Source organism: Carcharodon carcharias, chromosome 6 (genome assembly GCF_017639515.1).
Source record: "Carcharodon carcharias isolate sCarCar2 chromosome 6, sCarCar2.pri, whole genome shotgun sequence".
In the NCBI taxonomy this organism is placed as follows: Eukaryota; Metazoa; Chordata; class Chondrichthyes; order Lamniformes; family Lamnidae; genus Carcharodon; species Carcharodon carcharias.
In genome coordinates, this window is record NC_054472.1 from 42,482,779 (window position 1) to 42,554,867 (window position 72,089).

At 43.0% G+C, this 72,089-nt stretch overlaps 1 protein-coding gene and 1 non-coding gene across 2 annotated transcripts; one reads left to right on the plus strand and one right to left on the minus strand.

Moving 5' to 3' along the window:
- Positions 1–4,329: 4,329 nt before the first annotated feature.
- On the plus strand, positions 4,330–32,403 carry LOC121278793 (regulator of G-protein signaling 22-like). Its single transcript, XM_041189244.1, has 4 exons — positions 4,330–4,407; positions 19,600–19,668; positions 31,790–31,951; positions 32,209–32,403. Exons 1-4 carry the CDS (start codon positions 4,342–4,344, stop codon positions 32,401–32,403), a joined length of 492 nt encoding a protein of 163 aa, XP_041045178.1. The 5' UTR covers positions 4,330–4,341.
- LOC121279456 lies at positions 26,038–26,281 on the minus strand. Its single transcript, XR_005943399.1, has one exon. It is a non-coding gene; the product is annotated as a small nucleolar RNA SNORA53 (small nucleolar RNA).
- Positions 32,404–72,089: the final 39,686 nt, after the last annotated feature.

A 72,089-nucleotide genomic window follows, 5' to 3' on the forward strand; every position in this document is an offset into this window, starting at 1 on the left:
AACGTCGCCTACATACAAGGTTAAGTCTGGTATTTCCAAACTTATAGGGCAAGTAGTGGAGAATCAGCGTAATCAAAAATTGAATCGCAATATTCATAGCAAAGCTCGAAGATTTACTGTCGGAGTCACAGTTTTTGTGAAGAATTTTGGAACTGGACCTTGTTGGGCCCCTGGTACAATTACCTCAGAAATTTGTCCCTTGTCCTTTAAGGTGGAAGTGGAAGACCAAATTGTTCAAAAACATATGGATCATCTTAGGAGTAGAGAGGCATCCCTCCAACCAGCTATTCCGCCTGTGATTAATGTCGAATCATTAATCTCTGAGGAGGCAGATAGACATAGATTAGATGTACTCGATGTCTCTATAGAGTTGTCTAACCCTGAACTGCCACTTTCTAATCATGTCGATCCAGTGGGAGAATCTCAAGTGGTAGAGCTATGCCGCTCCAACCGGATGTACCTTGCTTGTCCTGCTTTCTATCCTTAATTAGCACATTCCTTAGATAATATCACCACCTTCAACACCTCTTTGTCCTTTTGTCTGTGACATCCTTTGGTTATCTCCACCTTTCACTGGCCCTTTATCCAGCTCTACTTGTCCCACCCCACCCCCTTAAACCAGCTTATATTTCACCTCTCTTCTATTTTTACTTAGTTCTGTTGAAGGGCCATTTGGACTCGAAATGTTAACTGTGTTCCTCTCCGCAGATGCTGCCAGACCTGCTGAGTTTTTCCAGGTATTTTTTTTTTTGCATTAGTGACATACACCCTTGGCATAGTCTATTGTCTCCCAGAAACAGTTTGGAAAACAAAAAAGGTATTAAGTCAGGGCAAGGTCACCCTGATCTTACAGCAAGCATCTTATAAAATGTTGGGTGCATTTGAATTAAATGTGATGTGTGGAAAATCACAGCATTAAAACAAAACCTAAAGCTTTAATTTATTAAATAGTTTTGAAGTACGTTTGGGTGGAATTTGATTGAATCTAATGAAGACTCTGGGAGCAGGAAACATAGGGGTGGGGTGAGTTAATTATGCAGGAGGTGAACCTTCAAAATTACTGCTGCTTGACGTATGCCCACTGGTGCATCATATGTCCTGGTTAACAGCCTTCTGTAGCGAGTGTTTGTGACCGAGGTGCACTCCCCTTGCTATTCTAGCTGATAGAGGATACAGATTCAGAGATGGCCTCCCCCAAGAAGCTGTAGCGGTTGGCAGACAATGAATAGGAAAACCTGTCCCTGACAAGGGACAATGGTCATGTAGGTCCCCCAATCTTAAGCAAAGAGATTGTGCCTAGCGAGGAAGCCCCTGGCCCAGTGGTCACACATTCCTCCGCCATCTAGGTGTGCAGTGGCACCTCTCCCTCTCTCCCTGAGGAGAATGGCATCTGGAGGGAAAGCCATGTGCTTCATCACTCTGGCCTAGTCAGTGCTGTTTGAAGCTAATGGCTAGGGCACTGGAAGTGCAGGACAGGATCGATTGCCCGAACTAGCTCTCCATGGTGATTTCCAAGCTTGCCATGGAGAAAGCCTGAGACATGTCAGAATTCATGGTGTGCATGGACTCCTCCAGAGCCTGTGTAAAGCTGTCCATAACTCCTGGTATCTCCAACATATGTTCCTCTAACCTCTGCCGCATTTCCAACAGGCTTCTTGTGGCTGCGGCCAGAGGCCCATCGTCAGCGTGGGGCTCAGTAGAGGCCAGTTCCCCAATAGCCCTCCCAAGTGTCTGGGACCTCGGCTGTCACAGCCTTCCTCAGCTGCCGAGACATGTTTGTGCTGTGCTCTGCAGGATATGTCCCTGAATCTAACTGTGGCCCCTCAGTGTCTTGAACGGGTTTACCTATGTTGGTAGAGGGTGCAGGAGAGACAAATGATGGTGCATCCTTCTGGGTCAATGGTGTCACCGTCCCCATAGGTGCGGAGTCTTTGGTCTCCTGGAGTACCCTGAGGTCTTGGGTCTGGATTGTGGGCACCTGTAAAGGAGAACAAAAAGAAACACATTAAGATTGCACAGAGTAATTCCTCAGCTGGTCCTGAGCACGCATTATGGCAGCACCAGTTTGGATCCATTCTCACTCCAGTGCCTTGGCATGCCAGCCTTGCCATTAGCTGGAGATCAGCCACCCTGCTCTTCCATAATCTGGGGTGCTTCTTCCTCGGCAGGCTTGAGGACTTTGAGATCCCCCCTCCACCTGTCTTCACCCTTTCTGGTTATGGGCCTACTTATCCTGCAAGAGAAGGTAGAGATTTAGTGACTTGAAAAATGTCATCTGACCCCATTGCCTGCACGTATCACCATACTGGCCCATCAATGTGTTAGGTGGTTTCAAATCACTCACTCAAAACCAAAATGCTTTGGCTTCCAGTGTATACAGTCCTGAGGCTGATCATGCATTCAACCCCCCTAGCCAAGATGCATACTTGCACAAATGAGAGACAATCCCATAACACTTAACCAGTCAGATCAAAGGAGATCATTGACCGTTTTCCAAAACTGCACCCGCGATCTTTGGTGGATCCCACCGTTGCTAATCTCCTCTGTGATCTCTTGCCTGAACAAGGCAGCTAGGACAGGGTGTCTCGTGTTGCCATCACTCGGGAAGAGCACTCCTGCCGTTCCCTGACAGCCTGGTGGAGAATCTGCAGTGAGGCATAGCTGGTCTATGTCTTTGCTCTGACGACTCCAAATGAGGTCTTCAAGAAATGAATATAATGGCGGTGGCAGGTGTCCCAGGACAATGGGCATCAGCGGTCCCCCGGAATTGAGTATGACATCTGTCAAGTTTGGTGAGATTTCAGATGACGGAGGAACCCGATTCTGGATCCACTTGTTCTTCCAGAATAAGGGCAATTTGTTGCAGAGGGGAGTGGGTTGGCTTCCTTCTCCTTCCTCTGGTGACACCATTCTGCCTCGTCACCAAGTCGCTGAGCTTCAAAGTGTTTTGCGCCTTGTTGGACCAGGTGGTGCCATGCAGAACAATCGGCAGTATTCCTGTCCTAGTCAGTGGTGTTAATGCCTTGGTGCTTTAGGGTGACCTTATACCTTTTCTTTTGGCCGTCCTTTGAGCGTTGGAACCCAGGTCAATAGAGATTAATGGTCAGGGGGGCGGCGGGTGGAGTGACGGAGAAGAAGTTATGAGGGGTTGAGAGGAATGAAGGGCGCACAGGAAAAAATGGTTCAGATTTATGAATAAATGAGGTTGTCAAGAAAGTTGGGGCCTCGTTACAAAGCCTTGCTGCTTGTTCATGCAACTCTTTTATAGTCTGTTGGCAGGATCCTCCAGTAGAAAACAACCTCCACTATACATTTGCACATGCTTCATGTGCCCACTGCCAGTCCTTCAAATATTCATATGAATCATTTGGGCGCCAGCTCCTAACACAAAAGTGGAAGTGACACCCACTTCTGATTCCACTCTGGAAAGGGCTTAATTGATTAGATTCTGCCCTTCATCTGCTAATGAAGTCTGAGTGGCACATTTCCAGCAACAAATGTAACATTCTAACATTAATTATATCTCAGCTAATTTAAACTTGTTAAGAAAATTGAAGTATAACACATGGAAAAGCATGAGGTCTTTTTTTCTGGAGGAATATTAAAATGAGTAAAAATGCTTTTTTCCGTTCAGAGGGTATGTTCTTCCAATAAAAGATGATTGCTTAGGAAGTAGCTTATGATCCACAATATTTCACTTCCTTGAACCTAAATTTCCTGGTTCTTGTTACTTTAATGAATTGCCACTGCTTTTAAAATAGCACCAATTAGAAAAGTTAGGCTTTGTTGCCCCAATGTTCCTCAAGCTTAATATATAAGGCATGTCTTCCAAGTAATGAGAGTATTGACTCTGCAGATAATGAGATTACAGAGCTCTTAAATGGTTTAACGCCTTTCTGAAAAAGTATTCTCAGCGGCCAATTGTGCTGAGAAATGAGAGTTTATGTGTTTAATAAGAAATGCAAAACATTAGGTAATTAAATATAAGGGTTCATTAAAAGAAGCCATGCTTCCACTGAGAGCTTTATACATTGAGAGCACATGTTGGGAATTTGGCACATTCAAATAATTTTGGTGTACAGGAAGTACACACACAAATTTTGAATATGCATTGTCAGTTAGGAATGCTGTGTATTAATTGAAAGTGCACATTTATAAAGTTACCCATAGTATTGTGAAAAAACAGTAATGTATTATAGCATTTATTTTGGCAAACAAAAAAATGATATATGTAATTTTTCTCTCTAGGTGATGAAGTTGGCTGGGGGGTGGGGCAAGTTGCTGCATGATCAGTTGTCTTCAGATGTTCTAGTTGAGGTTCAAAAATACTTAAAAGCACGCATGGAAAGAAAGTGGCTGCCAATGTTCTTGGCCTCACCAGAGTTTGCTGAGAGGCACCATATACAGGTACGACAATCCTGCAATTAGCCAACACTGAATGTAAAACAGCATTATCTGTACGCCTTATATTGAAGATATAAATGATTTTACATTCATCACATATATCAGAAATGAGTTGGAATTACTAAAATAAAACCTAGAATACTGGAAGTACTTAGTCATTCAGCCGCATATGAAAAGAAGTGAAGTTATAAGTTCAGGTCCATGGTCTTTCATCAGAACTGTAATAAGTTGGAAACTTACCAGATTTTAAATAAATGAAGGTCGTGTGCTGAGTGGGGTGAAAAAACAGAAGGGAAAATCTGTGATAATGTGGAAGATGAGAGATCAAATAACAATAGATTTGGTGGTGCAAGGATAAAGGAAGTGGTAATGGACAAGTAAAGTAGCAAGTAAAGGATGTGTGACTGGGGAACAGCTGCCATCTGAAAGCAAAATGAAAAAAAAATAAAATCAAAGTCTGTAAAAGAAAAGGAAACAAAAAGGTTATTTGGAGATAGAAACAGGGTGCTATTACATTTCTGAAAGGGTTGTTGATGATGCAGTTGTCAAGGGAACTATGAACTTTGTTTTGATTGATTAATGAGTAGTTTTGTTTATTTCATAGTGTTTTCAAATGGATGTTTGTCTATCTTGACAATTTTATGACCACTTAAAGGGATTATGTTTTTTCATCAAGTGGAGTTTGATTGGTTGTGTGATTGATTAGCAGCTTTATAAGTTCCCGAGAGGATTAAGCTTTAAGAAGAGCACTTTGTTTATTTTGACAGTTTCAATAGCATCTCAAAGACTGCCCAGTATTATTATAGGGCTCATAAATTCTTACCAAAGTGAATGGGACATGGGAGTATGGAGGGATAATGAGGCAATATGAAGGGGTATCAGGATGACATGGAGCTATGGAGGGTGGAGGGAGCAAGGTGTTGGGTGCGGGGGCTGAAAGGGAGATGAGGCGGGTGAGGAGATGAGGGTCATACTCATCCACCAAACAGATAGATGTGGTACCTACTTGTTGAAGGCAACCACCTGCCTTCGTTCCCGCCTTTGGTCTAGTTCTCTATTTGATCTCCATGCCCCATCATGAAGTTGCCACTCAGGAGGTGGATTGTGACATTGGAAAATGGCCTGACTTGTGATTTTTGCCCTGAGAGGAAAGACCCAGCCTGTTAACTCTGTTTCACCATCCACAAATACTGCTTGACCTGTTGAGTATTTCCAGGACATTTTCTATTTTATTTCAGATTTCCAGAATTCTGCTTTCGTGTTTTGAGTTAAAAACTATTTGCAAAACTTGTATATAGATGTGGCAAACAATATGTGGAGTGGTACATTCTGAGAATAAGAATGTGGAATTATAACCTAAACTGTAAAAGTCTCATATTAGATAAAAGCAAAATACTGCGGATGCTAGAAATCTGAAACAAAAACAGAAAATCTGGAAAAATCAGCAGGTCTGGCAGCATCTGTGGAGAAAGAAACAGGGTTAACGTTTCGAGTCTCCACAGATGCTGCCAGATCTGCTGAGTTTTTCCAGCATTTCCTGTTTTTGCTCTAAAACTTTCAGTTGAGTAGAGAAATAGTGACCTTGAGGTATAGATAGATATCTAAAAGTAGAAGTTGCAGATTTTTAAAAATGGGATTCTAGGTTTTATATACAGAAATATTGGGAGCATAAATTCAATTTCAGTGGGGTATAAAAGGAGGTCTGATGGAACAGTCATCTATTATACACCCCAACAAAGTTAAATTTCATTTCTAATGAATTCATAAAAGGAAAGTCGTGGTGAATTGGCATATCAGGATGTGCATTATAAAAATAGTTTTGGGGCCATGGGAAAGATGCAGTGTAAAATTCCTATTATGATACCAGAGTTACGAACTTATGAACATATGAATTAGGAGCAGGAGTAGGCCACTTAGCCCCTCAAGTCTACTCCGCCATTCAATAAAATCATGGCTGATATGACTGTAACCTAAATTCCACATTCCCACCAACTCTTGATAATCTTTAACCCCCTTTCTTATCTAGCTCTGCCTTAAAAATGTTAAAGACTCTGCTTCCACTATCTTTTGAGGAAGAGTTGCAAAGATTCAACTCTCTGAGAGAAAAAATTCTCCGCATCTCTGTCTTCAATGGGCAACCCTTTTCTTTAAAAAATAGCCCCTCGTTCTGAATTCTCCCGCAAGAGGAAACATCCTCTCCACATCCACCCTATCAAGACACCTCAGGATCTTATATGTTTCAATCAAGTCGCCTCTTATTCTTTTAAGCTCCAGCGGATATAAGCCTAGCCTGTCCAATCTTTCCTCATAAGACAACCCTCCCATTCCAGGTATTAGTCCAGTAAACCTTCCCCAAACTGCTTCCATCACATTTACACCCTTTTTTAAATGAGGAGACCAATACTGTACACAGTACTCCAGATGTGGTCTCACTAATGCTCTGTATAACTGAAGCATAACCTCTCTACATTTGTATTCAATCCCCCTCACGATAAGTGACAACATTCTACTAGCTTTCTTACCTACTAGCTGTACCTGCATACTAACCTTTTGCGATTCATGCACTAGGACACCGAGATCACTCTGAATCTCAGAGCTCTGCAATCTCTCACCATTGAGATATTAAAATTATTTTTTATTCTTCTTACTAAGGTGTACAATTGCACATTTTCCCACATCATACTCTATTTGCCTACTCATTTAACCTATCTATATCCTTTTGTAGCCTCCTGATGCCCTCTTCACAACTTATTTTCCCACCTATTTTAGCATCACCAAGAGATTTAGCAACCATACATTCAGTCCCTTCATCTAAGTCATTTATAGCAATTGTAAGACGTTGAGGCCCCAGCACTGATCCTTGTGGCATACCACTCGTTATATCTTGCCAACCAGAAAATGACTCATTTATGCCTTCTCTGATTCCTTTTAGCTAGTAAATCTTCTATCCATGCCAATATGTTACCCCCTACACCATGGGCTTTTATTTTCTGCCATAACTTTTGTTGTACCTTATCAAATGCCTTACCAAATTTATCAAGCTTTGATGGGTGATTAAAAACTAGCTTGTAGAACAGAGTCCAGTGGAAGTGTTCACACTTGTGAAAGGCTTTGTGAGGATAAATGGTGAATGGTTAGACCGAGGAGGGTTAGATCTAGAAGCATAAAGCATTAAACTAACCTCTTCATGCAAGAGATCATTTGAATAAGGAATGGGCCAAAACAGTGTAAAGTTGAAACTGAGTCAATCACAGCAATAAAAAAAATGTATTAGATATAAAAGCAAAACATAGGATTCACATAGGATAGTTGTCAATTGGATAGAATTTGACTCTTTCCAATCATCTAAAATGGGTCATAATGAATCATAAGTCTGTTTGACCTCTCTCCCCTTCTTTATTTCCGTAAGTCTTTACCAAGGAGGTAGATGCTGCCCCAGCTTTGGTGTCAGATGAGGAAACTCTGTCACTAGAAGGGCTCAAAATTTATAAGGAGGAAGTGTTGAATAGACTGTGGGTACTTAAAGCTGACAAGACACCAGGACCAGATAGGATGCATCCAAGGAAATTGAAGGAAATGAGAGTAGAAATTACAGAGGCACTGGCCATAATCTTTCAGTTTTCCCGAGACTCAAGTGGTGTTAGAGAACTGGAGAATTGCAAACATTATGCCCTTGTTCAAAAAGAGACTGTCAGGATAAGCCCAGCAATTACAGACCAGTCAGTTGAACTTCAGTGGTGGTCAAGATTCTAGAAACAATTATACGGGATAGAATTAGTAGTCACATGGGAAAATATGGGTTGATAAGGAAGAGCCAGCATGGATTTCTAAAGGGAAAATCATGTTTAACTAACTTTCTGGAGTTTTGTGAAGAGGTAAAAGAAAAGGTCAATGAGGGTAATGCTGTTGATGTGGTGTACATTGACTTTGAAAAGACATTTGACACAGTGCCACACAACAGACTTGTAAGAAAAGTTATTGATCATGGAATTAAAGGGGCAGTAGCATTGTATTTACAAAATTGTCTGAAAAGAAGGAAGCAGAGAGTAATGGTCAATGGATGTTTTTTTGGGCCGGAGGAATGTTTGTAGTGGAGTTCCTCAGGGGTTGGTATTGGGAACCTTGCTTTTCCTGATATATACTAATGGCCTAGATCTTGTTATGCAGGGGACAGTTTCAAAGATTGTGAATGATACAAAGCTTGGGAGTGCTGTGGATTGTGAGAAGGATGGTGTGAACTTCAAGAGGACAGAGACAAGTTGGTGGAGTGGGCAGATAGGTGGCAAATGAAGTTCAATATGCAGAAATGTGAGGTGATGCATTTTGGTAGGAAGAAATTGGACAGACAATACAAAATAAAGGGTAGAATTTTGAAGGGTGTGCGGGAGCAGAAAGATTTGGGAGTATATATCTGCATAACTCATTGAAGGTGACAGGACAGGTGGAGAGAGCAGTTAATAAAACATACAGTATCCTGGGCTTTATCAATAGGGGCATAGAGCATAAGAGCAGGGAGGTTATGCTGAATTTTTATAAGACCCTCGTTAGACCTCAGCTGGAATATTGTGTACATTTCTAGGCAACATATTACATAGAAATTAAGAGCAGGAGTAGGCCATTCGGTGTTTCAAGCCTGCTCAGTCATTCATTATGATCATGGCTGATCATTCAACTCAATAGCCTGCTCCCACTTTCTCCCCATATCCTTTGATCCCTTTTGCCCCAAGAACTATATCTAACTCCTTCTTTAAAACATACAATGTTTTGGTCTCAATGACTTTCTGTGGTAACGAATTCCACAGGCTCACCACTCTCTGGGTGAAGAAATGTCTCCTCATCTCAGTCCTAAATGGTCTACCCCGTATCCTCAGACTCTGAGGTTCTGGACTCCCCCACCATCAGGAACATCCTTCCTGCATCTACCCTGTCTAGTCCTGTTAGAATTTTTTAGGTTTCCATGAGACCCCCCCTCATTCTTCTGAACTCCAGCGAATATAATCCTAACGGACTCAATCTCTCCTCATATGTCAGTCCCGCCGTCCCAGGAATCAATGAGGTAAACCTTCGCTGCACTCCCTCTATAGCAAGTACATACTTCCTTAGATAAGGAGACCAAAACTGCACACAATATTCCAGGTTTGGTCTCACCAAGGCCCTGTACCATTGAAGCGAGACATCCCTGTTCCTGTATTCGAATCCTCTGGCTATGAAGGCCAACATAGCATTTGCCTTCTTTATAGCCTGCTGCAACTGCATGCTTACTTTCAGTGACTGGTGCATGAGGACCCAGATCTCGTTGCACATTCCCCTCTCTCAATTTATAGCCATTCAGATAATAATCTGCCTGCCTGTTTTTGCTACCAAAATGGATAACCTCACATTTATCCATATTATACTGCATCTGCCATGTATTTGCCCACTCACTCAGCTTGTCCAAATCATACTGAAGCATCCTACAACCCCTCACAGTTCCCTCCTATTCAGCTTTGTGTCATCTGCAAAGTTGGACATATTATATTTAGTTCCCTCATCTAAATCATTAATATATCTTGTGAATAAATGGGGTCCCAGGACCGATCCCTGCGGTACCCCACAAGCCACTGCATTGCCATTCGGAAAAAGACCCGTTTATTCCTACTTTTTGTTTCCTGTCTGCCAACCAGTTTTCTATCCATCTCAATACACTATCCCAATCCCATGTGCTTTAATTTTACACGCCAATCTCTTATGTGGGACTTTGTCGAAAGCCATCTGAAAGTCCAAATAAACCACATCCACTGGCTCCCCCTCATCAACTCTACTACCTACATCCTCGAAAAATTCCAGTAGATTTGTCAAGCATGATTTCCCTTTCATAAATCCATGCTGACTCTGTCCGATTCTGCCACTGTTTTCCAAGTGCTCAGCTATTAAATCTTTTATAAAGGAGTCTAGAATTTTCTCCACTACCGACGTCAGGCTGACTGGTCTATAATTCCGTTTTCTCTCTGCCTCCTTTTTTAAATAGTGGGATTACATTAGCTACCCTCCAATCTATAGGAATCTGTCCCAGAGTCTATAGAACCTTGGAAGATGACCACCAAGCATCCACTATTTCTAGGGCCACTTCTTTAAGTACTCTGGGATGTAGATTATCAGGCCCTGGGGATTTATCAGCCTTCAAGTCCATCAATTTCCCCAATACCATTTCCCTACTAATTCTGATTTCTTTCAGTTCCTCACTTTCACTAAACCCTGTGTTCCCCAACATTTCTGGTATGTTATTTGTGTCCTCCTTTGTGAAGACAGAACCAAAGTGTGTATTTAGTTGGTCAGCCATTTCTTTGTTCCCCGTTATAAATTCCCCTGTTTCTGACTGTAAGGGACCTACATTTGTCTTCACCAATCTTTTTCTCTTCACATACCCATAGAAACTTTTACAGTCAGTTTTTATGTTCCCCGCAAGCTTGCTCTCATACTCTATTTTGCCCTTCTTAATCACTCCCTTAATCCTCCTTTGCTGAATTCTAAACTGCTCCCAATCCTCAGGTCTGTTGTTTTTTCTGGCCAACTTGTATGCCTCTTTCTCGCATCTAATACTATCTCTAATTTCCCTTGTAAGCCATGGTTTGGCCACATTTCCTGTTCCTGTTTTACTTTTGCGCCAGACAGGAATAAACAATTATTGCAGTTCACCCATGCGCTCTTTGAATGTTTGCCATTGCCTATCCACCATCATCCCTTTAAGTAACGTTTCCCAATCCATCATGGCCAACTCGCATCGTACTTTCCTTTATTAAAGTTCAGGACCCTAGTCTCAGAACAAATTATGTCACTCTCCATCTTGATGAAGAATTCTATCGCATTATGGTCGCTCATCCCCAAGCACAACTAGATTGTCAATTATTTCTTTCTCATTACACCATACCCAGCCTAGGATGGCCTGTTCTCTAGTTGGTTCCTCAACGTATTGGCCCAGAAAATCATCCTGTATACACTACAGGAAATCCTCCTCTATAGTATTGTTACTAATTTGATTTGCCCAATCTTTCTACATATTAAAGCCACCCAAATTACAGATATTCCTTTATGGCACTCGTCTCTAATTTCCTGTTTAATGCCATTCCCAACATCACCACTACAGTTTGGGGGTCTGTATGCAACCCCCACTAATGTTTTTTGCCCCGTGTTGTTTCTCAGCTTTATCCATTCAGATTCCACATCATCAGAGCTAATATCTTTCCTCACTATTGCATTAATTTCCTCTTTAACCAGCAATGCAACTCTACTGCCTTTTCCTTTTTGTCTGCCCTTCCTAAACACTGAATACCTCTGGATGTTCAGTTCCCATCCCTGGTCACTCTGCAGCCATGTCTCCGTAATCGCGATTATATCATACCTGTTTACATCTATTTGTGCAGTTAATTCATCCACTTTATTGCAAATGCTCCTTGCGTTATGGCACAAAGCCTTAAGGCTTGTCTTTTTAACATTACTTGTCCCATTCCCACTATTTTTAACTGAGGCCCTGTTTGATTTTTGCCCTTGATTTCTCTGCCTATCACTTTTTTTATTCCGCTTTCTGTCTTTATGTCTTGTCCTTGATTCTCCTTCCTCTGGCTCCTTGCATAGATTCCCATCACCCTGCCATTTTAGTTTAAGCCCTCCCCAACCACTCTAGCAAATAATGCCCCTAGGACATCAGTCCCAGCCCTGCCCAGGTGTAACCCATCCAGTTTGTACTGTTCCCACCTCCCCCAGAACCTTTCCCAATGTCCCAGGAATCTGAAACTCTCCCCCTCGCACCATCTCTTCAGCCTTGTATTCATCCGATATATCATGCTATTTCTACTCTGACTAGCACTTGGCACTGGTGGTAATCCTGAGACCACGACCTTTGAGATCCTACTTTTCAACTTATTTCCTAACTCCCTATATTCTACTTTTCGGACCTCATCCCTTTTATTACCTATGTCGTTTGTACCAGTGTGCACCATGACCACTGGCTGTTCACCCTCCCCCTTCAGAATGTCCTGTAGCCACGCTGAGACATCCTAGACCCTAGCACCAGGGAGGCAACAAACCACTTTGGAGCCTTGTTTGCGGCCACAGAAATGCCTGTCTATTCCCCTTACAATTGAATCCCCTTTAACTATTGCATTCCCACACTTTTTACTCCTCCCCTGTGCAGCACAGCTGACTGCAGTGCAATGAATTTCACTGTTGCTGCTTTCCCCTGAGAGGCCATTCCCCTCAACACTATCTAAAGCAGTGTATCTGTTTTGTAGGGGAATAGCCACAGGATATTCCTGCACTGCCTGCCTAGTCCTCTTGCTCTGCCTGGTAGTCACCCATTCCCTTCCTGCCTGTGGACTCTTACCTGCGGTGTGCCCACCTCTCTATATGTGCGATCCATGATACTCTCCACCTCGCGGATGCTCCACAGTGTCCCCAGCCGCCGCTCCAGCTCTGAAACCCGGGCTTCCAGCAGCTGGAGCTGCAGCTGGAGACACTTCCTGCATACATGCTTGCCCCGAGTACTGGAAATGTTCCCGGCTTCCCACGTAGAGCAAAAGGGGCACATAATGGCTTTGAGCTCTCCTGCCATGATTTACCCCTTTAAATTAAATTAAACTGTTTGGAAGATACTTAATATCAAATAATATCAATTACTCTCGGGCCCTTCTTCCCTGCTCCTCGTTGTTACAGAACCCTTACAAATGATGAACCACAAAATAAGACCTTAAAAACTTTTAGCAATAAAAGCAGTCAATGCTTACCTGGCTGTACTCATGATACTCAAAGGATCACCTCGTTCCCTCATCACCGAACTATATATTATAGGAAGGATGTGAACACATTGGAGAAAGTGGAGAAAAGGTTTACAAGAATGGTCACAGGGATGAGAAACTTCAACTATGAGGATAGGTTGGAGAATTTAGGATTGTTTTCCTTGGAGAGGCTAAGAGGAGACTTGATAGAAGTTTTCAAAATCATGAGGGGCTGGACAGAGTAGCTAGGGAGAAGCTGTCCCCACTTGTAAAAGGATCATGAATGAGAGGGCGCAAATTTCATGTGATTTGCAAAAGAAGCAATGTGATGTGAGAAAAAACTTTTTCACACAACGAATGGTTCAGGTCTACACTGCCTGGAAGTCTGGTGGAGGCAGGTTCAATCAAGGCATTCAAGAGGGCATTGGATGGTTATTTGAATAGAATCAAGGTGCAGGGGCATGGGAAAAAGGCAGGGCAAATGGCACTCGGTCATAATGCTCATTGGAGAGCTGGTTCTGACACAATGAGCTGAATGGCCTCCTTCAGATTCTGTGAAATGCAGCTGCCAAATCATTATAACTTGCCAAGGTGGGTGGATTTGTAAGTGAGCAACAAGCTGAAACATCTCAAATTGCAGATGTGTCAGGATGCAGGCAGGTACCTCCTAAGCCTTTAATCTAAGTGTGATCTGCAATATGCAGGGAACCCTCATGGTTCAGACGGACCTGCTATTTAAATATGTGAAGTGTTTACTACCTGCTTCTTTATCCTTGAATCCTGAACCGTACTGTGCACTTCCTGGATTTTGCCGGGTAAACAAGACAAGGCAACAGTAGATTTGATGGAGCTGAGCAAGTAACAGACAAGAAGTGCTTTAACTACTGCGCTGTAACACCTCCCTTGTATTAATAGATTTTTGCTCACAGCATCTCTTCTGAGAGAGTGATCTCACTGCTTTCCAATACTTGAGGTAATTTCTACTGCCTTGGAGTTTTTTTTTACTTTTGATCTGCTGTCCCCCTGCTATCAGCATGGGAGCTACTTACGCAATTCTAACTAGGACTATGGATGAGAAACAAGGTGACCAACACCAGCAAAACAAATACCTGCAGAACCTTTTCCAAGCAAACCCTGCTGCCCCACAAGGGATAGGGGATGAGCACAGAGCTCCATGTTGCAAGAGGCGATACTTCAAAATCATCACAGCCCTTAATTTCTTCATCTCTGGCTCCTTCCAGAATCTGCTGGTGAGATTTGTAAGGGAGAGCCCAAATATACTCACAGGAAACTTGGAGATTGTGGGCGTTGTCTTCAAACACCTTATTCTCAGCAAAACAATCTGAACCTTCCTTTGACCTCTGACAATCACATTATCCAGGTTTACTGTCAAGCAGATTTCAGAACTGGTCACATGACCTTCATTTACCCTAAATATTATTGTCACAATCCCAAAATGTAATAATCTCACAATTCTAACACTTACCCCTAAAGAATGAAATGTCATCACCATAGTAATGAATTTCATTAACAACTAACTTACAATTAACTTCTTACGTACAATACAAATAACATTCTTCTCCCATGATGTCACATTGTCCATTAAATAGTCAATCTTGACAGCATCACAATGCTTAACCTATTCCCCAATATGAAATCAACAGTATTAATAAGCAGTTCCAACATCACTCCTGCAATAACAGATCCATGACCTTTAGCACAGTTTAAATTCACTCTGCTCAATGGAACAGGTAAACAATTTCCATCAAGACTCTTTGTCAATACAGTTCTATTTAGTGAACTCTCTGGTGAAAAGTTGTGTCTTAACTAAAATCAAGCTTTGAGCTGAACATGTATTCTTAAGGATAACAATCTTAATTTCTGGAATTACTTCATTCTCAATTCCCATAAACTTTTATGCACCGATTTACACCCATTAAAATACATTATAAGTCACAAGCTTCACTATCTGGTACAGCATTTTCTGGAGACACATCAGACACACTAACAAAAGCTCCTGGCTTTGGTCTTAACTTCCAATAGTCTGCTTTTACATGTCCTGTCTTATGATGATAAAAATATTTGGACTCCTTGAATCATTGCTACCCTCTATACAGTGTTCTTTACTACTTTGTGGAGTCCTTTAATTTCTGTTATGCTCCCCATGGTCATCAGTACCCTGTTCACTAACAACGTGTTTGTTTCTACAGCTTCTGTGTGCATTTGCAAACAAAGGTTTGCGGCTCCCTATATGTTTGTGGGATAAGTTGTGGCAACAGTGGAAATAGCTATATCCCTTACATTAAAAATTTTATGGTCTTCTAGATGGAACTTGATTCCTACAGAAATGCTGTTTTTAACTCTTCAACTAACAATACCCCTCTACAGTTTTCAAAATCCTGTTCCAACTTCTTCAACCTATACCATCGATAAAAGACCATCTCTTTTGCTTTAGCAAATTCCACAAACGCCTGAGTTTGTCTCTTCAAGTTTATAATGTTTGTCTATAAGCATCTAGAACTAGCTCAAAAGCATAAAGCACAGCAATCTTAGCTGAAGACCAGAAATTTGTGATACTTCAGTTGTGGCTTAACCGGAGCTTTATAAAAAATCAGCACAACTTCCCTGTTTTTGTTTTCAATACCTCAAATTAAGAAGCCTAAGATTTCATATGCTTGGCTAATTCAATATATTCTGCCATCTTCAAAGATCTTTGCCCATGAACCTCTAAGTGCCTCTGTACCTGCAAAACTTTTAGAACTAAATCTACATTACCTCTTCTATCTCTTCCGCCAAAATGCGTCAACTTACACTTCTCTGTGGTAAGTTCCATCTGCCCATTCTACTTGCCCATCTATGTCATATTACAGTTGATCGGTATTTTCCTCATTATTTGTCACATCTTCAAATTTGGTAACATTGGCACATTTTGAAGCTTTGCTCTGTGTTGCAATATCCAAGTCATTCATGTATATCAAAATCAGCAGTGGTCCTAGCATCGACCTTTGGGGAACACTGTCTACCAAACTCCAGCCTGAAAAACAACCATTTACCATGACTTTCTGTCCTTAAGCTAATTTTATTACTCCATCAAAAGATTCATTTTGATTAGTCAAGCATGATCTGCATTTCTGCTGACTTTCCTTGGTTAACTTAAACTTCTCCGTGTTTCTGGTGACTTTTTTCTCTGATTATTTTTCTAAAATCTTACCCACCACTGATGTTAAACTGATGGCCTTTATTTACCAGGAATGTATTAGGGCTGAATTTTCTTACTGACTGCCAAGGCTGGAGCCAAAAGCAGGTGGTGACCCTGCTGTTGGGTGGCAGGAACCAGGATGGCATTTGGCTGGTGGCGGAAATTAACAGGCTGCTGCCATCCAATTGAGGATGACAGTCCACACTCCAAGAGCTGCCAGATCAATCAGAGGGTGGTGACTATTGCTAGCCGTGGCCATTACTGAGGGTTCTTCACCGGGGACAGTGCACCTCAATGGTGGGACACCATCAAAGAGAGGCGAGTTTGATTGGGGGAAATCCACATTGACCCAAGAGATTGGGGGAGATGTTATTGTGCACTGATGGGACTGTTCCCCAAGAGGCTTTTGTATCATGGAGCACTGATCAAAGAAGGTAGCAACCCACCCACCAACCCCCAGGAACCCACTGGGAGGCTGCCAGAGTTTACCTGGCAGTGTACTCACATGGCAGCAGGTCCTCTCAACATGAGCAAAATGGCCATAAGGATGGAAAGTCATTCTTATTTGGCCATTTAAGTTACTCCCCTCCCAACATCTTACACCACCATATTGCCAGCCCTTTCCCCTCTCATCACATCCCCAATGGCCTAAAAAAAAATCAGATTTTGGCATCCTTTTGGATGTAAGTTTGAAAAATATTTTTAACTGAATATTAGAGCATGGAAGGAGGCCATTCAGTCCATCATGTAAAAGATAAATCTGAATCATTTGCAACCATCTTCAGCAGAAGTGTCAAGTTGAAGATACTTGTTGATCCCCTGATGTTCCCAACATCACAGATACCAGTCTTCAGGAAATTGATTTCAGTACACGTGATATCAAGAAATGTGCACTGGATGTGTCAAACACTTTGGGCCCCAACAACATCCCAGCTATAGTACTGAAGACTATCCTCCAGAATTAACAGTACACCTAGGCCAAGCTGTTCTGGTACAGCTACAACACTGGTGTCTACTAGGTGATGTGGAAAATTGTTCTGCTATGTTTTGTTCACTAAAACGGGACAAATCTACTTTGGTCAATTATTGCCTATCAGGCTTTTCTAAATCATCACCAAATGATGGAAGGTGTTATTGACAGTGCTCTCAAGTGGAACCTACTCAGCAATAACCTGATCAGATGCCCAGTTCGTGTTCCCCCAGGCCTTATCACAGCCTTGTTCTTGAAAAATGTGCTGAATTCCATTGAGTGACAGCACTTGACATCAAGGCAGCATTTGATTGTGCAAAGTGTCAAGAAGCCCACATAATATTTAAGTCAACAAGAATCAGGCAGAAAGCTATCCACTGACAGTTGGAGGTCAGTCAACTCAGCCCAGGGCTGTCAATGCCAGAGTTCCTCATGTAGTGTTCAAAAGGTCAGAAATTTGGATACTCTCTGATGTTGCACATTGTTCAAACACTCCTCGGCTACTCAATCTTCCCTCATAACTAAAATTCTACAGCCAGGCCACATCCTCATAAATCACCTCTGTACCTGATCCCGTGCAATCAAACCTTTCCTATAGTGCAGTGACCAGAACTGCATGCCATATTCCAGCTGTGGTCTAAGAGTGTTTTATACAGTTCCAGAATACCTTCAGCTCTCAATTTCTATGATGAATATCTACAACAATCAATATCCTGTGGACAATGTTTCATTTTTCTGAGACTTTTACTGAAACAAAGTAAAATCAACATTAATCAGACAGATCATAATATGATTGGATTTTACATTCAGTTTGAGGGAGAGAAGTGAGGGTCTGGAACTAGTGACATAGGATAAGTGAGGGGACAAAGTCCTGGACAATGGAGTATAATATGGGCAAGTGTGAAATTGCCTATTTTAGCAGGAAGAATAAAAAAGAAGCATATTATCTAAATGCTGAGAGATTGCAGAGCTCTGAGATTCAGAGGGATCTGGGTGTCCTAGTGAATCACAAAAGGCTAGTATGCAAGGAGAGCAAGTAATTAGGAAAGCTAATGGAATGTTATCACTTATTATGAGGGGAATTAATTTAAAAAACAGCGAGGTTGTGCTTCAATTGTACAGGGCACTGGTGAGACCACATCTGGACTACAGTATTTGTCTCTTTATTTAAGGGAGCATGCAAATGCATTAGAAGCAGTTCAGAGAAGATTTATGAGGCTAATGCCAGGAATGGGCAGGTTGTCTTTTGATGAAAGGTTGGACAGATTAGGCTGCTCCGTCACTGCGCTGTTTATAAAGGCTTCTCCCTCCTGTTGCTTTGCTTTAGACTGGTTAGTAAGTGAAAAGTAACATTTACACCACACAAATGCCCTGGCAATGACCGTCACCAACAAGAGAGAATCTAATCCTCGCCCTTGACATTCAATGGCATTACCTTTGCTGGATCTCTCAGCACAACATTCCCATTGATCAGAAACATAATTTAACCAGCCACGTGAATACTGTGGCTAATAATAGCAGTTCAGAGGCTGAGAATACCACAGCGAGTAACTCACCTCCTGACTCCCTAAAGCCTGCCTACCATCAACAAGGAACAAATCAGGATTCCACACTTACCCAGATGACAGCAGCTCCAATAACTCTCAAGAAGCTCAACACCATTGAGGATGAAGAAACCCCCTTGATTGGCACCCAATCAACCACCTTAAACATTCACTTCCTCCAACACTGGCACTGAGTGTAACATCCACAAGATGAACTGCAAGCAACTTTCTAAAGTGCCTTTGACAGCACCTTCCAAACCCGCAACCACTATCAACTAGCTGAACAAAGGCAGCAGCCACATACAAACACTACCGCCTGCAAGTTTCCGTTGAAATCACCCATTCAATTTTGGAAATATTGGAAGGAATTCACTGACACTGGGTCAAAATCCTGGATCTCCCTCCCTAGCAGCACTGTGGGTGTACCTACACCATATGGACTGCGGTGGTTCAAGAAAGTGGCTCACCACTTAATGGACAACAAATGATGGCCTTGTGATTGATGCCCGCAATGCATGAATAAAAAAGCCTGTGAAATAGCCATCCAATTAATCCCACTCACCTGTTCTTAATGCAATTTTTTTCTTTTCAATTTGGTATCTGATTCCCTTTTGTACTTATGAAATTTGTGGAAAAAGTATTAAGTGGAATATATTGAAAGGGCTGGAAATAATACAATTGATATCTGTTTATAATTTGATCCTAAAGTCTTTCTTTGCGTCTGCCTTCCAGGTACAAATGCAAGACATAGTGCAGGACCACATGTTACAGAAGAGTAGGAAGAAAAGTGATGCATTGAAGGTGAGGAATTGCACCCAAAAAGCAATATTTTGGTAACTTGAATGAATCCATATGATATCTGCATTGTTGAAGGTAAATCATTAGAAGTGGTATGAATTTGAGGGCGGAACTTTCCGTACCTGCTGGTGTCAGGCGTGTTCGGCGGCATGAGCAGACAAGAAGGTCAAAAATTGATTTCACGGCTCTTTTTTTTAATTAATTCATGGGATGTGTGCTTTGCTGGCTAGGCCAGCATTATTTATCCATCGCTAGTTGCCCTTGAGAAGGTAGTGGTGAGCTGCGTCTTGAACCACTGCAGTCCATGTGGTGTAGATACACCCACAGTGCTGTTAGGAAGGGAGTTCCAGGATTTTGACCCAGTAACAGCGCAGGAACAGCATTATATTTCCAAGTTAGGATTGTAAGTGACTTGAAGGGGAACTTCCAGGTGGTGATGTTCCCATCTATCTGCTGCTGTTGTCCTTCTAGGTGGTAGTGGTCGTGAGTTTGGAAGATGTTGTCCAAGGAGCCGGCTACTGTGCATAGGTGGTGGGGGGCGTGAATGTTTGTGGATGTAGTGCCAATCAAGCGGACTGCTTTGTTGTGGACAGTGTTTAGCTTCTTCAGTGTTATAGGAGCTGCACTCATTCAGGCAAGTGGGGAGTATTCCATCACATTCCTGACTTGTGCCTTGTAGATAGTGGACATGCTTTGAGGAGTCAGGAGGCGAGTTACGCATCACACGATTCCTAGCCTCTGACCTGCTTTTGTAGCCACAGTAATTATATGGCTAGTCCAGTTCAGTTTCTGGTCAATGGTAACCCCCAGGATGTTGATAGTGGGGGATTCAGTGATGGTAACGCCATTGAACATCAAGGGGCGATGGATGGATTCTCTCTTGTTGGAGGTGGTCATTGCCTGACACTTGTATGGCACAAATGTTACTTGCCACTTGTCAGCCCAAGCCTGGATATTCAGTATCTGAGGAGTCGCAAATGGTGCTGAATGTAGTGCAATCATCAGCGAACATCCCCACTTCTGACCTTATGATGGAAGGAAGGTCATTGATGAAGCAGCTGATGATGGTTGGGCCGAGGACACTACCCTGAGGAACTCGTGCAGTGATGTCCTGGAGCTGAGATAAATGACCAACACCACAACCATCTTCCTTTGTGCTAGGTATGACTCCAACCAAATGGAGAGTTTGCCCCCTGATTCCCTTTGACTCTGGATTGATGAATCCAGCTAGCCTTCAATCACATGGAAGTGGCAGACATAAAGCCACAAAGAGGGAACATTTTCGTGTTTTTCATTTCACTTTTGTCCTGGTCCCCATGGGGATCAACAAACTGAATTTATCCAGTGAACCCAATGAGAAACCAATGGACAAGATTCCACACATAAATTATACATAATTGACAAGCAAATCATGATCATTATAAATTACACATTAAATAGCAGAAACAACCAAGATTTATCAGGCTGTCCGCTTCTCCAGAACCTCCTCAGCTCTACTCATGCCAATCTTGACGATGTGGGTCCACCAGTACCTTTCATCCACCTTCAATCCGAACCATCACAGGCTACAATGTGTACTCCATGCTGATTCTGGTCAATCAGTTCCTTTTAAAGAACTGAAACAGCATATTAAAACCTTATTTTCCTCATGCCAGAGCCCAAATCCAGCCATAGTGTTTCCTTTTTTGAACTGTGCCACCATCTTCTCCTCCCTCAAATCTGGTCACGTAAATGAATTTTCACACTGGCTGAGGTCACGAGCCTATTTTGCGCCTGACCCCCAGGGCATGTGGACTCTGTTCTGAGATTGGTCCTTCCACCTTGGACCCGAGGCATGGGATTGGTTCTTGGACACACTGTAGGCACACTGTGGTATCTGGTTAACACTTGCTTATTAGTGCTGTATCTAAAAAAGTTATGCTTTTGGGCATAATTCCAGCCTCTCTATTGGGAGTCTAACACATGACTGACTGATGTTAATGGTACATCATCATCAATGTCATGCATCAGCATATACCATCTGTTAACCCTTTATACTACACCTCCCTCCAGGTATACTATCCTACTTTGTAACAACAACATGAAACTATGTCTTTTAACTATTTACATTATGTTTCTGTAACTCCATTTTTATAGCTACGGATTTGATTCAACTCCAACTCCCACTCTTCCTCTCCTCAAGTCATAGTCCTTGGGGATTCAATCTCTCTCAGCATCCGTGGCCCTTAGGGAAGACATCTTGGAGACATAAGAGCTTTCATCTAAACCTGGTTGGACATCATCACCTGCAGAATACGACAACACTTCATCAGCATATCTGTCGGGGTTGCTGGGAAGCAGAGTATAGGTTGCAGAATGACTGAACTGCAAGGACAATGAAGACTTTTCAATGAAAGACTGATACAGAAGAGAAGACTGAAGAGAATTCAACTTTGGACCCTCTGGGACTAGAAGAGAAAACCTCAGGACACTCTGAGGAACTTGTTTCTCCTTCAGAAGACTCTGTGAAGAAGATTCGGAAGTGGCATCATCTTTAACTTAACGGAAAACTGTCACAGTTGTATCATCAACTGCTATTTGAAAGACTGAAAAGGCATTGAAAATCTGAGATTTCAATGAACTTAGGCGACAAAGGCAGAAAAAATGACCCACTTCCTGTCAGGAAAACTGGCCACTAGTTGGTGGCCAATAAACTACACCGAGCAATGTAATTGCACCTTTTTTGTTCCTTAGCTCTAGCCAAATAGATTCTGTCCTTAACCCTTCTGGGACATCCTCTCTCTCCAGCACTTCAATGTACTCCTGCATCAATACGGCCATCCCTCACTCTTTCCTTCCTTCCCTATCTTTCCTGAACACCTTGCATTCAGAAATATTTAATACCCAATCCTGGCCGCCTTTGTACCAGGTCTCTGTTATCACCACAACATCACATGGCTATCTGCATCAGCAACTCACCAATCTTATTTACCATATTCTGCACATTGCACTGTAACCCTAATTTATACTTCGTTATTTTCCCTCATGCTGAACCAGTACTATCAGCCTCTCTCAATACTCTTTGCACCTTCATATCCCTCTCTAGTATTACCTCCTGTTTTCCCACCCCTGCCAAGTTAGTTATATCTTCCCCACTAGCACTATAAAATAGCCCCGCAAGGAAATTTGGTCCTGGCTCTGTTTAGGTGCAACCTGTCCAGCCTGTGCAAGTCTTATCTCCTCTGGAACTGATCTCAATATCCCAAGTATCTAAAGCCCTCCCTCCTGCACCATTTCACCAGCCATGTATTCATTTGATCTATCCTGCTCACTTGCTCATGGTAATGGGAGTAATCGGAGGTTACCACTTTTGAGGTCCTGCTTTGCTGATTTCCCACCTAGATCCCTAAATTCTAACTGCTGAACCACATATCCCTCTTCTCTTATGCCATTGGTACCAATGTGGATCATGAGCACTGGACTTCCCCACTAAGGATGCTCTGCAGCTGTTCAGTGACATCCTTGGCCCTGGCACCAGTGAGGTAATATACCGTCCTGAATTCATATCTGTGGCCACAGAAATGCTTCCCTGTTCCCCTATCGATTCTCCCATCATGCTTCCAGCCTTCTTCGTGCCCCTTTATACAGCTGAGCCACCCACAATGTCATGAACTGGGATCGGGCTTGAGTCCCCAGATGAACCATCACTTTCATCAAGATTCAGAATTGAATAATGGTTTGAGAGTGAGAGGGAACTCTTGCACTACCTATCTAATTCTTCTTAACTGCCTGGTGGCCACCCATTCTATATCTTCCTGCATACTCTTAAGCTGTAAGGTGACCACATTAATAGATGTACTATCCACAAAGCTCTCTACCTTTCAGATATGCCACAGTGATGTCTACTATAAAAAGCTCTGATACCCAGAACTCAGGCTGCTACAGCTGTTAACACTTCCTGCACATATGGTTACCCAAGACACAGGGAACCAGGGGTCAGAGTAGCCATTCCTTTACCTATTAGATAATAAAACTTACTTAGAAAAAAGTGACTCACTGGCTACTCACTTTTCTTTCTCTGTTTCATTTAAACATGCAACATATATATAAACCAGCTGGTGTCACAAAAACAGAATTTTCTTTGGCTTGATTGGTCAAGGGGACTTGCCAATACCGTTCAAACAAATCAATCTTGCTAACAAAGGCCAAGCTTCCCATCCTATCAATACAGTCCTTGAGTTGTGGGATTGGATAGGTGTCCATTTTGGCCATTAGCCAGTTGGTCACCAATGCAGAATCTTTGAGAGCCATCTGGCTTTGGTACCAGTACAACAGGAAACTCTGAGTACTTCATTATCTAACATGAGTTGTACCTCCTCCCTGACTTTGGTCAATTTGCTTGGATTGAGCCTTCATGGGTTTTGTTTAAATGGTTTAGCTTCCCTTACACCAATTTCATTAATAATCAGAGAAGTACAACTTGGCTTATCTGCATATTCAGGCTTATATCCCTTTAATTAGCCAGCTATGTGTTTCTTCTGCTACTCAGGTAGCAACTCATCCAGATCTTACAACACCTCTGCTTTTAACAGTTTCATTGCAGGAGGCTTAATCTGTGAACTTTCAGTCTCAGACTCAACACCTGGTTCATCACAAGCATCACTATCACCTTCAACATTCTCTACCACCTGGGCTGCAGCAACTGGCTGACTAGACACGTGGTCATAGTACCTCTCCAACATGTTCACATGACACATCCTTCTGTCTGGAGTTCTAACCATATAACACCTCACTGAGTTTCCTTTTGAAACAGTAGGCCCACTAAACCTAGCTTTGAATGGTTCACCAAGAAAACACAACACAACACCTGGTTCAAAACTAACTGTCTTAACATCAACCGCTGAGAAGTCTTGAGATGATCTCTAGCCACTGCATAAGAATTCGTAAGGCTTTCTCAGAAATTTAGGAGGGTAATTTTCTTCTTCTGTGCCAAAAATGTCTGCTTAATGAGTTTAAGTAACCTCATGCCCATAAACCAGTTCGAAGAGAAGCCATTAGACTAATTTGGTGTGTCCTTAATCATGAATAACAAGGAATAATATCCCTTTATCCCCAAGCCGGGAATTGTTAAGAAAATAAGCAACCATCCTCTGCTACCATATGTCAGAGAAATTCCCAAGACTTTTGTGAAGAAGACATGAGACTAGGAAGCTTTGATGGAGACAGATCTTACTTCTCCACTCCAGCACCCACAGCCAATACTGGCTGACTCTTCTTTATATACATCAGTGTATAACTAATCAAAACTACTGGGTATTTAACATCTGTCAACAGAATCTATTAGATACTAATATCCTGTGGATCACTGCTAGAAACTGCCTTCCCGTCACAAAAACACCCATCAATCATTAATATTTGCTTCCTCTCTTTAAGCCAGTTTTGCTACTTAGTCTTGGATTCCATGGGCTTCTACTTTTGAGCACACTCTGCCATGTAGAATTTTATTAAAAATCTTGTTAAAATCAATATTGACTACATCAAACACACTACCCTGATCAACCATCTTTGCGACTTTATCAAAAAATTAAATTATGTTAGACACCTTCCCTTAACAAATCCAGTCTTTGATTAACCCGTATAAATTTAAAAGAAGATTATCCAGTCCCTCAGAGATGTTTCCAATCGCCTTCCCACTACCGAGGTTAGGCTGGTTGGCCTTTAGTTACTTGGATCAATGCCCTTTTACCTTTATAAGATATGGTACGATGTTAGCTGTCCTCCAGTCCTCTAGCACCACACCTGCAGCCAGAGAAGTTTGCAAAATGATGGTTAGATACCCCACTGCTTCTTTGCTGGCTTCCCTTAACAGCCCATTTTGATAATTTCATCTCATATTTCTCACTCCACCCCCCTGATTGTAATGTCTGTATAGTTCTCTTTGTGAAAACATGCAAAGCATTCAATAAGAATCTTTCCTACATCCTCTGCCTCCACACACAGGTTTTCCTCATGATCTAGGAACTGTAATAGGCTGTACTCTTTCTTTAGTTATCCTCTTGCTCTTTATGTATTTATTACAAAGTCTTTAGGTTTTCCTTCAATTTTACTTCATGCCCTCCCTTTGATTTCCTAGATTTCTTTTCAATTTCACCCCTCCAACTTTTATACACCATTAGGTTTCCTGCAGTGTTGAACTCTTGGTATCTGTCATAAGCCCCTGTTTTTCTCTTTATCCTCACTTTTAAGCCACTTAACATCCAATAGGCATCTGGATTTGTTAAACCTACTTTTATTTCTTTAAGATAATGTGCTTGTTTGGAATCCTCACTATCGATCATCAGCAAAGTGCTGGAAACTTCTTTGCAGTATTTAAACCAGATGGATTTTGATAAACATGTCCACACAGCAGCAAACTCCTGATGGCAGCAAGAGCCTGGAGCAACAGGTAGTTCACATCAGAACAGAGGGGCTACTGTGCAGGTATATTACATGCTAATGACTCAAGCACCTTTGAATGGCCAACCACAAGTTGATAAATGTCACCTGCCAGCCCAGTGAAGGACCCAACACCAAAGTGCAGAAATCTACCAGCAAGGCAAAACAGGTACATCCCAAAGGTGGATCTAGGGAGCATATTTTTTTTTTAAATAACTATCCCAAACAATTCTCCGACTACTAGCCTTCAAATTTACAACCTCAAATAATTTAGGCACAATCTCAGTCATGCATAGCCCTATCAAGCAGCACTTAACCAGCAATAACCTGCTCACTGATGCTCAGCGGACATTTGACCGAGCGTTTGACTGAGTCTGGCATCAATGGGAATCAGGGGGAAAACTCTCCGTTGGTTGGAGTCATACTTAGCACAAAGGAAAAATGATTGTGGTTGTTGGAGGTCAATCATCTCAGTCCTGGGGCATCACTGCAGGAATTCCTCAGGGTAGTGTCCTAGGCCCAACCATTTTCATCTGCTTTATCGATGATCTTCCTTTCATCATAAGGTCAGAAGTGAGGATGTTCATGGATGATTGCACAATGTTCAGCATCATTTGCAACTCCTCAGGTACTGAAGCAGTTTGTGACCATATGCAGAAAAACCTGGATAACATCCAGGCTTGGGCCAATAAGTGGCAAGTAATGTTTGCGGCAATGCCTGTTTCCAGTATGATATAATCTAACCATCTCCCCTTGACCTTAACTGGCATTACCATCGCTGAATCCCCCACTCAGAGGTGAAAGTAAGCTGGTACAATCTATTATGGTGTACCAATAAGAAAGTGGCCGAAGAAATGGGAATGCGGAGGCATGGAGAGAGAGAATAACAAGCAGCAGTGAGAGAGAGGTAATCTTTGAGTTGTAGTTAAGAAATTGAGTGGTTAACCCATCGAATTGTGGTTAAAGGACTGAATGAGGAGGAAAATGGAAATGAGAATGGAAGTCACAGTTGTAATTAATTCTGTTTTAGTATGGGGGAGACAGTTTATCTTGATTTCTGTATCAATGTTTCACGTCTTTTAAACATAATGACTGCTATTAAAACAGATCAATTAACTGATCTTGTGTAAGGATTAGTTCAGGCAGAATGTGGTGGATTTCTAAAAATTAATTGAGCAAATAATGGGCACTTCTCTCCACACTTCTTGTACAGTTGGAATTTGAAATGCTGCATGTTTCTTTGGTGTCCTTTCATCTCATTGTTTGAAATATAAACAAGCACCAAACTCATTCACTATAGCTTATTGTGATGCTTTAACCACTTCCACCATCAACATTACCTGATTGCAGAGGCTTCAATGGTTGGCTGATTGTTGTATTCATAAGATAAGTGAAATTTTTCAAAAGTGCAGTGCCTTCTTTAAAAGCTGATCCATTGTAAATCAGAATATTCCCGATGCAGTGAGGAATCTTGAGGTTTTCTTGTTAGTCTTTTCTGACAGTATTTGGCTTGTTGTGAACCACTTTGATTGTCAAAGGTTCAGGGAGTGAGCCTGTGCTGTTGTTTGTGGATTATTGGCTGCATCAATCTGTCCTATCCTTTGATGCCAGTCATAGTGAAAATTCTTTATTTTGTTCAAACACACCTTGGGGGCAGTGGATTGACAAAGTGCTTTGAACATGGAAACTACAAGTTCAATTTAAAAAAGCAGTTACTGGTCAAAGAAACAACCTTCCACACATTGAATTAAAACTAGTCAAATTTGGGATTCCTTGTATGATTGTACCAGTAAGAAATTTAAGTTACTTTCACCCATTCCTCCACAATCAACATCCTGGGGGTTACCATTGACCAGAGACTGAACTGGACCAACCATATAAAAGCTGTGGCTCCAAGAGCAAGTCAGAGGCTGGAAATTCAGCAGAGAGTAACTCACTTCCTAACTCTTAAAACCTGTCCACCATCTACAAGGCACATTTCAGGAGTGTGATGGAATACCCTCCTGGATGAGTGCAGATCCCTCAACACTCAGGACACCATCCAGGTGTCCTCACTCGACACCATCCAGGACAAAGCACCCCATCCACCACCTTCAAAATTCAATTCCTGCACCACCGTGACAGCAGTGTATAACATCTATAGGATGCACTGCAGCAATTCTCTAAGGTTCCTCTGACAGCAAACCCCTGACCTCTACCACCTAGATTGACAAGGGCAGCAGATGCATGGGAACACCACCAAGTTTCCCTCCAAGTCATGCTCCATCCTGATATGGAACTATATCACCATTCCTTCACTGTCACTGGGTCAAAATATTGAAACTCTCTCCCTAACAACACTGTGGATGTACCTACAACACATGGACTGCAGCAGTTCAAGAAGGCAGCTCACCACCACCTTCTCAAGGGCATTTAAATATGGGCAATGAATGCTGGCCAGTAATGCCCACATCCAATTAACAAATAAAATAAAATTTCCATTGTCTCCTACTGCCTCACTCAGATTGATCGTTCTGAGGGCATTCATTGAGGCATCTCCTGGCACAGCTGTGACCTCTCTCACCCTTGTCAGTCTCCAGGACAAGACCTTCAGTACCATTTCTGAGAACCTTGGCATCATCTCTCTTCCCTGTTGCTCTCAATAGACAAAGCTAAGCAACCCCACAACCAACAGATCAGATCAAAACTCTGCAGCCTTGCCGCATCCAGTGATGGTGGACAATTAAACAACTCACTGGAGGAGGAGGCCCAACAAATATCTCCACCTTAATGGTGGGGGAGTCCAGTGCAAAAGAGAAGGCTGAAGCATTTACAACTATCTTCACTGAGAAGTGCCGAGAGGATGATCTATCTCGACCTCCTCCTGAGGTCCCAGCATCTAACATTCATACCACATAAGTGTCAGGTAATGTCCATTTCCAACAATAGAGAACCTAACCATCTCCCCTGGACATTCAACAGCAGTATCAACATCATGGGGCTATCATTGACCAGAGACTGAACTGTAACTGCCAAATAAATACTGTGGCTACAAGAGCAGGTCAGAAGTTGGGAATTCTGCAGTGAATAATCCATCTCCTAACTCCCCAAAACCAGCCCTTCATTTGTAAAGCACAAAGCATGAGTGTGATGGAATGCTTTCCGCAGGCCAATATATGTCACAGTTACCTGTTGTTAATTGTTCATGCATTAATTCCTAGCTTGTTATATGTCACCCTTGCTTTCTCAATGCCCCAGTGTACGGCAGTCATATATTTTCAGCTCCTCATTTATGAACATAAGCAGTGGGCACCAGAGTGCAATAGGAAGGAGGCACCATGTTAAGATGTCATTATTGTAGAGACATTGAAAGGGCACCATTGTTGCAGGAACCGGGTATTTTATGAGGTTGTCCTGAGCCTCCCTTACATGTCTCTTGATGTCCCTCACCTCCAATCCAAGGGTTTCATCATCCCCTGCCACCAACTCAGCAGCCTCCTGCAGATCCTTTGTCAGATGAGGCGTAGTGACAATGATGTGCACATTATGGAAGATCTCACCCCTCTGCAGCACTAGATGATGTGAGTGTCGGCAGACCATTACAATATGAGAGATCCTCACTTGGGTATACTGCAGGGCTTCACCAGATCCATCTAGGCACCTCGCTGTCATCTTGAGCAAGCCACTTGGATGGTATTTTGTACCTCACCTCTGGTGGTGTGAGGGTGCACATGCCTTGTCCCTATTGGTTTCCTGCTGTTGTCATTTATTGTGGGCGACTTTGTACTGCACAAGACAGGAAATTGTACCAGTGAGTGTGTCTGGGTAATGTGGCTGCCATAGCTGAAAAGTTGCCAGCATGTGGGAGCTGTGGTGTGTGGCTGTGAGGCTTGCAGCAGTAATGAGTGCATGAGGGTAAGGTGGAACATTTGAATGTCAAGCATGAGACCTCATTGCTGGTAAGTTTTGATATGTTAGTATAGGTATATTGAGCAGTGTGTGAGTTCGATGGTGCAGTTACTGGGCATTAGCATATTTGAACATCCATTAACTCACCTTGATCATTCAGAGGCCATTCAGCTTTTTTTTGGCACTGTATGCAGTCCTAAGGGATTGAGGCATTGATATTGGCTATCTGCTCCCATTGCCTTCGCTGTTTCTGTCTGGGAGGTCTCTTGGTCCACTATGGATACATCGCTTCTCTCCTCCTTTCAACTTTCTGTACTAAGACCTACATTGCTGCACCCAAAAACTTGGGATCCCACTGACTGGCCTGCTGTGCCATTATTCAGGTTTATTCATAGGTGCTTTCAGCCAGTTGAATGAGCTGCTGCAGCCAGAACCACTTAAAACAGTATATGCTAGTTTTAATTAGTGCTAGCCTTGCACCAATGCTGAGCTTGCAACTACTGAAACAGTGTGTTTAATGCTAGGCTGCATGCCACTATCATGAGCAGGCAGCATTAAGTTTGCATGCTGCTTGCATTACTTTCAATGGACATGGGTTAATCACACACACAACCCCGCAAAGTTGTTATACCTTTTCAAATTTTTAACCTATATTAATAGATAGAGATGGAATTCAAGTTCCAAAGTTTCTCCTTATCTCACTCCTAAATTGCCTGCCCCATATTCTGAGACTGTGAACCCTTATCATAGATCCCCAGTCAGAGGAAACATCATCTCTGCATCCAATCCATCCTGCCCCGTCCTGTCAGAATTTTATACGTTTCAATGAGACCCCCTCTCATTCTTCTAAACTCTAGTGAATACAGGCCTTGTCGACCCAATCTCTCCTCATATGACAATCCTGCCATCCCAGGAATCAGTCTGTGAACCTTGGCTGCACTCCCTCTATGGCAAGTATATCCTTTTTTAGACAAGGAAACTAAAACTACACACAATACTGCAGGTGTAGTCTCACCGAGGCCCTGTACAGCTGCAGTCAGACATCCTTGCTCCTGTACTCAAGTCCTCTCACAATGAAGGCCAACATACCATTGGCCTCCTTAACTGCTTGCTGCACCTGCATGCTTGCTTTTAGTGATTGATGAACAAAGATACCCAGGTCCTTTTGTACATCAACATTTCCCAATCTATCACCATTTAAATAATACTGCCATTCTGTTTTTCCTACCAAAGTGGATAACTTCACATTTATCCATGTTATACTGCATCTGTCATGTATTTGCCCACTCACTCAACTTGTCTAAATCACCTTGAGGCCTCTTAACATCCTCCTCACCATACATTCCCATCAAGTTTCATGTCATCAGCACACCTAGAAACATTACATTTGGTTCCCTCATCCAAATCATTGAAATATTATGAATAGCTGGGGCCCAAGCATTGATCCCCGCGGTATCCCACCAGTTACTACCTGCCACTCCGAAAAAGACCTATTTATTCCTACTCTCTGTTTCCTGTCTACTAACCAATTCTCAATCCATGCCAATATATGAAACTAAAGAAATCCCATGTACTTTCATTTTGCACACTAACCTCTTATGTGGGACTTTATTAAAAGCTTCCTGAAAATCTAAATACACACATCCACTGGTTCTCCCTTATCTATTCTGCCAGTTACATCCTCAAAAAAACTACTCCAGTAGGTTTGTCAAACATGATTTCCCTTTCATAAATTCATGCTGACTTTGTCTAATCCCGTTGATATTTTCTAAGTGGAAATGTGGATGATATAAATTAATCTGAAAAATGATGTTTCCAACAGCTACTGGATAACAAATGGGTTTCCTCATCAAAAGAAATCATTGCATTCCGTAGAGCCTTGCTAAATCCAGTAACAGTTTTCCAATTTCAGCAGTTTGTGTCACTGAAGGGCAAACTGATGGAGAATAATATCACCTTCTGGCTTGAGGTTCAAAAGTACAAGGTAAAGAAAATACAGAATTTGATTTTAAAAAGGTAATTAATAATTAAAAGCTGCACTCAAATGAGTCATAAGTTTAATTTACATAAAATAGCAAAGAATTTCACTGGAAAAATTGTGCATGAGTGTCTGAGTAAGTGTACATTCAAATTCATGTCTGCACGTCTTTTTCTTTATCTGTGACTGTCTGAATATTAATTTCTATAGCCCAAATGGCACAGAGAAGTTTACCAACCCTCTTTCTGTGCTTTCTCCTTCAGGACATGTGTCATTCTCGTGATAGCGAGGAATGTATTCAGAATAAGATCTCCTCCATTATCAATTGTTTCATCAATTCCAGCATCCCACCAACTGTGCAAGTTGATATTCCATCAGAATATGCAAATAAAATCATTAATCACATGCAAGAGCAGGGACCATACATCTTCAGAGAAGCACAGGTGTGTGAAGAATGATGGAGTTCAGTGAAATGGCTTAGTTGCATTAAGTGGTAAATGAGATTGTTGAGCTGTGGATGACCGCATGGAAATATGACGTTGTGGCAATAACAATTATCTGACTCGAAGGATAGGATGGGGTACTAAATATTCCTGGATACAAGGTGTTTGGAAAAGATAAGGAAGGAAGGAGCAGAATTGAGCAGTATTGAGCACTATAGTGCTGGTGAGAAAGGGTGTTCCAGAGGGATCAAGGGCAAAATCTATTTGGCTAGAGCTTAGAAACAACAAAAGTGAGGTGAGAATGACTGCCCATGACATCGAGGCAGCATTTTACCGAGTGTGACATCAAGGAGCCCTAGCAAAACTAGGGTCAATGAGAATCAGGGGAAGAACTTTCTGCTGGTTGGAGTAATACCTAGCACAAAGGAAGGTGGTCATGGTTGTTGGAGGTCAGTCACCTCCAGGACATCACTGCAGGATTTGCTCAGGGTTGTGTCTTAGGCCCAACCTTCTTCAGCAGCTTCATCAATGAACCTCCTTCCATCATAAGGTGGGAATGTTCGCTGATGATTGCACAATGTTCAGCACTATTCACAAATCCTCAAATACTGAAGCAGTCCATGTCCAAATGCAGCAAGACCTGGACAAAATCCAGGCTTGGGCTGACAAGAGGCAAGGAACATTCGTGCCACACAAGTTCCAGGCAATGACCATCTCCAGCAAGAGGGAATCTAACCATTGCCACTTGACGTTCAATGGCATTACCATCCTGGGGTTACCATTGACCAGAAACTGAACTGGACAAGCCGTATAAATACTGTAGCTACAAGAGCAGGTCAGAGGCTAGGAATCCTGCTGTGAGTAACTCACCTCCTGACTCCCCAAAGCCTGTCTACTATCTATAAAGCACATGTCAGGAGTGTGATAGAATACTCCCCACTTGCCTGGATGGGTGTAGGTTCAACAACATTCAAGAAGCTTGACACCATCCAGCAGACTGCTTGACTGGCACCCCTTCCACAAACATTCACTCCCTCCACCACTGACGAACAGTAGCAGCAGTGTGCACCATCTACAAGATGCACTGCAGGAACTCTTCAAGGCTCCTTAGACAGCACCTTCTAAACCCAAGACTGATACCATCTAGAATGACAAGGGCAGCAGATACATGGCAATAACACCACCTGCAAGTTCCCCTCTAAGCCACTCACCATCCTGACTTGGAAATAAATTGCCATTCCTTCACTGTCGCTGGGTCAAAATCCTGGAATTCCCTCCCTATCAGCACTATGGATTTACCTTTACCACAGACACTGCAGCAGTTCAAGAAGGCAGCTCACCATCACTTGCTCAAGGCCAATTAGGAATAGGCAATAAATGCTGGCCCAGCCAACGGTGCTCACATCTCACAAATGAATTTTTAAAAAAATCTCAATGCCTTCTATAGGTCAGCAGCTAGGAAAAAAAGATGTAAAGGAACAAATTGGCATGGAAATTTCAGAGAAGTGCAACAATTAAAGTAGTAATAATGGAAGATATTAATTATGCAAACATAGGCCCAAATCTTATGGTATCCATATTGTTGGAGATTGAAGGTAACTACAGAGGCATGAGGGAGTTGCTGGCCAGAATTGACTGGGAGATGAGCCTAGCAGGAAAGACAGTGAAACAACAATGGCAGGAGTTTCTGGGAGTAATTTGGGAGACACAACAAAACTTCATCCCTAGGAAGAAGAAGCAAAGGGAGGACGAGGCAGCCATGGCTGACAAGGGAAGTCGGGGACAGCATAAAAGCTAAAGAGAAACCATACAATGCGGCGAAGAGCAGTCGGAAGCCAGGGGATTGGGAAGCCTACAAAGACCAACAGAGGACAACTAAAAAAGAAATAAGGAGGGGGAAGATTAAATATGCGGGTAAACTAGCCTGTAATATAAAAGAAGATTGCAAGAGATTTTTTAGATATATAAAGGGTAAGAGAAAGGCAAAAGTGGACATTGGACCGCTGGAAAATGACGCTGGAGAAGTAATAATGGGGAACAAAGAAATGGCGGAGGAACTGAATAGGTACTTTGCGTCAGTCTTCACAGTGGAAGACATGAGTAACATCCCCAAAATTCAAGAGAGTTGGGAGGCAGAGGTGAGTATGGTGGCCATTACCAAGGAGAAGGTGCTAGGAAAACTGAAAGGTCTGAAGGTGGATAAATCACCTGGACCAGATGGATTACACCCCAGAGTTCTGAAGGAGATAGCTGAAGTGGAGGCGTTAGTGGTGATCTTTCAGGAATCACTGGAGTCAGGGAGGATCCCAGAGGACTGGAAAATCACTAATGTAACCTCCCTGTTTAAGAAGGGAGTGAAGCAAAAGATAGGAAATTACAGGCCAATTAGTCTGACCTTGGTCGTTGGTAAGATTTTGGAGTCCATTATTAAGGATGAGATTTCAGAATACTTGGAAGTGCATGGTAAAATAGGGCAAAGTCAGCATGGTTTCATCAAGGGGAGGTCGTGCCTGATAAACCTGTTAGAATTCTTTGAGGAGGTAACGAGCAGGTTAGACAAAGGAGAGCCAATGGATGTTATCTACTTGGACTTCCAGAAGGCCTTTGACAAGATGTCACACAGGAGGCTGCTCAGTAAGATAAGAGCCCATGGTGTTAGAGGCAAGATACTAGCATGGATAGAAGATTGGCTGTCTGGCAGGAGGCAGAGAGTGGGGATAAGGGGGGTCCTTCTCAGGATAGTGGCCAGTGACTAGTGGAGTTCCGCAAGGGTCAGTGTTGAGACCACAACTTTTCACTTTATGCATTAATGATCTAAATGAAGGAACTAAGGGCATTCTGACTAAGTTTGCAGATGATACAAAGATAGGTGGAGGGACAGATAGTATTGAGGAGGCGGGGAGGCTGCAGAAGGATTTAGACAGGTTAGGAGAATGGGCAAAGAAGTGGCAGATGGAGTACAACCTGGGGAAGTGTAAGGTCATGCACTTTGGTAGGAAGAATAGAGGCATAGACTATTTTCTAAATGGGGAGAGAATTCAGAAATCTGGAGTGCAAAGTGACTTGGGAGTCCTAGTCCAGGATTCTCTTAAGGTTAACTTGCAGGTTGAGTCGGTAGTTAGGAAGGCAAATGCAATGTTGGCATTTATTTTGAATATAAAAGCAGGGATGTGCTGCTGAGGCTTTATAAGACTCTGGTTAGACCACATTTAGAATATTGTGAGCAATTTTGGGCCCCGTATCTCAGGAAGGATGTGCTGGCCCTGGAGAGGGTCCAGAGGAGGTTCACGAGAATGACCCCAGGAATGAAAGGCTTAACATATGAGGAACGTTTGAGGACTCTGGGTCTATACTCGATGGAGTTTAGAAAGATATGGGGTATCTGATTGAAACTTACAGAATACTGAAAGGCCTGGATAGAGTGGATTTGGGGAAGATGTTTCCATTAGTAGGAGAGACAAGGACCTGAGGGCACGGCCTCAGAGTAAAGGGAACACCTTTTAGAACAGAGATGAAAAGAAACTTCTTTAGCCAGAGAGTGGTGAATCTATGGAATTCATTGCCACAGAAGGCGGTGAAGGCCAGGTCATTGAGTGTATTTAAGACCAAGATAGATAGGTTCTTGATTGATATGGGGATCAAAGGTTACAGGGAGAAGGCAGGAGAATGTGGTTGAGAAACTTATCAGCCATGATTGAATGGCGGAGCAGACTCAATGGGCCAAATGGCCTAATTTCTGCTCCTATATCTTATGGTCTTATGATTGGACTAAAGTTGGGAGTTACACATCAGGACCCCGCAAAAGCTCTGAAGCATGCAAATGCACTGAAATTGCTCCAGGAGTTTAAACTTCCCCAACCCAGCCTGCCTACCCCACAGCTCCCACCGGATAACCAATCCCTACCCAACTACTCTCGACCCGACCAGATTACCACGTCCACTCAACTAACACCCACAACCCAACCCAAATACCCATCCCAACCAACTACCCCCCAACATGAATACACCTTCACCCGATTACCCCAACAACCCAACCCCACTACCCCCATCACCCGACGACCCAGCCATCAGTAGTGGTAGGTAAAATATTAGAATCTATTAGGATGTGATGACTGGACACTTAGAAAATAATGGTAGGATTGCGCAGAGTCAACATGGATTTATGAAAGGAAAATCATGTTTGACAAACCTGTTGGAGTTTTTCTGTGGATCTATCTAGCAGAATAAATAAGGGAGAACTGGTGGATGTAAAGTATTTGGATTTTCATAAATCTTTCAGTTGGGACTCACACAGGAGGCTAGTAAGCAAAATCTGAGCCCATGGGATTGGGGTTCTTATACTGGCATGGATTGAGACTTGATTAACAGACAGGAAACAGAGTAGGAATAAATGGGTCATTCTCAAATTGGCAGGCTGTGACTTGTGGAAAAGGAAAAGGTAGGGCCAATCAGAAATGTACCTGGTAACTTGTGGGTTGATGCTGAAGATGTGGGCTCCCAATGAGTACTTTGCCTCTGTCTTCACTAAGGAGAGGGATGATGCAGACATTCTAGTTAAAGAGGTGTGTGAAATATTAGAAACAATATGCATAGTGAGAGAGGAAGTACTGAAAGGACTGACATTCTTCAAGGTGGACAAATCACCAGGGCTAGATGGATTGTTTCCCATGCTGTTGAAGGAAGCCAGGAAGGAAATAACGGATGCTCTGAGAGTAATTTTCCAATCCTTACTAGATACAGGGAAGGTCCCAGAGGATTGGAGGTCTGTGAACATTGTACCATTATTTAAAAAGGGTGCGAGGGTTAAGCCAGAAAATTATAATTCTGTGGTGGGCAAATTATTGGAAACAATTCTGAGAGACAGGTAAACTGTCACTTAGAAAGGCACAGATTGATCAGGGATAGTCAGCATGGGAAACTTTCTTAGGGAAAGATTGTGTCTTATTAACTTAATAGAATTTTTTGAGGAAGTAACAATGAGGGTGGTGCAATGGATGTTGTCTACATGGATTTCAGTAACGCATTTGACAAGGTCCCACATGATATACTAGTCAGGAAAGATCTCATGGGATACAGGGGAAGGTGTCAGGTTGGATCCAAAATTAGCTCAGTGACAAGAAACAAAGTGGTCAATGGATGTTTTTGCGAATGGAAAATGGTTTCCAGTGGTATTCCACAGGGCTCAGTGTTGGGGCCCTTACTTATGGTTGTATATATTAATGATTTAGACTTAAATGTGGGAGGCATGATTGGGAAATTTGCAGGTGACACAAAAATTGCCCGTGTAGTTGTTAGTGAAGAGGATAGCTGTCCACTCCAGAATTATATCAATAGATTGGTTGAGTGAGTGGAGAATTGGCAAATGGAATTCAACCTGGAGAATTAGGAAGGGCAAGCAGAACAAGGGAATACTCAATAAATGGGAAGTTATTGAGAGGGGTTGAGGAAATGAGAGACCTTGAAGGGCATGTCCACCACAGGCCCTTGAAGGTGGCAGGACAGGTGGTCAAGAAAACATTTGGAATGCTTTCCTTTATTGGGCGAGGTATTGAATACAAAAGCAGGGATGTAATCATGGAACTGTATAAAATGCTGGTTAGGCCACAGCTGGAATTTTGTGTACAGTTCTGGTCACCACATTACAGGAAGAACATAATTTACAAGATTTACAAGAATGTTGCCAGGGTTTGAAAATTACAGCTATGAGGAGAGATTGGATAGGCTAGGGTTGTTTTCCTTAGAACAGAGGAGGTTAAGGGATGATCTAATTGAGATGTACAAAATTATGAGGGGCCTAGATAGGGTAGACAGGACAGATTTGTTTCCCCTAGCTGAGGGGTCAATTACCAGGGGATATAGATTTAAGGTGATTGGTAGAAGGATTAGAGGGGCCATGAGGAAAAGCTTTTGAACCCAGAGGGTGGTCGGTGTCTGGAATTCACTGCCTGAGTTGGTGGTTGAGGCTGAAATGCTCAACTCATTTAAAAGGCACCTGAATCTACATCTGAGGTGCTGTGACCTGCAAAGCTATTGACCAGGTGCTGGAATGTGGGATTGAAATGAACAGCTAGTTTCTTTTTTCTCTTTTTGGCCTGCACAGACACGATACGCTGAATGGCCTCTTTCTGCACCATAACTTTTCTATGGTTTTAGTGGAGCACTGCAAACGTCAGCACTTGGGCACCAGCTATTCATAATCTATATCAATAATTTGGATGTGATGACCAAATGTAAAATTTCCATGTTTGCTAATGACACAAAACTAGGTGGGATTGTGAGTTGTGAGGCAGATGCAACGAGACTTCAAGGGGTTTTAGACAAGCTAACTGAATGGGCAAGAAGATGGAATATAATGTGGAAAAATGTGATGTTATCCACTTTGGTAGGAAAATCAAAAATGCAGAGTATTTCTTAACTTTTGAAAGATTGGGAAGTATTGGCGTCCAAAAGGGACCTGGGTGTCCGTGTTCTTAAGTCACTGAAAACTAACATGCAGGTGCAACAAGCAATTAAGAAGTGCCATACTCAGTACATATATGAGGATATTATGGACTGTAAGGTCACACTTTGTGAAAGTTGACACAAACTCTATTAAGATACTTAACATATGACTATGGACATTAAAACTGTGGTCAGTATTTGATTCTGTGGCTAATATTGACCCTTGCCCCCACATGACTACCCCCCTGGCCTGACCCTCCCAACCCGATCACCCACACCCAACTACCCCCTTCAAACCAACCCGACTACCCAACACCTGGCAACCCCCCACTGACCCAGCTCCCTTCCAGCTGACTACTTTCCCATCCAACTATTCCTTGACCCAAACCAAATACCCCCAACCCAAATGGACTGACCACCACTCAACTAGCCCCACATTCAACCCGATTCCCCAACCACTACTCCACCCAACTCAATTACACCCCCACCTGACGACTCCCTTCCACCCAACCTGACAAACCTTTATCTAGCAACCCACCAAACCACCAATGCTGCCCCCCCATCAGACTATTCTCCCGACCTGACTCAATTACACCCACACCCAACCATCCCCACCAACCGACCTGACTATTGCGTGATCTGACTAACCCTCCACCCACCACCTGCCCATCTGACCCAACCGATGACACCACCACCCAAGTACCCCCACCAATCTGATGATCTCCACCAACTAGCCCCCAACCTGACCCAACGACCATGCCATTCAACTAACACCCCCACCCAACCCACCACCAAATACTCCCTGACCCTACCTGCCTGCCACTTGACACAACTAAACCCCAACCCAACCCAACTGGCACCCCAGCCGAGTACCCCTGACCCAACCAAACCCCACAATTGACTAGCCTCCAATCTGAAATGACTACCCACACCCAACATGACTATGCCACCGGACTACTCCCCAAGACCTGACCCAACTACAACCCTCACCTGACTACCCCACCACCTGGCAACACCCCGAACCAGCCCGACTACCCATGACCCAGTTCCCCCAGCTTGACCCAACTAACCTTCCCCAAACTCAGCCCCAACCTGAGCCGATTACTCCACACCCAATCCGACAAGCCATCACCAGACTACTGCCACAACTGGCCTGTTTCCCCCCTGAAGCCGACCCAGCTACCCCTGCAATCTGATTGGACCACCCCATATCCGACTACACACCCGATCCCACTGCCCCCCACCTGAATTCCCTGACACAACTCCTCCCAAACCACTTGAATACCCTCCAACCTAATACAACTAGTCCCACCTGACTAGCCCAACCCAATCCAACCATGTCCCAGACAACCTTACTACGTCCCCTCTCAACAATCCCTGACCTGATCTGACTAGCCCCAGCTAACTAAGCACCCTTAGCCGGACCTGATGGATCCTCACCACGATACGATTCTCCGCTTGAACCAACTGGAATAACACCCAAACTGATGCAACAACCCGCCCTACCCCTCCCAGTGACTACCCCCTGAGCCAATCTGACTACGCAACTCCAATGCATCTATTGCTCCTGCCACCGAAATGGCCCATCTATACCTTCCACCCAAATATTCCCCACCCAACTGGATAGCGCCTGACTCCGCCCCCCACCTGAGTGCTCCCCTGACCTGACCCAACTACCTCCTCAAATCAACATGACTACCCCTCCAATCCAACTCCTCCATGACCAGATTCCCCTCTACCCAACTGTACCCTGATCCGACCCAGCTACATCCGAACTGACTACCACCCCACCGACTACCCCAAACTGCCTTGAATACCCTCTTCCCACCAGACTAACCCCCACCCAATGCAAATACACACCCCACCTGCCAAAACCCACAGATGACTACTCCCTCAAACCACCCCGACTGCAACCCCACCTCACAATGTCCCCATCTGACCTGAATACCCCCAAACTGACCCAACCACCATGCCCACCTGATTAACAACCCCAACCCAACCCAATATGAATTCCCCTACTTGACTATCCCTCGACTCAACCCAACTCCACCTCATCCATCTAATCCCTGATTCAACTGGACTAGCCCCACCTGACTGTTCCCTGACCTTTCTACATCCCCCATTTGACTACTCAACCCAAATAAGCCCCACCCATCTGCCAACCTGACTACCCTACTCCACCCCCACCCATTTATCCCCCGACTAAACCTCCAACCTGACTCAACTACCCCTCAACCCAACCCAAATAACCCACATCCAACTACCCCTCAGACCCGATCCATCTCCCTTACCCGGCTATCCCCTGACCCAACTAACCTCTGATGCAACCCAGCCACCCCCCTGCTACGTGACTATCCCCCCGACCTGACATCACCCCCATCCAACTACCCATCCACCCAACTATCCCCCTGACCCAACCCAACTACCCTCCAAGTTGACTATCCACTTAGCAACCCACTAAAAGACTTGAGAGCTGTAAAACCTAGCTGAATACGGGAGCTAATGTCGTGAAAACGGATTTGTGTCCTCTCCTCATCTGCCTTTTCTTGCATTCCAAGGTTTTCCCCTTGAAAGGCTGCTCTGGCCAGTGCTGCTACGACCAGAATCTGAAGCCCTGTTGATTATGGGTAGTATTGTCTGGTCAGAGAAAACTCCACAGGTAACCAACTGGAAAACTGGAAGATCAAAGGAGAAACATACATAGAAAATAGGAGCAGGAGTAGGCCATTCGGCCCTTTGAGACTGCTCCGCCATTCATAATGATCATGGCTGATCATCCAACTCAGTAGCCTGCTCCTGCTTTCTCCCAATATCCTTCGATCGCTTTTGCCCCAAGAGCAATATCTAACTCCTTCTTGAAAACATACAATGTTTCACCTTAACTACTTTCTGCGGTAGCGAATTCCACAGGCTCACCACTCTCTGGGTGAAGAAACTTCTCCTCATCTCAGTCCTAAATGGTCTATCCCATATCCTCAGAATGTGACCCCTGGTTCTGCACTCCCCCACCATCGGGAAATCCTTCCTGCATCTATCCTGTCTAGTTCTGTTAGAATTTTATGGGTTTCTATGAGATCGTCCCTCATTCTTCTGAGCTCCAGCGAATATAATCCTAACCGACTCAATCTTACCTTATATGTCAGTCCCGCTATCCCAGGAATCAGTCAGGTAAAACATCACTACACTCCCCCTATAGCAAGACCATCCTTCCTCAGATAAGGAGACCAAAACTGCATACAATATTCCAGATGTGGTCTCACCAAGGCCCTGTATAATTGCAGTAAGACATCCCTGCTCCTATACTCGAATCCTCTCACTGTGAAGGCCAACGTGCCATTTGCTTGCATGCTTACCTTCAGCAACTGGTGTACGAGGACACCTTGGTCTCGTTGCACATTCCCCTCTCTCAATTTATATTTATTCAGATAATAATCTGCCTTCCTGTTTTTGCTACCAAAGTCGATAACCTCACATTTATCCACATTATACTGCATCTGCCATGCATTTGCCCACTCAGCTTGTCCAAATCACACTGAAGCATCTCTGCATCCTCCTCACAGCTCACCCTCCCATCCAGCTTTGTGTCGTCTGTAAATTTAGAGCTATTACATTTAGTTCCCTCATCTAAATCATTAATATATATTGTGAATAGTTGGGGTCCCAGCACCAATCCCTGCGGTAGCCCACTAGTCACTGCCTGCCATTCGGAAAAAGACCTGTTTATTCCCACTCTTTGTTTCCTGTCTACCAACCAGTTTTCTATCCATCTCAATACACTACCCCCAATCCCATGCGCTTTAATTTTACATGCCAACCTCTTATGTGGCACTTTGTCGAAAGCCTTCTGAAAGTCCAAATAAACCACATCCACTGGCTCCCCCTCATCAACTCTACTAGTGACATCCTCGAAAAATTCCAGTAGATTTGTCAAGCATGATTTCCCTTTCATAAATCCATGCTGACTCTGTCCAATTCTACCACTGTTTTCCAAGTGCTCAGCTATTAAATCTGTTATAATGGACTCTAGAATTTTCCCCACTACTGACGTCAGGCTGACTGGTCTATAATTCCCTGTTTTCTCTCTACCTCCCTTTTTAAATAGTGGGGTTACATTAGCTACCCTCCAATCTGTAGGAGCTGACTATAGAATCTTGGAAGGTGACTACCGATGCATCCATTATTTCTAGGGCCACTTCTTTAAGTACTCTGGGATGTAGATTATCAGGCCCTGGGGATTTATCAGCTTTCAATCTCATCAATTTCCCCAACACCATTTCACTACTAATACTGATTTCTTTCAGTTCCTCCCTCTCACTAAACCCTGTGTTCCCCAACATTTCTGGTATGTTATTTGTGTCCTCCTTTGTGAAGACAGAACCAAAGTATGTATTTAGTTGGTCAGCCATTTCCTTGCTCCCCATTACTAATTCCCCTGTTTCTGACTGCAAGGGACCTACGTTTGTCTTCACCAATGTTTTTCTCTTCACATACCTATAGAAACTTATACAGTCAGTTTTTATGTTCTCTGCAAGCTTACTCTCGTACTCTATTTTCCCCTTCTTCATCAAACCCTTTGTCCTCCTTTGCTGAATTCTAAACTGCTCCCAATCCTCAGGTCTGTTGTTTTTTCTGGCCATACAAATGCCTCTTCCTGTTTTACTTTTGCGCCAGACAGGAATAAACAATTGTTGCAGTTCACACATGCGCTCTTTGAATGTTTGCCATTGCTTATCCACCATCATCCCTTTAAGTAACTTTTCCCCATCCATCATAGCCAACTCACGTCTCATACCATTGTAGTTTCTTTTATTAAGATTCAGGACCCTAGTCTCAGAATCAACTACGTCACCCTCCATCTTGATGAAGAATTCCATCATATTATCGTCGCTCATCCCCAAGAGGCCTCGCACAACTAGATTGCCAATTATTCCTTTCTCATTACACAATACCCAGTCTAGGATGGCCTGTTCTCTTGTTGGTGCCTCAATGTATTGGTCCAGGAACCATCCTGTAGTACACTCCAGGAATTCCTCTGTGGTATTGTTAATTTGATTTGCCCAATTTATATGCATATTAACGTCACCCATAATTACAGATGTTCCTTTATTGCATGCGTCTCTAATTTCCTGTTTAATGCCATTCCCAACATCACCACTACATCTTGGGGGTTTATATACAACCCCCATTAATGTTTTTTGCCCCTTAGTATTTCTCAGCTCTACCCATACAGGCTCCACATCGACAGAGCTACTGTCTTTCCTCACTATCGCATTAATTTCCTCTTCAACCAGCAATGCAACTCCACCGCCTTTTCCTTTTTGTCTGTCCTTCCTAAGTACTGAATACCCCTGGATGTTCAGTTCCCATCCCTGGTCACCCTGCAGCCATGTCTCCATAATCCGGACTGTATCACACCTGTTTACATCTATTTGCATGGTTAATTCATCCATTTTATTGCAAATGCTCCTTGAGTTAAGGCACATAGCCTTAAGGCTGGTCTTTTTAACATTACTCGCCCCATTCCCACTATTTTAAACGGAGGTCCTGTTTGATTCTTGCCCTTGATTTCTCTCCCAATCACTTTTCTTATTCCCCTTTCTGTCTTTTGTTCTTGCCCTTGATTCCCCTTCCTCTGAACCCTTGCATATGTTCCCATCCCCCTGCCAATTTAGTTTAAGCCCTCCCCAACCACTCTAGCAAATAATCCCCCTAGGACATCAGTCCTGGTCCTGCCCAGGTATAACCCGTCCAATTTGTACTGGTCCCACCTCCTCCAGAACTGGTCCCAATGTCTCAGGAATCTGAAACCCTGTCCTTCAGCCATCTCTTCAGCCATGTATTCATCTGATATATCCTTGTATTTCTACTTTGACTAGCATGTGGCACTGGTAGTAATCCTGATATCACTAACTTTGAGATCCTACTTTTCAACTTACTTCCTAACTCCCTATATTCTGCTTTTAGGACCTCATCCCTTTTTTTTACCTATGTCATTTGTACCAATGTGTACCATAACCACTGGCTGTTCAGAATGTCCTGTAGCCACTCTGAGACATCTTTGACCCTAGCACCAGGGAGGCAACATACCAGTCTTGCTTGTGGCCACAGAAACGCCTATCTATTCCCCTTACAATTGAATCCCCTATAACTATTGGGCCTATATACTCGGATGGTATATAAAAATGTAAAGGGCAGAAAGGGGCAAGAATTCATAGACTGTGTTCGGGTGATTTTTCTCCGTCAGCATGTTTCTGTTCCAATGAGAAAGGAGGCAGCTGTGCCTGATTCTTGGGACTGATGTGTACCAAGCAGGTCAAGTGTCAGCTGGGGCACAGTTGGGGAACAGTGATCATTGCATCATAAGGTTTATGTTGAAGATGGAAAGGGAGTAAAAATAATTCATTGGTTAAAGGCAAACTGCAATGGGGTGAAAACAGATCTTGACCGGATATGGAAATCGAAAATGCTGGAAATACTCAGCATGTCCAGCAGCAGCTCTAGAGAAAGAAACAGATTTACGGTCATTACATCAGAACACCTTTCAAACACAGATGCTGCTGAGTATTTCCAGCATTTTCTTTTTTTATTTCAGATTTCCAGTTTTTTGCATTTGGCCATGCAAATAAATTGGAATCAAAGGTTGGCAGCTGAAACTGAGCAATGGGCTGCCTTCAAAGAGGAGATAGTTCGGCTACAGTCAAGATATGTTCCCATGGGAGAAAGGTAGGACAAACAAATTCACTGCTCTCTGGATAATAAATGAGATGGAGAGTAAAATGAATCAGAAAAAGGGTGCAGATGACAGATGGATAAGACATTTGAAAATCAGGCTCAATATCGAATGTTTGGAGGGAAATTGAAAAAAAAACAAATCAGAGAAGTAAAGAGAGAATGTGAGAAGAACCTGGCAGCTTACATAAAAGGGAATCCAAAAGTCTTCTATAGGAAAATAAGTAGTAAAGGAGTGATAAAAAAGAGGAATGGGGCCAATTGGGACCAAAAGATAGATGCATGGGAGCAGGATGAGAAGGACCTTGGAGTATGTGCACCTTGTGCACAAATTATTGGATGGTGCCAGAGCAGGCTGAGATACTAAGTGAGTGCTTGGCACATCTCCTTATCAAGGAAGAAGAATCTGACAAAGTCATTGTGAAAGATGAGATAGTTGAGTAACTTGACTGGGTTAAAATTAATAAATAGGAGGTGTAGAAAGGCGGTTTGTACTTGAAGTTGTCAAGTCACCAGGGCTGGATGCAATCTATACTTCTGAGGGAAGTAGCTGTGGAAATTGGGGGAGATACTGGCGATAAATCTCTAATCCTCCTTAGATACAGGGATGCCAAGGACTGGAGAATTGCAGATGTCACACCCTTAATCACAAAAGCTACAGGCCAGTCAGTTTAAATTCAGCAGTGAGGAAGCTATTAGAAATGATAATTTGGGACAAGGTTAAATTAATGAAAGCCAGCATGGATTTATTAAGGGGAGATCATGTTTACCTAACTTACCAAAGTTTTTTGATGAGGAAACAGAGAGGGTGGATGAGGGTAATGTCGATGATGTGGTGTACATGGCCAGTCTAAAAGGTAATTGATAACATGTCACACAACAGACTTGTGAGAAAGTTAGAGCTCATGGAATAAAAGGGACAGTAGCAACATGGATACAAAATTGATGAATGGTTGTTTCTTTTTCCCAACTGAGGAAGGATTATAGTTATGTTCCCCAGGAGTTGGGTTAGGACCCTTGCTCTTCTTGATATATAATAATGACCTAGACTTTGATATACAGGGCAAAATTTCAAAATTTGTGGTTCACAAAAAACTTTGGAAGCATTATTAAATGTGAGGAGTTGTGCCAAACTTCAAAAGGACATAGACAGTTTGGTAGAATAGGTGACAAGTGGTAGATGAAATTGAATACATAGAAAACTTAAATAATTCATTTTTGTAGGAAGAACAGGGAGAGGCAATATAAAATAAAGGATACAATTTTAACAGGAGCAGATGGACCTTGGAGCATATGTGCACAGATTATTGAAGGTGCCTGAGCAGCTTGAGAGTGCAGTTAAAATAGCATATGGGATCTTAGGCTTTATAAGTGGGGCATAGAATACTAATGCAAGGGAGTTATGATAAACCTGTAAAAAACATTGTTTAACTTCAGCTTCTAATTGCTTCCAATTCTGGGCAGCACACTTTAGGAAAGGTGTGAATGCATTAGAGGGGGTATAGAAAAGATTCACAAGATTGGTTCCAGGGATGAGTAACTTCAGCTATGTAGATAAATTGGGAAAGCTGTGGTTGTTCTTCTTGGAGAAGAGAAGGCGGAGAAAGAGAAGAACTTAGCAGCTGATTTGTCTAGGGAAGAGTGTGTAGATAGCCTGGATCATGTTGAGATCAAAAAAGAGGAGGTGTTAGGTGTCTTGAAGAATATTAAGATGGATAAGTTCCCAGGGCCAGATGGGATCTACCCCAGAGTACTGAGGGAGGCAAGGGAGGAGATTGCTGGGGCCTTGACAGAAATCTTTGTATCCTCATTGGCTACGGGTGAGGTCCCAGAGGACTGGAGATTGGCCAATGTTGTTCCATTGTTTAAGAAGGATAGCGGGGATAATCCAGGAAATTACAGGCCAGTGAGCCTTACGTCAATGGTAGGGAAATTATTGGAGAAGATTCTTCGTGACAGGATTTACTACCATTTGGAAGCAAATGGGTGTATTAGTGAGACGCAGCATGGTTTTGTGAAGGAGAGGTCGGGTCTCACTAACTTGATCGAGTTTTTCGAGGAAGTGACAAAGATGATCGATGATGATTGGCAGTGGATGTTATATACATGGATTTCAGTAAGGCCTTTGACAAGGTCCCTCATGGCAGACTGGTACAGAAGGTAAAGTCGCACGGGATCAGAGGGGAGCTGGCAAGATGGATACAGAATTGGCTTGGTCATAGAAGAGGGTAGCAGTGGAAGGGTGCTTTTCTGAATGCAGAGCTGTGACTAGTGGAGTTCCGCAGGGATCAGTGCTGGGACCTTTGCTGTTTGTAGTATATGTAAATGATTTGGAGGAAAATGTAACTGGGCTAATTAGTAAGTTTGCAGACAACACCAAGGTTGGAGGAGTTGCAGATAGTGAAGAGGATTGTCAAAGGATACAACGGGATATAGATCGGTTAGAGACTTGGGCGGAGAAATGGCAGATGGAGTTTAATCCGGACAAATGCGAGGTAATGCATTTTGGAAGGTCTAATACAGGCAGGAATTATACAGTGAATGGCAGAACCCTTAAATGCATCGACGGGCAGAGGGATCTAGGTCACTAAAAGTGGCAATGCAGGTGGATTAGGAAGTCAGGAAGGCTTATGGCATGCTTGCCTTCATTGGCACGGGTATTGAGCATAAAAGCTGGGAAGTCATGCTGCAGTTGTATAGAACCTTGGTTAGGCCACATTTGGAATATTATGTGCAATTCTGGTTGCCAAATTATCAGAAGGATATGGAGGCATTGGAGAGGGTGCAGAGGAGGTTTACCAGGATGCTGCCTGGCCTGGAGGTTATTAGCTATGAGGGGAGTTTGGAGAAACTCGGATTGTTCTCACTAGAGCGACGGAGATTGAGGGGTGACTTGATAGAAGTTTACAAAATTATGAGTGGCATGGACAGAGTAGATAGTCAGAAGCTTTTTCCCAGGGTGAAAGAGTCAGTTAATAGGGGACATAGATTTAAGGTGAGAGGAGAAAGCTATAGAGGAGATGTGCAGGGCAAGATTTTAAGCAGAGGGTTGTGAGTGTCTGGAATTCGCTGCCAGAGGAAGCAGGTACATTAGTGGTGTTTAAGAGACAGCTTGACAAATACATGAATAGGATGGGAATAGAGGGATACAGACCCCGGAAGTGCAAAATGTTTTAGTTTATGGGCAATATGATCGGCATAGGCTTGGAGGTCCGAAGGGCCTGTTCCTGTGCTATACTTTTCTTTATTCTTGTGAAGAGGTATTCAAAAGCATGAGGGGTCTGAACAAAATAGATAAAGAGTAACTGTTCCCGCTGGTGGAAGAATCGAGAACCAGCGTGTTAATTCATTCTGAAGCATGATGGTGAAGTCAGAAATGAGAGACCAATCTTTTACTTAACACTAGGTTCATTTTTTTTAGTAAGAGACAAAGAGTGGATGACAGATGAAACATTAGCAATGATAATAGAAATGGGAAAGAAAAGAAACACACCATAGTATGATGAAATTGAAAAGAAAATAAAGAATGCATGTAGGAAGGCTAAAGAGAAATGGCATAACAAGATATGTGAGGGAGTATTGGAGATGGAAAGAAATCATAAATGAAAGCTATTTACGAGAAGATGAAATCTTTGACATATAGAAAGGAATAACTACAGATAGTGGGCACATAACGGATAAAAATGGTGTGAAGGGGACGCAATAGTAAAAAGAGGGACAGAATATATGTGATTTTTAGGATCATTCAAATTGTGGAATTCCTCAAAATACAGAGGCAAACAATAGACCAAACTTTATGATATCAGAGCTAAAGAATGCTTTGAAATTAATGAGTACAGGAAAAGCTCCAGACACAGATGAAGTAACAACAGAATACTGAAAAAAGACCTTGGGGAAACAGAAATAGAAGTGATAACTGAAATTTGTGATCAAATATATACCAAAGGATACATTCCAAGCAATTTGAGACATAGTTTGTTCAGAAACCTAAAGCAATGGAGAGCAATCAGTTGAGAATTATAAGCTTAATGAGTCATTTCATTAAAGTGATCTTGAAAATCACAATAGAAAGAAATAATAATACATTTGAAGCAGAGATTGGTGAAACATAATCTGGATTTAGACCTGGAATAGGAACAAGAGAGAGAATATTTAATCTAAGGACAACCTTCGATAAAAACTGGAAATAAACAAGGACCTATATATAAATATATATATATATTTCATAGACTTTGAAAAAGCATTTTTTAAAAATTCTTTCAGGTATTGCTGGCTAGTCCAGCATTTATTGCTCATCACTAATTGCCCTTGAGAAGGTGGTGATGAGCGCCATCTTGAACTGTTGCAGTCCATGTGGCATAGGAACACCTGCAAAACTGTTATGGAGACATTTTGACCCAGCAACAGTGAAGAAACAGCAGTGTAGTTCTAAGTCATGATGGTGTGTGGCTTGGAGGGAAACTTGCAGGTGATGTTCCCATGCATCTGCTGCCCTTGTCCTTCTAAGTGGTAGAGTTCACAGGTTTGGAAGGTGCTGTTGAAGGAGCCTTGGTGAGTTGCTGCAGTGCACCTTGTAGACACTGCTGCCACTGTGTGTCGGTGGTGGAGGGAGTAGATGATGGGGTGCCGATCCAGCAGGCTTCTTGGTGTGGAGTTTCTTGATTGTGTTCATCACCAAAAACTAACAGAAGTGCTGCTGAAATGTGACATTGACAGTAAAGATGTGAGATTTATCCAGATCTTGTATTGGGACCAAACATTGAACATCAGACTAGAAGATGGACAATCAGATATAATTTAGATGTGGGGAACAAATGTAATATTTCCAAGTTTGCAGATGACACAAAACTAGGTGGGAGTGTGTGTTGTAAGGATGATACAAAGTGGTTTCAAGAGAATTTTGACAGGCTAGTAACTGTGCAAGGACTTGGCAGATGGAAGATGAGGATATGTGTGAGGTTATCCAGTTTGATGAGAGGAACAGATGTGCAGAGTATAAGTCACTGAAAGCTAACATGGAGATACAGCAAGCAATTAGGAAGGGAAATGCTATGTTGGCCTCTAACACAAGAGGATTTGAGCACAAAAATAAAGATGTCTTGCTTCGGTTGTATAGAATCTTGGTTAGACCTCACCTGGAGTATTGTGTGCAGATTTGATCCACTGACCAAAGGAAGGATATATTTGCCATAGAGGGAGTGCAGTGGGGATTCACCAGTCTAATTCCTGGGATTGTCTTCTAAGGAGAGATTAAGGAAACTGGGCCTATATTCTCTAGCTTAGAAGAATAAGAAGTGATCTTATTGAAACTTACAAAATTTTTAAGGGGCTAATTGCAGGAAGGATGTTTCCCCTGGCTGGGTTGGGGGGGTGGGGGTGGTGATCAAGAACCAAGGGGCACAGTCTCACAATAAGGGGCAAACCATTTAAGACTGAGATGAGGAGGAATTTATTCACTCAGGGGGTGGTTATTCTTTGGAATTCTATACCCAAGAAGGCTGTGGAAAATCAGTCATTGAGCAAGTTCAAGACAGAGTTCGATAGATTTCTAGATGGTAATGACATCAAAGGACACGGGGATAGCATGGGAAATGGCATTGAGGTAGGCTTAAGGGTCTGAATGGCCTCATCATGTTCTTATGTTCCTCTGTTTCAAGTGAAGAGAGGAGTATGCAAAAGGGTCATGTGATGAAAACAAAATTATTCAATCAGTACACAGAAATTCAGAGAGTCAGGGGTTAAAATTGGAGGCAAGAATATAACAAATTTGTGATATAAGAACATAACATAAGAAATAGGAACCGGAGTAGACCATTCGGCCTGCTCGAGCCTGCTCCGCCATTCGATAAGATCATGGCTGATCTTCTTGTGTTTCAATTTTCACATTTCCATCTAACCATCTAACCACATTCCCATCTAAATCTATTTTTTATTCCCTTGCCTAACAAGAATCTAGCTACCTCTGTCTTAAAAATATTCAGTGCTGCAGCTGTATAGAACCTTGGTTAGGCCACACTTGGAATATTGTGTGCAATTCTGGTTGCCAAATTATCAGAAGGAAACCACTGCTTTCTCTGAGGCAGAGAGTTCCAAACTCACACAACCCTCTGAGAGAAAAAAATTCTCCTCATCTTTGTCCTAAAAGGGCAACCCTAATTTTAAAACAGGGCCCCCTAATTCTGGACGCACCCACAAGAGGAAACATCCTTTCCGTATCCACCTTGTCAATACCATTCAGGATCTTACACACTTCAATAAAGTCTTTTGTCACTCTTCTAAACTCCAGTAGAAACAAGCCCAGCCTGTCTAACCTTTCATCATAAGACAATCCATTCAGCCCAGGTATCAATCTAGCAAACCTCCTCTGAACCGCCTTCAACACATTTACATCCTTCCTTAAATAAGGAGGCCAAAACTGCACACGGTATTCGAGGTGTGGTCTCACCAAGGCCTTGTATAACTGAAGCATAACATCTTTACTTTTGAGTTCAATTGCTCCTGTAATAAAGGATAGCCTTCTTAATTGCTGAGGAATTGAGGAGGAATTTGCAAATGGGGAAATGGAGGATCCAATGCCGCCAAGGACAATAAAAATAGGGAAGAAGCTGACGTTCATCAGGAAGTGGATGTTATGGTTCCAACGGCAGATGTCAAGCTGATGAAGCCATGTGCCAGATTGGCCTGTGACACCCTCATTACAACTAGATTCCAGACTGAATGAAGATCCAAGATCTCTTCATCTGTTCCTCAGTAAAAATTGCAGTATAAGTACTAGCAGAACCGACACATTCCATCCAGACCAACCAATATTCCTGCAACCCCTGGCATCCGGAAGGATAAGTGCTGCAGGCCCTTGGCACAAGCAAACTATCATGGAATCTTGTAGTTGCAATCTTGAAGGAAGTCGCACATGTCTCAGTGACAGAAACTCCACAAGCTGGCAATGTCTTGCTAAGCACTCTTCTATGCATTCTTCTGCTTTATATTAAATGCCCTAGCGACAGATGCTCTTTAGAGAATGGTTGTGATGGATGATAAGTGGGTGAGAACTACCTGCTGGTTCGCTAGGTAGGTTCCAAAATACTGCCCTTGCAAAGTTTGCCCAAGACAAAAACCTGCACTTGTCAAGATACTCAGAGATGCCACTACTTCCAAGATCACATGGTGTTTCTATAGGCCCACATTACCCATCATTGATCATCCAAGAAGCGCAACATGCTTAAAAGCACCTATTAATTGGTCCAACTCCCAACATAGTGACCATTCAACATACATGAATAAAGTGCTCTAAACATATATTTACACGAGTTACATTCATATAATGAGACACCCTGTCACCTTTGTGCCATGACAATGTTTTCATCTTTCGTCTCCTACCATTATGCCTAAAGGTAACACCAACATCCCCTGGTGATTTGAGGCCTAGAGGACTCCAACAAGCTGAGGGCCTCCTGCAAAGGTGTAGTTGCATGCTCTTCGGCCTCACTTGCTGGAAGTGATGGGGTCACTGGCAGAGGGGAGGAGGAGTTAGGGTTATACCCTTGGAGCACCCTGAGATGATGCCCCTGGAACAGCTTGCTGGCGCTTCTCCTCCCTGCCAGTGTGCAATGGCACCTGCCTGACCCCAGGAGGAGAAGGTGCCCCGGCCTCCTCTTGCCACTGATGTATGGAACCCATGACCAGAATGACAGATTGCAGGTCTGAACACGTATCCAGCAGCCACTGAGGGTTTAGTGAGCCTGGCTCTCCATGTCAGTTGCCAACCTTACATAGAAACTAGGAGCAGAAGTAGGCCATTCAGCCCTTTGAGCCTGCTCCGCCATTCATTATGATGATGGCTGATCATCCAACTCAATAGCCTGCACCTGCTTTCTCCCCATACCCTTTGATCCCTTTCGCCCCAAGAGCTAAATCTAACTCCTTCTTGAAAACATACAATGTTTTGGCCTCACCTACTTTCTGAGGCTACAAATTCCACAGGCTCACCACTCTCTGGGTAAAGAAATCTCTCCTCATATCAGTCCTAAATGGTCTACCCCATATCCTCAGACTGTGACCCCTCGTTCTGGACTCCCCACCATTGGGAACATGCTTCCTGTCTAGTCCTGTTAGAATTTTATAGGTTTCTATGAGATCCCCCCTCATTCTTCTGAACTCCAGCGAATATAATCCTAATTGACTCAATCTCTCCTCATATGTCAGCCCCGCCATCCCAGGAATCAGTCAGGTAAACCTTCGCTGCACTCCCTCTATAGCAAGTACATCCTTCCTCAGATAAGGAGACCAAAACTGCACACAAGATTCCATGTATGGTCTCACCAAGGCCCTGTACAACTGCAGCAAAGCACCCCTATTCCTGTACTCAAATCCTTTGGCTATGAAGGCCAACGTGCCATTTGCCTTTTTTACTGCCTGCTGCACCTGCATGCTTACCTTCAGCGACTGGTATACAAGGACACCCAGATCTCGTTGCACATTCCTCTCTCAGTTTATAGCCATTCAGATCTGCCTTCCTGTTTTTGCTACCAAAATGGATAACCTCACATTTATCCTTATTATACTGCATCTGCCATGCATTTGCCTTGTCCAAATCACTCAGCTTGTCCAAATCACACTGAAGCATCTCTGCATCCTCCTCACAGCTCACCCTCCCACCCAGCTTTGTGTCATCTGCAAATTTGGAGATATTACTTTTAACTCCCTCATCTAAATCATTAATATATATTGTGAATAGCTGGGGTCCCAGTACCGACCCTGCTGTAGCCCGCTAGTCACTACCTGCCATTTGGAAAAAGACCACTTTATTCCTACTCTTTGTTTCCTGTCTGCCAACCAGTTTTCTATCCATCTCAATACACTACCCCCATCCCATGCGCTTTAGTTTTTACACGCCAATTTCTTATGTGGGACTTTGTAGAAAGCCTTCTGAAAGTCCAAATAAACGACATCCACTGGTTCCCACTCATCAACTCTACTAGTTACATCCTCAAAAAATTCTACTAGATTTGTCAAGCATGATTTCCCTTTCATAAATCCATGCGGACTCTGTCCGACTCTGCCACTGTTTTCCAAGCGCTCAGCTATTAAATCTTTTATAATGGACTCTAGAATTTTACCCACTATTGACATCAGGCTGACTGGTCTATAATTCCCTGTTTTCTCTCTACCTCCCTTTTTAAATAGTGGGGTTACATTAGCTACCCTCAAATCTGTAGGAACTGTTCCAGAGTCTACAGAATCTCGGAAGGTGACCCACCAATGCATTCACTATTTCTAGGGCCACTTCCTTAGGTACTCTGGGATGTAGATTATCAGGCCCCAGGGATTTATCGGCCTTCAATCCCATCAATTTCCCCAACGCCATTTCCCTACTAATACCCCTGTGTTCCCCAACATTTCTGGTAGGTTATTTGTGTTCTCCTTTGTGAAGATAGAACCAACGTATGTATTTAATTGGTCAGCCTTTTCCTTGTTCCCCATTATAAATTCACATGTTTCTGACTGTAAGGGACCTACATTTGTCTTCACCAATGTTTTTCTCTTCACATACCTATAGAAACTTTTACAGTCAGTTTTTATGTTCCCTGCAAGCTTACTCTCGTACTCTATTTTCCCCTTCTTAATCAATCCCTTGGCCCTCCTTTGCTGAATTCTAAACTGCTTCCAATCCTCAGGTCTTGTTTTTTCTGGCCAATCTATATGCCTCTTCCTTGTATCTAATACTATCTCTAATTTCCCTTGTAAGCCATGGTTTGGCCACCTTTCCTGTTTTACTTTTGCGCCAGACAGGAAAAAACAATTGCTGCAGTTCACCCATGCGCTCTTTGAATGTATTCCATTGCCTATCCTCCGTAACCCCTTTAAGTTACGTTTCCCAATCCATCACAACCAACTCACACCTCAAACCATGCAAGGGAAGAAGCCAAGCACTGCCCTGCCAGAGGTAGGACAGCATTCAGATCTTTGACAGACTCTTCCACCTTTGGCTCAAGCCAGTGCATGGCCTTAGGCATCTCTGCCAGATGTTCGCTTGCTTGTCTTTGCATTCCCAACAAGTTTGTATTGCCCTTTCAACAGCATGGGGTTCATCATGGGCCTGGTCTCCAGCAGTCCTCTGACTGTTAGGGACCTGTGACATCCTCATCAGGTGCAGGAACGATTTGTGATGTTCTCACCAGATTGTGACCTCAAGCCTAATCTAGAATGTGTACCCACTGAGGTGAATGTCTCTGCTCTGATGGAGGGTGCAGGGGGATGACATGACAGTGCATCTGCTGAGTGGTTGTGTCTCTTCATCCTCAAAGGTAGAGGTGGAGCTGGGGAAAGGCTGCCTCTTCCTCCTTCTCTGGCTGTGAGGATCTGCAGTGCAGAACACAAGGAATTAGCTGATGCACAATCCCTTTTCTCATCAATCTTTCAGGTATTACTCCTGTACATTTAGTTGTCAACACTAGACTGGAGGCATTTTCACTCGAATGCCTTGAAATTTTGGCCTCTCTCTCTCTGTCTCTCTGCACGATCAACTCCTGATCCTCCCCAGCCAGTTCCAATGCCGCCTCTTCAGCGGGGTCCGATATTCTGATGTCTGCAGCACTTCCAACCATCTTAGAGGGCTCCATGCAATTATGAACTATTTTCTCCTGCAGGCAGACAGACAAAATTATGGACTGTCATCTCAATGGGTGCATAATGACTCTGAGCATGCATGCCTATGAGAGCGCCAGTACTCTAAGTTTTCTGCACACACACTGTCCTGCAACTGGTACAGCTTTTAGAGCATAAACTGGCCCTCTCACACCCGAACATATGTTCCATCTGAACATGCTGAACAGGCTGAGGCCTGTAACCAAAGCTCCTGTCCTGGCATCCCTCTTCACTCACACATTTACATTGTTTGATACGCTTATGAGTGCCACTTTGTAGTGACTACACTGTGGCACTTACAGGAGATCATTCATCCTTTTCCTGCATTGGACCCAGTTTTTGTTTTAGACTCCAAAGCTGGTAACCTCCACTGCCACCTCCATCCAGGTCACCTTGGTCAGGCAAACCTCCTGCTACCATTTCTGAGAAGTGAACCTGCCATTCCCAAATGGCCTGGAGGAGAACCTGCAGGGAGCCATCGCTGAGCCCTGAGGCCACTTTTTGTCAGCTCTGAGGCATGATGGTAGTAGCAGTTGTTTTTCTACGGTGGTGAAAAAGTGTCAACACCTCCAGAATGACAGCCAGACTGATGCTCCTGACTGTATGAATGCCTATCCAAATACCTTTTAAATATGCCACTCAATCCTTCGACCACATTTGGTAACAACAGGGGTGTTGATTTCCTGCCCTTCCCAGCTGTAAGATTCACCATGTTTCCCGAATATGAATTGGCTAGCCACCACAATTTCATGTGTGTTCAGCTGTCCCGCCTACGAGTGGAATTAAAAACAAAAAAACTGCGGATGCTGGAAATCCAAAACAAAAACAGAATTACCTGGAAAAACTCAGCAGGTCTGGCAGCATCGGCGGAGAAGAAAAGAGTTGACGTTTCGAGTCCTCATGAGTTGAATTGTTGCGCACTTCCAGTACTGCCGCCGACAACCTTGCCACTAATACTCAGACCAGCAAATGCATTGATTTTGATTTTCCCGAGTTCTTTACGTTTAAGATTGGAAGGTAGCAATAATTCAATTGTTCAAGAAAGGAGGGAGAGAGAAAATACGAGGTCAGGGGGCAATTATCCTGACGCCTTTTGCAGAGAAAATACTGGAGATCTATTATTCAGAACTTGGTAACAGGGAACTTGGATAAATCCCTTAACTTCCATAACTTCCAATGGCGTAGTGACTGAGTTAGATTGCCTCTAAGCTCATAATTACTTACCTTGAAATCCAGCCACTTCTATTTTGCCCAACCTTTTGATTTAGGGCAGCGGGATTCCGAGGCCTACAGTCAAAGGCAGCTCAGTCGAAGGTAAGTAAGACACACTCCCTTTCTTACAGCCCTGGCAGGTAATTTTATAGGTCCAGCTACTTTGACAAGCCAGGGAGAAGCTGGAGTCTGATCTTCAGACATTGTGACATATCGGGGAGGGGGAGAGTTACCTGGACGCTGTGTTTCAGAAGACAGTCACACCCCTTGGATTAACTACCTTAAATTCGGCCAGCAGTATGGGACAGGAGGGTGTGACTTTGAGTGAGGTAAGTAGAGGGATCCAGGAAGTAGCACTGCAGGAGTCTCAACCCTTCCCCTTATCCAACAGGCTTGAGATTCTTGCTCCCTGTGTGGATGAGAATGGGGACTGTAGGGAGGATGTAGGGAGCAAACTGACCGTAGAACCATGGTACAGGGAACCATTCAAGTCGGGGGAGAAAAGAGAAATGTAGTTATAATCAGGGAAAGTGTAGGGGAATAGATACTGTTCTCTGTGGCCAGGATGGAGAACCCCGAAAGCTATGTTGCCTACGAAGTGCCGGGGTTAAGGATATCTCATCTGGGCTGCAGAGGAACTTGGAGTGGGAGAGGAACGTGTCGTGGTCCACATAGGTACCAAAGATATAGGTAGAATGAGGAAAGAAGTTCTGCTGAGGGAATATGAGCAGCTAGGGGCTAAATTAAAAAGCAGAACCAAAAAGGTAATAATCTTTGGATTACTACCTGAGCCACGAGCTAATTGGCACAAGGTCAATAAGATTAAAGAGGTAAATGCATGGTTCAAAGATTGATGTGGAGGAATGGGTTTGAATTCATGGGACATTGGCACCGGTACTGGGAAAAGAGGGAGCTATTCCTTTTGGACAGGCTCCACTTGAATCATGCTGGGATGCTGGGACCAGTATCCTGGCAAATCGCATAACTTGGGTTGTAGATGGGGCTTTAAACTAAATAGTTGGGGGGGGGGGCGGTGCAGTTGCATGGAAATATAAAAAATCAAAGTTTAAGTGGAGGGTAAGAGTACAGGTTAGTGATGAGGCTGATTGTTACCAAAAAGTGAAAGGAAGGGACAGACTGCGTGAATGCCATATTGCACCAAAGAATTGTATAAGAGTAGGGAAAATTGACAGTAGGGCAAACTTAAAGGCTTTGTATCTGAATGCGTATAGCATTCGGCATAAAACTAATGAGTTAACAGCGCCAATAGAGATAAATAGGTATGATTTGGTTGTGATTACTGAGACGTGGTTACAGGGAGAACAGGTTTGGGAGTTGAATATCCAAAGGTACTCAGTGTTTTGGAAGAATGGGCAGGAAGGAAAATGAGGTGGGGTCGCTTTGTTAGTAAAGGAAGAGATCACTGCTTTTGTGAGGAGTGATATAGGCACTGGAGAGCAAGACGTAGAGTCAGTCTGGGTAGAAATAAGAAATTGCAAGGGAAAGAAGTCCTGGTGAGAGTAATCTATTGGTCGCCAAATGTAGTTCAGCAATAGGGCGCAGTGTTAACCAGGAAAAACTGGGACCATGTAAGAAAGATACAGCAATAATCATGGGTGATTTTAATATGCATATAGACTGGACTAATCAAATTGACAAGGGTAGCCTTGAGGGAGAGTTCATAGAGTGTATTAGAGATTGTTTCTTGGAGCAATATGTTGTGAAACCAACCAGGGAGCAGGCTATTCTGGATTTGGTTTTGTGTAATGAGATAGGATTAATTAAAGTAGGATTAATCATAGTAAAGGATCCTGTAGGGAAGAGTGATAGAATTTCAAGTTCAGTTTGAGAGCGAGAAACCTGAGTCCCACACTAGTATCCTGGAGTTAAACAAAGGTAACTACATAAGCATGAGGGCAGATTTGGCCCTAGTGGACTGGGCAGGAAGTGGACAAGGTAGGACAATTGATGAACAGTGGCAGATATTTAAGGAGATATTTAATTCCTCCCAAGTAAAATAGTCAGTGGCAGGCTGGAAGATTAGGAAACTTTTAAAGATCAACAAAGGGTTACTAAAAAAAAATAAAAGAGCAAAGGTAAATTATGAAAGAAAACAAGCGCAAAAAGTAAAAATTGATAGCAAAAGCTTCTACAAGTATATAAAAGGAAAGAGAGTAGCTAAAGTGAATGTTGGTCCCTTGGAGGATGAGACTGGGGGGTTAATAGTGGGGAACGCAGAAATGGCAGAGACACTTAAACAATTTGCCTACCTTTACTATCATATATACCTCAAATAGATCTCCTCTCATCCTTCTAATCTCCAGCAAGTATCAGCTTAAATCTCTCAATCTCTCCTCATAAGACAAGCCCTGCATCTCTGAAATCAACCTAGTGAACCTCTTCTGAACGTCCTCCAATGTAACTACATCCTTCCTCAAGTAAGGGGACAAAACTGTGCACAGTACTCCAGGTGCGGTCTCACAATGCATTGTACAGTTGCAACAACACTTCCCTATTTTTATACTCTATTCCTTTACCAATAATTGCCAAAATTCTATTTGCCTTCCTTTTTACCTGCTGTACCTGCATATTTGCTTTCAGCGATTCATGCCTCAGTTTTTACGGTGGAGGGCACTAGTACCATCCCAATAATAACAGGTAGCGCAAAGGGTATAGAGAAGGAGGAACTTAGAACAATCACCATCACTAGAGAAAAAGTACTGAGCAAACTATTACGATTAAAGGGTGACAAGTCCCCAGGACCTGATGGCCTACATCCCAGGGTCATAAAGGGAGTGGCAGCAGAGATAGTGGATGCATTGGCTATAATCCAAAATTCCCTGGATTCTGGAAAAGTTCCAGTGGATTGGAAAAAATACTAATATGGCACCCTTATTCAAAAGCAGGGGTAGGGGGAGGCAGAAAGTAGGAAACTATAGGCCAGTTAGTTTAACGTCTGTCATTGGGAAATTGTTGGAATCCATTATTAAGGAAGTAGTAATGGTATATTTGGAAAGTCAAAATGCAATCCATCAGAGTCAGCATGGTTTTATGAAGAGTAAATCGTGTTTCACTAATTTGTGAGAGTTCTTTGAAGGTGTGCCAAGCAAAGTCGATAATGGGGAACCTGTAGATCTAGTGTATCTGGACTTCCAGAAGGCCTTTGAAAAGGTGCCACACAAAAGATTAATACACAGGATAAGATCACATGGAGTTAGGGGATGGAGTTATTAGCTTGGATGGAGGATTGGCTAACCAACAGAAAGCAGAGAGTTGGGATAAATGGGTCTTTTTCTGGGTGGCAAGCTGTAAGTAGTGAGGTACCACAGGGTTCGGTCCTTGGACCCCAACTATTTACAATCTCAACTAATGATTTGGATTCAGGGATAGAAGTTACTATAGTTAAATTTGCAGATGACACCAAATTGGTGGGAAAGTAAGATGCAATGAAAAAATAAGAAATTTACAAATGGATATGGACAGGTTAAGTGAATGGGCCAAAATTTGGCAGATGGAGGTGGATAAGTGTGAGGTTATCCATTTTGGTGGGAAGAATAAAAAGGCGACATATTATTTAGATGGCGAGAAACTTCAGAATGCTTCAGTGCAGAGGGATCTGGGTGTCCTCATGCATGAAGCACTGAAAGCAAGTATGCAGGTACAGCAGGTAAAAAGGAAGGCAAATAGAATTTTGGCATTTGTTGGTAAAGTAATAGAGTATAAAAATAGGGAAGTGTTGTTGCAACTGTATAAGGCATTGTGAGACCGCACCTGGAGTACTGTGCACAGTTTGGTCCCCTTACTTGAGGAAGGATGTAGTTACGTTGGAGGAGGTTCAGAAGAGGTTCACTAGATTAATTCCAGAGATGCGGGGCTTGTCTTATGAGGAGAGATTGAGCTGTTTAAGCCTATACTCGCTGGAGTTTAGAAGGATGAGAGGAGATCTATTTGAGATATACAAGATGATAAAAGTAGACATGGAGCAGATATTTCCCCTTGTGGAGCATTCTAGAATGAGAGGCCATAGTTTTAGGCTAAAGGGTGGTAGATTTAAATCAAAGATGAGGAGGAATTACTTTTCTCAAAGAATCGTGAATCTGTGGAATTCACTGCCTCAGAGTGCAGTGGATGCCGGAAGCTGAATAAATGTAAGGAGAAGATAGACAGATTTTTAGTTAGTAATGGGTTGAAAGGTTATGGGGAAAGGGTGGGAATTTGGAGTTAGGGTCGAAATGAGATCAGCCATGATCATATTGAATGGTGGGGCAGGCTTGAGGGTTGAAATGCTCCTAGTTCTTATATTCTTAAGTATAAGGGTCTGGGGGAAGTGGTGGAGGGTCATCAGGTGTTGGGGTTTGAGTCCTGTGGGGTGGTTGAGGGTTGGGAAGAGTCGCAAGGGAGGTGGGGGTCGAGTCCTTTGGGGTGGTTGGGAGGGTTGATTTGGGATGGGGGAGTCCTGTGGAGGAGTAGTAGGGGGTTGTGGTGAGTCCCCTGTGGGATGGTTCCCAGGTCATTTCATTTTGGGGTGTTTGCCCCTCCACACCCCTCCAACCACACACACACACACCCCCCCCCCCCCCACCCAACCCCAGATACACTGCCCTGCAGACTCGGAAGTTATAGCCCTTTGGAATATGTTTATGCAAACTCAGCACAGTTTTCTGAAAGGAAAATTGTGTTTGGCAAATCTATTGTTGTCATTTGAGAGAGTAACTAGTAAAGAAGATGAGGGGGAACCAGTCGTTATAGTCTGTTTTGATTTTTTGGAAGGCATTCGTTAAGGTGCCTCACAATAGGGTGTTTAACAATGTTAGATGTCATGGGACTGGGGATAATATTAGATTGGGGATTGGGTAAAGGATAGAAAAAGGGTAGGATTAAATGGGCTATTTTCAGAATGGATGTAACAATTGGTATGCTACGTGGACCAATGCTTGGTTCTTAGGCACTTACAATCTATGTTGATGACTTAGTTAAGGGGACTGAGTATAATGTTTCCAAATTTTCTGACCATAGAAAGCTAGAATGGGAAGTAAGTTGTGAGCAGGGCATAAAAGGGCTGCAAAAGGATATGGACTGATAAAGTGATTGGGCATGAAGGTAGCAGATGAGGTAGTGGGAAATTATCCACTTTGGTAGGAAGAATGGAAAAGGAGAATATTTTTTAAATGTAGTAAATGATGTGATTTAGAGGGATTTTGGTTTCTTTGTACATAAATCACAGAAAGTTCACGTGCAGGTACAGCAAGCAACTAGGAAGGCAAATAGTTTGTGAGCCTTTATTGCAAGGAGGTCACAATATAAGAGTAGGGCAGTCTTATCACAATTGTATAGGGGTGTAGTGAGACCACACTTGGAGTACTGTGCTTGAGCTGCTTACCTAAGGAAGGATACACTTGCCCTAAAAGAGGTGCAACAAATGTACACATGATCAATTCTGGGAATGAGAGAGCTGTCCTTTGAGGAGCAATTGAGTAAGATATTCTCTGATGTTTAGAGAATGAGGTGATATGGAAATGTAAAAAACTATTTGAAGGCTTGATAGGGTATAAACAAAGAGACTGTTTTTATGATGAGTTTAGAACTAGAGGAATAATATCAGGATAATTAGGAGTGAGATAAGGAGGAACTTCTTCACTCAGACGGCTGTGGATCTTTGGAAATCTATATCCCAGCAGACCCTGGATGCTGATTGTTGAGCATATTCAAGACCGAGATCAATAGATGTTTGAATGCTAAGAGAATCAAGGGTTATGAGAACAGTTTGAAAAACTGGGGTTGATGTAAAAATGATCTTATTAAATGGTGGAGGCTCAAATGGACATAAAGTCTCTTCCTACTCTATTTCTTACATTCTCATGTTCTTCAATGTTAATTTAATATTAATTGGAAATTCTGGATGTATGTATTTGATTTGATAACCTAGCATTTTGAAATGTATATGTGGGCCAGTAACCTGGAATTACCTAGTTTTCAAAAGTAACGAAGTCTCGCTCCACAGATGCAAGTTTTTGATGTTCTCTTCAAATTATGGCTGGATTTTTCAACCTTCCGACATAGTATTGCTGATGAAAGCATCCTCCCGACCTTAGAAAGAAAAATTGTGAAGAGACGAGAAAACTTTGAAAGGATAAGAACAGGAGAGAGCGCAATTCAGGTAATATTTCAGAATTATGCAATTGGAAATGTGGAACGATAGAGCACAGGAAGAGACCATTCAATCCATTTGAAAAGCAATTAGGCGTGCGTTATTTTTTATTTCAAGTGTGTATCCTATTACCTTTTGAAAGTTACCATTGAATTTCTTTCCACCACCCTAAGCATTCTTATTCTTGGGCATTCATTCAATAAAAAAGCTTTTCCATATGCCACTTCTTGTTCTTTTACCAATCACTTCTTGCTGTGTCTTCCCATAGACTCAGAATAATGACAGCGCGGAAGGAGGACATTTGGACCATAGTGCCCATGCCAACCCTCTTCAAGAGCAAGTCAGCTTGTTCTACTATCCCACCCTTTCCCCCATAGCCCCTAATTCTTTTTCTTTATGTTATCTGATTCCCTTTTGAAAATCACAGTTGAATAACCCTGCACCACATTCAGTTAGTGCATTCCAGATACTAACCACAAAATGTTTTTCTTCATCTCACTACTTGTTCTTTTGCCATTCATCTTAAATTGATGTGCTCTGCTTCTCAAACCTTCCACCAATGAGAACAAATTCTCCCTTTCTGCTCTACCCAGACTCCTCATGATTTTGAAAACTTATATCAACTTGTCTCTCAAACATCTCTTCTCTAAGGAGAACAACACCAACTTCTCTAATCTATCCACTAACTGAAATCCCTCATTTCCTGAAACCATTCTTTTAAATTTTTTCTGCAACCTCTCCAATGTTTCCCAGAATTGGGCACAGTTCTCCAGCTGAGTTTTATAAAGACCAGAATCTTTGGGTCAGCAAGTGGGGGCAAGGCCCGCTTGCCAATGCATAAAATGATGCATGGTGACATCGGGCATGTGTTCTGATGTCACTACGCGTCATTCAGATCTTGAGTTCAGTGGGCGCAAACCAGAGTCGGCTATTGGTTGGAGAGCCTAGAGCTGGGGTAAAGGTCTAAAAATGAGATCCAGACCTTTCAGGAGTGAAATTAGGAAACAAAGGGTAGGAGAAGCTCAGACTCTCAGAATTTTGTTATCCAAAGTATTAAGACATGTGGAGTTAAATCACAGATCAGCCATGATCTCATTGAATGGTGGAACAGGCTTGAGGGGTTATTCCTATGTTCTTATGTCCTGTCAGCTGCACTGCCCACCTCCACCCTCTCTGTGAACTCACCAAAAGCCTCAATTAAGTTTGTTGAACATGGTTTTCTCTGATCAAATTTGTGCTGGCTCTCCTTTATCATCCCATACTTGACCAAGTGGCATTAATTTTATCCCAGATTATTCTTTTTAAAAGCTTTCCCACCATCAACAATAAGCTTTCAGGCCTGTAACCAATAGACATTTTCCAGGGTGTGTAGATAAACCCAGCAACCACAGGCCAGTCAGTTTAACTTTGTTAGTAGGGAATCTTCTAGAAACAATGATTCGGGACAAAATGAATAGTCACATGGACAAATGCGGCTTAATTAAGGAAAGCCAGCTTGGATTTCTTAAGGGAAAATTGTGTTTAACTAACTTGCTGAGTTTTTTGAAGATGTGGCAACTAGGGTTGATGTGGTGTGCATGGATTTACAATAGGCATTTCATACAATACTGCATGGCAGACTTGTGAGCAAAGTTATGGCTCATGGAATAAAAGGGACAGTGGCAACCTGGATACAAAATTGGCTAAGTGACAAGAAACAGCAAATAGTGGGTGTTTTTCAGGCTGGAGAAAGGTTTGTAGTGGAGTTTCCCAGGGGTCAGTTTTGGGACTCTTGCTTTTCCTGATATATATTAATGACCGAAACCTTGATGTATAGGGCACAATTTCAAAATTTGCAGATGATACAAAACTTGCAAGCATTGTGAACTGTGAGGAGGATGGTGTAGAACTTCAAAAAGACCTGCACAAGTTGGTGGAATGGGGATTTGATAGAGGTATATATTAGCTGACAGGTGGCAGATGAAATTTAATGCGAAGAAATGTAAAGTGATTCAATTTAGTAAGAAGAACTTGGAAAGACAATATAAAATAAAGGGTACAATTTTAAAGCGGGTGCCGGAGCAGAGGGACCTGGGTATATATGTGCATAAGTCATTACAGGTGGGAGGACAGGTTGGGAGAGTGGTTAATAAAGCATACAGGCTTTATTAATATGGGCATAGAGTGCAAGAGCAAGGAGGTTAGGTTGAACCTGTGTGAGAAACTAGTTCAGCCTCAGGCGGAGTATTGCGTCCAGTTCTGGGTGAGCACTTTAGGAAAGATGCGAAGGCATTAGAGAGAATGCAGAAAAGATTCAAGAGAATGGTTTCAGGGATGAGGAACTTCAGTTATGGAGATAGTTTGAAGAAGTTGGGGCTAATTAGCTTGGAGAAAAGAAGGCTTAGAGGGGACTTGATAAAGGTATACAAGACCATTAAGGGTCTGGACAGAGTAGATTGGGAGAAACTGCTCCCACCTGTGAAAGAGAACAAGGCACAGATTTAAGATGATTTGCAAAAGAAGAAAAAGTGATATGAGAAAACCTTTTCACCCATTTGTTTCACCAATGTCTTTTAGGGAAGGAAATCTGCCATCCTTACCTGGTCTGACCTACATGTGACTCCAGACCCACAGCAAGATGGTTAAATGCCCTCTGAAATGGCCTAGCAAGCCATTCAGTTTTCAAGGGAAAATAGGAATGGGCAATACATTTTGGCCCAGCCAGCGACATTCACATCCCATGAACAAATGAAAAAATAGACAGCGAGTGGTTAGGGTCTGGAATACACTTCCTGAAAGTATGGTGGAGGCTGGTTCAATTGAGGCATTCAAGAGGGAATTAGAATGCTATATAAAAAGGAACAATGTGCAGGGTTATGGGATTGGCAAGAAGCAAATTGCTCATTTGGAGAGCTGGTACAGACACAATGGCCTGAATGGCCTCCTTCTAAACTGTAAAAATTCTGTGATTCTCCCCTTTTTAGAACAGAGGCGTAACATTTGCATTCATCCTGTCCTTTGGCACCAATCCTGTATCTAAGAAGGATTAGTAAAATTATGGTCAGAACCTCTGCAATTTCTACCCTTACATCTTTTAGGAACCTAGGATGCATCACTCCCATCTGGATGATAAACTACCAGCCTTTCTATACCTCTTATTTTTATTACATCCAGCATCCTGACAACTTCTTGTTCACCATGGTTTTGGCAAAATCCTATTCCATGGTAAGCATCAATGCAAAGCACATCAGCCAAGCCTTCTGCCTCTATCAATAGATCTCAATTTTGGTCCAAAAATTAGCCCCACCACTCCTCTGAGAATCTTTTTACTGTTAATATGCCTATACAACACCTTGCATTTATATCTGCCTTTAATACACTGCCCAGAAGCATTATCAAACAAAATGACACAAAAGGAAATATTAGGACAGCTGACCAAAATCTTGGTGTGCCTAAAAGGAGTAGAGGTAGAGAGTCAGCAAGGTTTAAGAAAGGAAATCCTTTCCCTTAAGAAAGGGCTGAGGCAAGTGAAAGTATGGCCTCCAATGGCAGAGCACTTGAATAAGGGATGCAGATCAAGAGGGCAGATAGCCTTTTATGTTAGCCTCCAATCTGTTTTCCAATTGTCTCTTTGCCTACTTTTTTTTTTACTCTTCTCCTCTGTACTTTATATACTCAGTCTGATTCCCCTTGTATTATCAAGCTGATATCTGTAATATGCCCCTTTTTCCTGTTTAATTCTACTCTCTAACTCATTCATAATTAAGGGACCTCTGCTTTGCTTGTCCTTCCTTTCCCCCTTGTGGGAATCTACCTAGACTATATCCAAACCATCTCCTCTTTGAAGGCTTTCCATTGTTCCATTACTTTCTGTCTGCTGGCCTTTGGCTTTAATTTACCTGCATCAGTTCTCTCCTCAATTTGCTGAAATTAGCCCTCTTCCAGTTAAGTATTTGTCTCCCTAGATTACTCCTTGTCTTTCTCCCTATCTAATGTAAGCCTTATGATGCTATGATCACTATTCCTGAGATTCTCCCCCATTGTGACATTTTCCACATTACCATTTCATTCTCCAGAACTAGATATAGCTATTCTATCTTCCTTGTTGCGCAGGAAACATATTGTTCAATAAGGTTCTCCTGCACACACAGCATAAATTCTTCCCACTCTCTGACCTTAACACAATCACAACCATGCCCCCCCAACCCTGATTCAAGATTTCAAGATTGAGCTTAGAAAAGTCTTCCATATTCACTACTCCATAGTTCATGCACCTCTTGATAATTTCCATGCTTTTAGTGGTGCATAAAATATACCAAGTAATGTCATCCTTCCTCTATTGTTTCTATAATGATATCACTTCATTCTGTTCCATTTCTAACTCTAAATTTCTCTTTAAATCCTCTATGTACCTTATTTTTATTAGATAGTTTGTGCTCAACCCCTTATCGAATTGGTTTAAACCCTTCCTCATAGCTCTCATTAACTTGCCTGGGTTCCACTTCTTTTCAGGTTCAAACTGTCCGCCTTGAATAGGTTCCAGTGTTCCAAGAATTTGAAGCCCATACTCTAGCCGTGGATTAACCTACCACATCCTCCTATATGTATTCTCACTTGAACATTGTACTGGATGTATTCCAGAGATTACTACCCTTGAGGTTCTGACTTTTAGTTTCATTGTCTAGCTCCTTAAACTCTGACTGTGGGACCTTAAATTTCTTCCTCCATATATGCTGCTTCCAACATGGACCTTGACTTTTGTCACTCCCCTACCCCTCACCCTACTCATTATGTTCTATAACTCTCAGCAATGTCTTATTCAGGCAGTAGAGAAGCAACATACCATACAGCTGAGGCAACCTATCATGCACTTTTTTCAAATTTATTTTTTATCTGTGTTGTTTCACTTAGATATTTGAATATTGAAAGTAGATATTTTAATGTGTTCACATGGGAATGCAATAACAATATCAGTGCAATGCACTAACAGTGCTGCACTGTGCATCTATATTTTTTAAAACTAGTTCAGAAGGCAGTACATTATCATGGAGCACTGGCATACATCACAAGTTTTAGCACCCATTCTGAGAGAGAGGGAGTGTGTATGTGTAAGAGAGAGAGTGTATGTGTGAGAGAGAGTGAGTGTGAGTGTGTGTGAGAGAGAGCATGTGAGTGTGTTTGTGAGAGAGAGAGTGTGTGTGAGAGAAAGAGAGAATGAGTGTGTGTGAGAGAAAGAGAGTGAGCGTATGTGAGAGTGAGCATATGTGAGAATAAGTGTGTGTGAGAGTGAGTGTGTGTGAGAGAGCATGTGAGTGTGTGTGTGAGAGAGAGTGAGTGTGTGTGACAGAAAGAGAATGAGTGTGTGTGAGAGAAAGAGAGAGTGTGTGTGTGAGAGAGAGTGTATGTGTGAGTGAGTGTGTGTGAGAGAGTGTGTGAGTGTGTGTGAGGGAGAGAGTGAGTGTGTTTGAGAGAGTGTTAATGAGAGTGTGTATGCATGAGAGTGTGTGTGTATCTGAGTGTGTATATGATAGACTGTGAGTGTGTGTGAGAGAGAGTGTGTGTATATTTGTGTGTGTTCCATCGTGTGTGTCTGAATAAGAGGGAGTGAGAGTAAGTGCGCGTGTGCCCCGTTTTATGTGTGTTTCTGTGTCCCATTTTGTGCATATGTATCCCGTTTTGTGTGCATGTTTCCCTTTGTGTGTGTCCTGTTGTTGTGTGTGTCCCATTTTGTGTGTGTGTGTGAGAGAGAGAGAGAGAGAGAGATAGATAGAGAGTGAATAAGTGTGTGTGTCCCTCGTTTTTTGCAAGTCCCCCGTTTTGCGTGTGTGTGAGTCCCATTTTGTATCTGTGTGTGTGTCCCGTTTTGTGTGTCTGTGTCCAGTTTTGTGTGTGCGTGTGTGCATGAGAGTGTGTGTGTGAGAGAGTGTGCATGTGCATGGGAGAGTGTGCGTGTGTGTGTGTGTGAGACTGTGTGAGAGTGAGTGCATAAATGTGTGTGTGTGGGAATGTGTGTGTATCAGAGAGATTTTGTGTTGTGTAAGTGTGTGTGAGGGAGAGAGTGCATGTTTGTGAGCGTGTGTGTAGGTGTGTATGTGTGGGTGTGTGTGTGAGGGAAAGCGTGAATGTGTGTATGTGCAAGAGTGTGTGTGTGGATGTGTGATAAAGTGTGAGAGCATGTGAGAAAGTGTGAGAGTTTGTGCACGAGAGACTGCGTGTGTGTGTCAGAGAGATTGTGTGTGTGTGAGTGTGTGTGAGAAAGTGAGTGTGTGTGTGAAAGAGAGTGTTTGACTAAGTGTGTATATGTGTGTGTAAGAGAGAGTGAGTGTTTGTGCGTGTGACAGTGAGTGCATAAATGTGTATGTAAGTGTGTGTGAGAGAGTGAATGTGAGTGTGTGTGAATGTAAGTGTGTGTGTGTCCCATTGTGTATGTGTGAGAGAGAGTGAGTGAGTAATGTGTGTGCCCTGTTTTGTGTATGTGTATGTCCTGTTATGTATGTATGTGTAAGAGAGTGTGTGTGTGTGTGTGAAATAATGTGAATGTGTATGTGTGTGTGTAGGAGAGAGGGTCTATGTGTGCAAGAGAGTGAGTAAGTGTGCATATGTGACTTTGTGAGAGAGTGTGCGTGTGAAAGTATGTGTGTGCATGTGCATGAGTGCGTGAGTATGACTGTGTGTGAAAGCAAGTGCATAAGTGTGTTTGTGTATGTGGGGAAAGTGTATGTGTATGTGTGTGTATCAGATAGAGTGAGTGTGTGTAAGTGTGTGAGTGTGTGAGAGAGGAACAGTGAATGTGTGTGTGAGTGTGAATGAGAGAGGAGTGAATGTGTATGTGAGTGTGTGTGAGAGAGACACAGTGAATGTTTGAGAGAGTGTGAGTTTGTGTGGGTGTAAGTGTGTGTGTCCCATTGTGTGTGTGAGAAAAAGAGAGAGTGAATAAGTGTGTGTGTGCATGCCATGTTTGTTTGTGTGTCCTGTTGTGGGTGTGGGTGTGTGTGTCCCAATGTGTGTGTGTGTGAGTATGTATGTCCCATTGTTTGTGTGTGAGAGAGATAGGGAGTAAGTGTGTCTGAGAGAGATAGAGATTAAGTGTGTGTGTGTCCCATTTTGTGTGTTTGCCCTGTTGTGTATGTGTGTGTGAGAGAAAATATGTAAGTGTCAGAGAGTGCGAGAATGAGTGTATGAGAGAGAGTAACTGGGTGTGTGTGAGAGAGTGTGAGTGGGTGTGTGAGAGAGAGTGAGTGGGTGTGTGAGAGTGTGTGTGTGAGAGAGCATGTGTGTGAGAGTGTGTGAGAGCATGTGAGAGTGAGTGTGTGTGTGCATGAGAGAGTGAGAATGTGTGTGAGAAAGAGAGTGTGCATGAGAGAGTGTGTGTGTGAGAGAGAGAGAGTGTGTGTGTGAGAGTGTGTTTGTGTGTGTGAGAGTGAGTGTGTGTGTGAGAGTGTGTGAGAGATTTAGTAAGAGTGTGTGCATGCATCTGTGTGTGTGAGTGAGCATGAGTGTGAGCATGTATGTGAGAGAGAGTGTGTGTGTGTGTGAGTGAGAGTGTGTCAGAGAGTATGAGAGTGTGAGAGAGAGGGTGTGAGTGCGTGTGAGAGAGAGAATGTGTATGTGAGAGAGATTGTATGTGTGAGAGAGTGTGAGTGTGTGTGTGAGAGAGAGCATGTGTGTGTGTGTGAGAGAGGGAGTCTATGAGTGTGTGTGTAAGAGAGAGAGCATGTGACTGTGTGAGAGAGAGCGTGTGAGTATGTGTGAGAGAGAGTGAGTGTGTGTGAGAGAGAAAGTGTGTGTGAGAGAGAGGGTGTGTGAGAGTGTGTGAGAGAGAAAGTGAGTTGTGTGAAAGAGTGAGTGTGTGTGAGTGAGTGTGCGTGAGAGAGAGAGTGTGTGTGAGAGAGAGAGAGAGAGTGTGTGTGAGAGTGAATGTGAGAGAGAGACTGTGTGTATGTGTGAGAGAGTGTGTATGTGTGAGAGAGAGTATATATGTGTATGTGTCCCATCATGTGTGTCTGAGTGCAAGAGAGTAAGAGAAAGTGCGCTTGTGCCCCGTTTTGTGTGTGTGTGTCCCATTTTGTGCATGTGTCAGAGAGTGTGAGAGTGTGAGAGAGAGGGTGTGAGTGTGTGTGAGAGAAAGAATGTGTGTGTGAGAGAGATTGTGTGTGTGAGAGAGTGTGAGTGTGTGTGTGAGAGAGAGCATGTGAGTGTGGGTGAGAGAGGGAGTGTGTGAGAGAGGGAGTGTGTGAGAGAGAGAGATAGAGAGTGATTAAGTGTGTGTGTCTCTCATTTTGTGCATGTGTGTGTCCCGTTTTGTGTGTGTCTATGTGTGTCTGTGTCCCATTGTGTTTGTGTGTCTGTGTCCCATTGTGTGTGCGAGAGAGGGAGTGTGTGTGTGTGTGAGACAGGGAGTGTGCGTGTGTGGGAGAGGGTAATTGTGTGTGTGTATGTGAGAGAGTGAGTGAGTGTATTTGTGTGTATGAGAGAGACAGTGTGTGAGAGAGTGTGTATGCCTCGTTGAATGTGCATGTGTATGTGTGTGTGAATAAGAGAGCAAATG

What these genes read in the sequence shown, in the direction of transcription:
- LOC121278793 (XM_041189244.1), top strand. Translation starts at nt 4,342, where the DNA reads ATGGAAAGAAAGTGGCTGCCAATGTTCTTGGCCTCACCAGAGTTTGCT. An exon ending in CTGAGAGGCACCATATACAG is followed by an intron (nt 4,408 to 19,599) that starts GTACGACAATCC and finishes TCTGCCTTCCAG; the next exon opens with GTACAAATGCAAGACATAGT. An exon ending in AGAAAAGTGATGCATTGAAG is followed by an intron (nt 19,669 to 31,789) that starts GTGAGGAATTGC and finishes TGTTTCCAACAG; the next exon opens with CTACTGGATAACAAATGGGT.